This window comes from Glycine soja, chromosome 6, assembly GCF_004193775.1.
Source record: "Glycine soja cultivar W05 chromosome 6, ASM419377v2, whole genome shotgun sequence".
NCBI lineage: Eukaryota > Viridiplantae > Streptophyta > Magnoliopsida > Fabales > Fabaceae > Glycine > Glycine soja.
Window position 1 is genome coordinate 18,174,424 of NC_041007.1, and position 71,678 is coordinate 18,246,101.

The 71,678-nt window shown below is 33.3% G+C and overlaps 6 protein-coding genes across 25 annotated transcripts in view; 3 read left to right on the top strand and 3 right to left on the bottom strand.

Annotated features, from left to right (window-relative positions):
• The first annotated feature begins 1,031 nt into the window (after positions 1–1,031).
• LOC114416588 (DNA annealing helicase and endonuclease ZRANB3) lies at positions 1,032–18,231 on the top strand. 2 transcript variants are annotated; one of them, XM_028381510.1, is made up of 24 exons: positions 1,032–1,498; positions 1,602–1,970; positions 2,090–2,222; positions 4,467–4,639; positions 5,481–5,554; positions 5,780–5,815; positions 5,911–6,001; positions 6,541–6,603; positions 7,616–7,796; positions 8,408–8,553; positions 9,164–9,265; positions 9,826–9,936; positions 10,701–10,766; positions 10,866–10,964; positions 12,091–12,288; positions 12,420–12,548; positions 12,637–12,747; positions 13,170–13,502; positions 13,623–13,810; positions 13,881–13,983; positions 14,131–14,276; positions 14,629–14,708; positions 16,239–16,411; positions 17,572–18,231. In XM_028381510.1, exons 1-24 carry the CDS (start codon positions 1,160–1,162, stop codon positions 17,662–17,664), a joined length of 3,537 nt encoding a protein of 1,178 aa, XP_028237311.1. In that variant the 5' UTR covers positions 1,032–1,159; the 3' UTR covers positions 17,665–18,231. The 2 variants fall into 2 exon arrangements, with proteins under 2 accessions (XP_028237311.1, XP_028237312.1); XM_028381511.1 differs by having other exon boundaries at positions 6,541–6,600.
• Positions 18,232–28,787: 10,556 nt separating this feature from the next.
• LOC114414364 (egg cell-secreted protein 1.1-like) lies at positions 28,788–29,376 on the top strand. The gene has a single exon (XM_028378621.1). The coding sequence runs from the start codon at positions 28,806–28,808 to the stop codon at positions 29,217–29,219; it is 414 nt and encodes a 137-aa protein (XP_028234422.1). The 5' UTR covers positions 28,788–28,805; the 3' UTR covers positions 29,220–29,376.
• A 19,306-nt stretch (positions 29,377–48,682) lies between these two features.
• Positions 48,683–54,298, top strand: LOC114416590 (heparanase-like protein 1). 2 transcript variants are annotated; one of them, XM_028381512.1, is made up of 10 exons: positions 48,683–48,906; positions 49,799–50,066; positions 50,190–50,226; positions 50,391–50,574; positions 51,273–51,421; positions 51,499–51,732; positions 52,453–52,642; positions 52,785–52,910; positions 53,052–53,154; positions 53,567–54,298. In XM_028381512.1, exons 2-10 carry the CDS (start codon positions 49,857–49,859, stop codon positions 53,975–53,977), a joined length of 1,644 nt encoding a protein of 547 aa, XP_028237313.1. In that variant the 5' UTR covers positions 48,683–48,906; positions 49,799–49,856; the 3' UTR covers positions 53,978–54,298. The 2 variants fall into 2 exon arrangements, with proteins under 2 accessions (XP_028237313.1, XP_028237314.1); XM_028381513.1 differs by having other exon boundaries at positions 48,905–49,037.
• A 1,852-nt stretch (positions 54,299–56,150) lies between these two features.
• LOC114416591 (SNAP25 homologous protein SNAP33-like) lies at positions 56,151–58,658 on the bottom strand. Of its 2 annotated transcripts, none has more exons than XM_028381515.1 (6): positions 58,493–58,658; positions 57,745–58,252; positions 57,524–57,617; positions 57,089–57,219; positions 56,618–56,715; positions 56,151–56,435 (listed from the first exon to the last, which is right to left on the bottom strand). In XM_028381515.1, the coding sequence occupies exons 2-6, from the start codon at positions 58,198–58,200 to the stop codon at positions 56,336–56,338; spliced, it is 879 nt and encodes a 292-aa protein (XP_028237316.1). In that variant the 5' UTR covers positions 58,201–58,252; positions 58,493–58,658; the 3' UTR covers positions 56,151–56,335. The 2 variants fall into 2 exon arrangements, with proteins under 2 accessions (XP_028237316.1, XP_028237315.1); XM_028381514.1 differs by having other exon boundaries at positions 57,745–58,258.
• Positions 58,659–61,195: 2,537 nt separating this feature from the next.
• On the bottom strand, positions 61,196–67,683 carry LOC114416592. 17 transcript variants are annotated; one of them, XR_003667495.1, is made up of 14 exons: positions 67,218–67,683; positions 67,075–67,122; positions 66,520–66,592; positions 66,118–66,422; positions 65,891–66,043; positions 65,597–65,669; positions 65,446–65,516; positions 65,173–65,222; positions 64,940–64,996; positions 63,028–63,190; positions 62,173–62,342; positions 61,942–62,059; positions 61,696–61,847; positions 61,196–61,450 (listed from the first exon to the last, which is right to left on the bottom strand). XR_003667495.1 is itself a non-coding variant. In XM_028381516.1 (8 exons), exons 2-6 carry the CDS (start codon positions 65,311–65,313, stop codon positions 62,050–62,052), a joined length of 441 nt encoding a protein of 146 aa, XP_028237317.1. In that variant the 5' UTR covers positions 65,314–66,043; positions 66,118–66,495; the 3' UTR covers positions 61,196–61,450; positions 61,696–61,847; positions 61,942–62,049. The 17 variants fall into 17 exon arrangements, 2 of the variants coding, with proteins under 2 accessions (XP_028237317.1, XP_028237318.1); XR_003667490.1 differs by having other exon boundaries at positions 65,446–66,043; positions 67,218–67,241; positions 67,316–67,683; XR_003667494.1 differs by having other exon boundaries at positions 65,446–66,043; positions 67,194–67,241; positions 67,316–67,683.
• Positions 67,684–69,937: 2,254 nt separating this feature from the next.
• LOC114416594 (exocyst complex component EXO70B1-like) overlaps positions 69,938–71,678 on the bottom strand; it is a 2,442-nt gene continuing 701 nt past the window's right edge. Inside the window, exon 1 of the mRNA XM_028381518.1 lies at positions 69,938–71,678. This exon is cut by the window's right edge and continues 701 nt beyond it. Coding sequence (XP_028237319.1) covers positions 70,193–71,678 — 1,486 coding nt within the window. The 3' untranslated portion in view covers positions 69,938–70,192.

The following is a 71,678-nucleotide window of genomic DNA, read 5'->3' on the forward strand; positions in this document are numbered from 1 at the left end:
TGCAACCACAATTGCCCTTCTCAAAATCATGCACACCATGACAATGTAGATTTGGAAATGTTTTAAAATTTTTAAATTTTTATTCTTGGTTTGATTTCGCTGTCTCCTTAGCACACCATTGGTTAGGGTTCTGATTGTGATGATTTAGGGTGGCTAGGCTTCCTATTGTAACAATTTAGGGTGGTTAGGGTTCCAACTATGATGATTTGAGGGTGGTTAAATTAGAGGAAGCTTTTTATTTTTTTAATTATAATAAACAAATTGGCGACTATAAACCACCACTTTTTAAAAACTAGTAATTTTATTATATTTTAATTTAAAAATAAATAATAAATGTAGTAGCGGTTTAAAACCACTACTATTTGTAAATTTAAATGCAGTAATTTATAACTTAATGACATTAGTTGTAATTGGATGGAAAGGACATGATTGTTACATTTTAAACAATTAAGGGGCCTAATTGAATATTTTAATAAATTGAGGGACCAAATTGAACTTTAAATTATAATTAAGAGACCAAAAGTATAATTAAGTCTAAAAAATTAAAAATTAACAAGTGAAATCCATTATGAGACCTACAATCAGGGGCTTAAAATCTCAAAATGTCATATATATATATATATATATATATATATCACTAGAGCTAAAAATAAGAAAAATCTTGAATTTTATGTGCAAGACCTACTAAAAAGTTGTTGGAGATCTCAAAATGAGGGATAAAACTCATTTCTAACACTTGATTTTTTCGGTGGTAGAAAAGAGAAAAACACAATAAATGTCTACACCTAGGTCTACACACTTATTGGGTCTTTCTTTCTTTTATCAAAAAAATCTAGATACAAATGACAATTCAAATTTCAAAATGAGATATATAAATAAAGATATAAGATGCTTTGAGTTGAAATTTTTTTAAATGATTCAAACTCATTTAAATTTGATTGGATTGAATTTGGTGATGAAATAACCAAACTTGAACAACCTACTTAGAATTGAACCAAAGAGCGCCTATATAATACTTTCTCCCCATTCCCCCAACAAAGAGCGTGAACAAACGCGCTAGAGTTGGCATAGTTCAATTTCAAAACTCAGAAAAACTAGCACGCTGCACTTCAAATCAAATCAAACTCCACTCTGCTCCTCCATGCCGCATCACTGACAAATGGAACTCACCGAAGAACAACGACGCCAGGTAGAAGCAAACCGCGCCGCAGCGATCGCAAAACGCAAAGCATTCCTTGAATCTAGAGAAGAAGAAGAACAACAACAAAAGAATCCCGAAGGAGAAAACAACAGCAACACCAACCCGAACCCATGGAACCTTTTCAAGTGCCAAAAGTTCCCCCTTTCCCCCAAACCCCAACCCCCAAAATTCCTCGCCAGACTCGAAATATGCTCCCCCGATTCCTTCTCCATAACGCCCCTTCCTCTCTCTTCCTTCCCTTTCCCTGGTCACCAACATTGCCTCAACACTCTAAGCTCCACTCTCTCACAACAACATGTATTTTACATTACTCACTCTCACTCTTAGTAACCAAACCACTGTTTATTTCTTTTTATTCTCTTTACCCTAATTTCAATTTTTTTTATTGTCGGTTTCTTAGGTGGTGCCTTCGCATTACACGCAGACTAGTGAGGGCGAGAAGGTGTGCGTGTTCAAGCTGGCGGAGTACCGCGCCGTGCTGAAGCAGCTAAAGGCCGCGGCGGCGGCGGAGGTGCTGCTGGTGGAGGAGATCCCCTGGGCGACGTTCAACGTCGTGGAGTGCCTCTCGCGTTCCTTCGCGGCTGGGCGGTGGGCGCCCGTGCGGCCGGAGCACCTGCCCGACGACGAGGTGGACCGCCTGATCGGGAGGCTTCCGAGGACGCTCTTGGAAAGGTTGCTGCCTTTCCAGCATGATGGGCTGAGATTCGCGTTGAGAAGAGGTGCAAGGTGCCTCATTGCCGATGATATGGGCCTCGGGAAGACGCTACAGGTGTTGATTCTTTGGTCTTGTTTGCATTGTGGTGATTACTGCTTGGTTGAATTGGGTGAATGTGGTTTTAAATGTGATTGTTTGATTGGTGGGTGTTTTTTTGTTTTGTGGATTTTTAGGCTATTGCTATTGCAGGGTGTTTTGTGGAGGAAGGGTCTATACTTGTGGTTTGTCCGGCTGTGTTGCGGTATTCTTGGGCGGAGGAATTGGAGCGCTGGCTTCCTTCCTGCTTGCCGGCTGATGTCCATCTCGGTAACGTATTGTGTTTTAAGCTTGTGGTTTGTGTGATGTTGTGTTTTGTTGTACTTGTTAATGATCAATGGTGGGGTTATTGGTCAGAATTGAGAAGTGAAACTGGGAAAGTGTTGTTCTTGATGAGAATGTGACAGTACAGTTCATGTGTTTGAAGATTATGTTAATGGAAGTGTTGTGTTGAATCTTTTCATAGGATGCACAATGAAAAGATATGCGTCTTCGGAAGATGCACATGCTAAAGTTGGTTTGGGATTGGGAGATTTGAATTATAAGAGAAAATATGGTTTTGCGTTTGGTTCTTGTAAGAAATAGAAAAATTGGTTATTGGTTAAGTGAATCATCCATGTTTTAAACATGGTTTGACTGTTTGAGCACTGCACTATGCATGTGGATGGGAGTTTTGTTCATTGAATGGTTAGTTAAAAGTGGTTTGCTGTTATGCACAATAAGATGATGATGATGATAAGTTGATGAACAAGTTGGGGCCTATTGGGTGCTGGCAACTTTAACTGCTTTGAAGATTCTTAGTTCAGGTGATTTCTTCTGCAGAGTGCAGATTCAGGAATGATGAATTGGGGTTTTAGAAGAATGTTTGGAGTTACGTGATCATGGAAATGAATCCTACTGTTCAGTGCTTTGCAACTTGGTGTGATTGTGGTGTGCAATCAAGACCATGATTCTGCTGAAACTTAAAAAAAGAAGCATGGGTTTTTGTTAGTAAATCACTGATTTAACAAATACATTGTAGAAAGAAAGGGTAGAGGCCTAGAGGGAATGGGGATTAGTGCCTTATTTGATCAGTGCATGCATAGTGATCAATGAAAGCAATCAGAAAAAGCATAACTAGCTGTACACATGGCAGAAGGCATGGCAATGGGATGCACATGGGAGGATTCGGTTGGTTGGAATAGGGAAGAAAAGGGGAGGAGGGGAAGGAAAGAGAGAGTAGAGGCAGAATGATCTGAGGAGAGGGAATTGCAGGAATAGACCAAAGTTCTCAATGGCTTTGGTTTACCTGTATTTCTTTTACGTTTTCTGTTTCTGTTTTGTCTTCAGTTATGTGTTACTGATGCTGACATCGCATTGAGATCAGTAGCAGAAGTGAGCTATACACTATATCTACCATTTTTTCTCTTGGGATCTGGCCCAATTTTTTCTCATTTTGCCAAGCTAGTTCTCTTAGGAGTGCAACCTTCTACTACTACTAGGCCAATAAATAAGATCTGTTATTTTTGTTGAGCTTTGGCTGTGATAGAGGACTTGTTGTCCCCCTCTGTACTCTTCTCCTTAAGAATTTCTCTTATGGCCAACCCCAAGTCCCAATAAAGGAGGAGGGTTGTATTAAGCCCTTGACAACCAATGTAAAACTTATTGAAACCCCAAACAATTTTTCTTATAAGCAAGACAAGAAAAAGAGAGAGTGAAATCTACATGAATGCTCACCAACAGCTTTATTGTAGTATTGAGAACAAATTACTCAATTACCCTTGAACTGAATATACAGCTGACTAAACCGAATTACCAAACAGTTTCCTCATGCCGATAACTTACCAGTGTGGCATGGCTATCTTGTGAGCTAACAATGGAAAGGCCATAGTGAGGCCCTGCAAGAACATTTTCTTTTTTGGATCATATTATCATTTTATTTTTCATAAGCTATTTAATTTAAGCTTATCTTTCTTCTAATGTTTCACATCATGTTGGCTTTGAAATCTATGCCATATTGGATCACTGTTATACAGTATACACAATGCAAGAAACCAACTAAGCATGTACATAAATGCAAAATTGTATTACTGTTATACTGTATACATAATGCAAGAAACCAACAAGTCGTGTACATAAATGCAAAATTGGATTACTTTTACAGTATACACAATGCAAGAAACCAACTGTGTGTACAAAAATGCAAAATTGTATTGCTGTTATACAGTATACACAATGCAAGAAACCAACTAAGTGTGTACATAAATGCAAAACTGTATTGCTGTTATACAGTATACACAATGCAAGAAACCAACTAAGCGTGTACATAAATGCAAAATTGAATATGTTCAAGTTTTTTTCTATTTATATTCTTCATCTAAAGTAATTTTGTAGACTGAGTTCAATCCTAATAATTTGAAAATTTTGATGTTATTTTCCATTTTTGTTGTATAGCTTTTTTATTCATGTCTTTTGTTGCAAAAACTTACTTTCTTTTGCTAGCTAATTGAGATTTTCATGTTTCTTCAAATCCAGTTTTTGGCCATCAAGACAACCCTATATATTTAAAAAGAAGTCCCAGAGTTGTGGTTATTTCTTATACCATGCTTCATCGTCTAAGGAAGAGCATGCTTGAACGTGAATGGGCTCTCCTGATTATTGATGAATCTCATCATGTGCGATGTACAAAGAAAACAGAACCAGGAGAGGTATGCTATGTTTCCATTTGATTCTAAAATTTAAAACACCAAAAAGAAGTTTGCATAATGTATAGATATGGATGAATTTCCTTTTTATTCACTAAGATTGATACATATACATGTGACATTTATATATAGAGAAAAATGATCATAGAGTGAAAACCATTATTTTTTGTATGTGTGAGTAGCATTGTATGTATTCATAAAGAAGAATCAACGAGTCAATGGGCACAAGGGTGGGCCTGTTCCCCCTCCCTGAAAACTTCTTTGTGCACACACACACAAACACATATATCTCTTTAATTTTTTATGTAAGAATTATGTAATGATATGGTTTATTAATTTATTAATATAATTATGTATGTTAAAATTTGATTATTTTTAGTTGCCCCTCCCTTGCATGTTTTCTGGCTGCATCCATCCCCATGTTTTTATTTCCGTAAAACACTGATTTTCCATGCAGAGCTAATTTATAATTGCTTGCTGGGAATAAAAGCCATTCAGGATTAAATAACTCTTTGGATATTAGCATAAGCTGTTAAGCTTATTAATAGTTTTGGGGACTGATGAATTTGGATAGAGAAAGGAGATAAAATTAGTGGGATCAGAAGATCTGGTTGGGGGTCTGGGAATCAAATAACTATATTTTATGCTTAGAGAGTCAGAAATCTAATATGCTTAGTTCAAGTTCATTTTCTTTTTGAAGAGCTGCTTTCAGGAGGCAGATTCATGTTCTTAATTTTTGCCTTCTAATTGTAATTTAGTGAATTATCCTTTCTCTCTGTATCTTTTACTTAGCTAAATCCTGTAAGTTATTTGTAATTTGTCATCATATATTTTGTTTTAACAGATACAGGCTGTTCTCGATGTGGCTTCGAAAGTCAAGCGTATAATTCTGCTATCAGGGACACCTTCTCTGTCAAGGTTGTAGCATAGATCACAGCAAACCAGCTGCATATGCTTTAAAATTAATAGTTATCCTTGGAATTAAGATGAAAAATTTATTTTTAATATTTTGGTTTTTGCTCCATATTTCTTAACTTACTTTTTTTTTTTTGTTGTAATTTGGGTTCTCTGTTCATTTTTTATTAGTTTAACACTTAAAGTTTTCTTATATCTTATGGTGCATTTCTTCCTAGGTGCTCATAGACCATACGACATATATCACCAGATAAATATGTTATGGCAAGTATATTCACATTGAGCATTTTTCCATATTTAAATTTTCTTTCTACGAAGCCTGTTAATGCAGTTTTCTGCAAAATGCTTCCATTTTACAGGCCTGGTTTGCTGGGGAAGACTAAATATGAGTTTGCAAAAACTTATTGCGATTTAAAATATATCAAAGGCATCCAAGGAAAATTTTTTGCGGTAATCCTGATAGAAAAGCACTTCATATCCTCTCTATGAATGTGGGCAACAGTGCATGTGGAATGTATGCATTTGTCTATTTGTTAACATTATGAGATCTGCTAGCTGCTAAGTAGTTATTTCTTATAACAGAAGAGCATTACCTTTTGTATGATGTATTTCAGGATGGTCACTTGTGTTATTCCCATACCTTGGTTGGTATAAACATGATAAATAAGTTATGATTATGGTTGGCTAACGAAAATGTTATAAAATTGTTATGTTCTCTATATTAGAAATATAAAAAGGAAAAAAAAGAGAGACTGATTCAAAGGTCTTAGGCTTTTTAGATTCTGTGATTGGAGCATTAAATTATTGTTTTGACCTCGTGTAAGTGTTGTTTAATACCCATCACTGACATGAAGATTATCATCTTTTCAATCCTTAGTTACTTGTGATGAGGGGATAGTGTTGAAATTTTTATTTTTAGGATTGATAATTCTTTTTTACTAGGAATTTGTCGTCAAGAAATTGACATAAATGATGGGATTGTGCTGCAGGATTATTCAAAGGGCGTGCGCTTGGAAGAGTTGAATGTGTTACTAAAGCAAACTGTTATGGTGGTATCTCATACCCATATTAATCATCTGATGAGTACTTCAACTTTTCATATTTTTTTCCTGGATATCATCAATTACTTTTCTAGAAGCATTCTTCAGTTTTGACATCAGCTCTTTAAATGGCTAGCCTGGCATTTTGAAGCAATGAGAGCAGTTTTGCTCTGAAATTTGTGCAGCCAAATTGGACTCTTTGATGAATGTATTCTGATTGTGTTTTCTTTTTATTTAGCTAATCCCACCTAGTGGGATAAGGCTTGATTGTTGTTTTAATATTGATGATGTGATTATTCATTATTACTCATAGGTTTATGTCCTTTTTTAGTATATAAAATGAGACCACGGAAACATTATTATTTTTAAATAGTTGTATTTTGGGTTTACATTTGTACTTTTCCTCAAGTTGTATTTAGTACTACCACTGGCCAATATATAAGCAACAAATGATTTTTTTCTTTGATCCTAATTATAAGCAACAATGATCAGTTTTCAAACTTATTCAGAGTTAAATGTCTTTTATATCCTTAATTTTTTGCTAACTCTATTTACTAGACACCGACTCATTGGACTATGAATATTAACATTAAATGAGACCATTATTTACAACGTTTAAACTTAAGGGTACTTTTGGAATAAAATTCTAATTTATGGTAGTATTAAATGTGACCACCACTTTCCTTGGTCTTGATGATTTGTACTATGTTGCTTGTATATAAGACCAGAAGTAGTATATACAAATGTAAACCCAAAATACATGTATTAAAAAATAATAGTTGTATTTAGTATATAACAATACCAACTACTACTTATTTTGAAAAAATGCTTAGGTATTTTGTCAGGGATGATTTAGATCCAGTGATTTTCATTTTAAATATCCATTTGGTTTACTGACTGCCACATATTACATTTAAATACTTAATACTGGTTCTTACATTGTTATGTCTCTTTGAATATAAGTGTTTTACGATATTTCTCTTTGATCGTAAAGAATATGGTCTTATTGTGTATTCCATTGTAGATAAGGCGTCTGAAGGAACATGTGATGCTACAGTTACCTCCAAAACGCCGGCAAATTATAAGACTGTTGATAAAAAGATCAGATATAGTTGCTGCAAAAACTGTAGTTGGGGTATTCAATATTGATGCCTCTGAAAGGGAAAGTGAAGACGTGCCTTTAGAAACTTTGGATGAACCTGATGGTATTGTTAAGGAATTTTTTGCCTGTACTGCAGTGAGATGTTGGATTTGTATGTCAATTAATTAATGTGTCTCATGGTAGCTTTCGATTCATCATTGTTTTAGTAGATTGGATGAAATTGCATAAAAAAAAATCCAGAGAAGACAGGCTCAAAAGCTTTTGATATTATTCATAACAATGAATTTGATTGCTTATCGCATGAATAACTAAAAATTTAGTCCCAAGTCTAGAATTTACTTATGATACCAAAAAGACTAATAATACCAACGATTTGAAGAATATCCAATAGGACCGAACAAAAGTAATAAAACAAGTCCAATTGCAACCTTCGTGATCTACATTACCAACCTACTTTTGAACTGTAAAAAATTGGAAAATAAACTAAAATTTCATATGCTTGTCAATGTTTGCTTGTACTTTAAAAAAAATGTTGCTTGATGGTTTTTTTTTTGTTCAAAGAAAATGACCATGCTAATTTCCCTTGTATCGAGATAATATTTCTAAGTTTGCATGTGTTTATAGTTTATACAGAAAAAACAGATATGCTATGGCTGTAATACTGGAAGATTATTATAGAGGTTTCTTCATTCATCTATTCTACTTTTTTATCAGGAAAGCTTTCTTATCAGGAACTTGGAATTGCGAAGCTTTCTGGTTTTCGTGAATGGCTTGCTCTCCATCCAATCATTGCAGGATCAGAGAATGCTTCAAAAATGATAATTTTTGCTCATCACCACAAAGTTCTTGACGGAGTACAGGTTGGGAAGCTATTGCTTACTGAAGATCCCTTTGGCAGCATGTAAAATAGTGGAGTGATGTCAGTGACTCTGTTGTCTTTTTGACTTTTCTCCTTGGGGGGGAAGGGGGGGGGGGGGGGTAATTGGGCCAAAACAAATTTTAAAGTTCTTAAACGATTAGGCAGCTTATTTTTATAAAAAGAAAAGGAAAAGCAGTTTTTTTTTAAAAAAATTGGGCGAAGGGTTTTATTAAAGAAAGGCTAACTTCTCTTTTTTCTCTCTCCCGACTATCTGCTCTCTCCTCCACTCTCTCTCTCTCCCTTTCTCTCTCCATGCTCGCTCTAAGGGTGTGTTTGGTTTAGAGGATAGAAATATAAATAAAAGGTGTGTTTTTTAGAGTGTAGGTGTGAGACCGGGCCCACACAATTTCTCTCCTCTTCCCCTCAACCAAACACACCGTAAAAGAAATGAAAACTGTCAAACAGTTTCTATTTGGCCATGGTAATTTGTGACCATTTAGTGACTGGAGCATGTTGTTCTCCTTTTGATGTCTTCTCTCCATTTATTCGATTGTCCCACAAATATTTATATCTAATTTATGATATAAGGTTTGTCTTTCTGAACCATTCAGGTGTTTTTATGTGAGAAAGGGATAAGTTTTGTGCGAATTGATGGAAATACTCTTGCCAGAGATAGACAATCAGCAGTAGTCTCATTTCGGTCATCACCAGAGGTATCACAACCTTTGCATTTTTCTCCCCAAGTGATTGTGTAAATTTTCTGCTCTCTTTCTTTTGTTTCCCTATTTATGATATTTTTCTATTTATATGTTTATTGTAATTTGGATTAATAACTTGTAATTTTTTTATGCTCTATTTCTCCTGTTGCACAAATGAAAATTTTGAAGTTGCATTATTATCATTGTTCTATTTGCCAAATTGATGTGATTGTTTTTTTATCTAGTTGTGGGCATGCATGAATACTTTACAGATTTATTAATAAACAAATTAATGTCACATTTAAGATCAAGTCTGGTGCTCCACTTATTAAAAGCACAATTTGTTGTGTATGTTCAAAAAAATAAGAACCGTGTAATTCCTAAAATCAACCATCTTGAGCAATTCTGTTACCATCAAACTGACTACCCTTGATTGCCCTACACCCTACTTTCGTATGCACTTACATGTGACATGTTCTAACTTCCGTATCGTCTATATCATTTAATCAAGGTTGAACTGTTTTGCCTCTTCATTTAGCTTTACCTTGACTTATTATGAGTTACATTTATGTCAGGTTAAAATTGCAATAATAGGTATTCTAGCAGCAGGTTTTGGACTTGATTTCTCAACGGCACAAGATGTTGTGTTCTTGGAGCTACCAAAGTGCCCAACTATAATGCTCCAGGTTCTGTTTGATGGAATGTCACTTCATTAATAAGTTTGTATTTATAACTATTGTTGAGTTGTAGAATTGGTATCATATGCCTGTGACTTGTGTTTTCTCTTGTGACACATTAGATAAACATTCATTGATTTGAAACTGTGCAAATGAAGTATCAATATAAGTGTGAAAGATTCTGCAGAAGATTGCATATCCCTAAGTGCAGAGAACTGATTAGTGATTAGTGTAGCAAAAGGAATAAAGTAGTCCTGTTGCTGTGTGATATACAATGATGAAGCTGTCTTTATTATGTCAATACCATGCATGGAATGCTTCTCAATCTCTTGCTGGATGTTTGAATGGCAGTATTGTTGAGATTATGGACACATCTAAAGATGACTTTCTTTAAAGGAACAAAAGGAATGAAACTTAGGTGCATCTGTACAAGACAGTTGATAATATTTTATGACAAAATTGGAACTGGGTCACACTAAGCTAATAGATCTAATGGAACTAATATTCATCTTTCTTCCAACAATAATCATGCCAAATGTTACACTTGATGCAGTCTTTTTTATTGTGAAACTGATGCAGTGTTGATAATTATCACCTATCAGAGCACATGCATTTTTTCTTTAAAAAATTATGGCAATCACATACATTTTTGTTTGATCTATTCTTGTTTGTTGTATATGATGGCTCCATTATATGATGAACTGTAACATGTGGTTTCCTGATATTGTATCTTATGTAAATGTAAATAATGTTAATGTTAATACATTTTGAAGGCTGAGGATAGAGCTCATCGTCGGGGACAAACAAATGCAGTTAATGTATACATATTCTGTGCAAAGGTGATTAGGTTCTCCTTTCTGAAGGTTTGGGATTAGGGCTTGTTGTGATATGCCTAATGCCTCTCACAAGCTGCATTTTTTGGTATAACCCATCTGCAGGATACCTTGGATGAATCACATTGGAAAAATTTGAACAAAAGTTTGCAACGTGTTTCATGTACAACTGATGGCAAATATGATGCGATGAAAGAGATAGAGGTATCATGTTTATGCTTTTCACTGTTAGCTTCATATTGAAAAGCACTACGTTACTACCTCATGCATTAATTATTTTTAGACTAAAAATACCCCTAATTAAATAAGAGAGAGGTTATATTAACATGCATTTAGAAGAGAGAGAAGCATTAATGACAATGGTATTTTTGGAAAAGTATATAAATTTAGGACAAATTTATTGCTATCAACTTAGTTAACTACTTTTCTTAATCTTGATGGATTAGGTAATTGGGTCTTATAAATAGGAATGGAGGTAGTATTATATATGGGCCTACCATTTATTTCAAATTTCAAACAGCTTACCATTAAAAGATTTGATTTGACTACATATTTGGAAAACAAATTTTTAAGCATTTAGTTTGTCCAGAGTTGTAACACTCCTCGATCCTCATACTCAGTAGTTACAATTTGTGTACTTTTTATGCTCAATTGAATGCAAATGAATACCCTGTACAACTTCTGCAATAAATAAATGGATTGGAGGCCTATGGGATGCAGATGAATTCCCTTTCCAACTTGTGAGATGAATAAAACATTGTCTTTCCAATTAAGAACATTTCATGAGTTTACTATTTAGTTCAATTCAATGATTTATGTCTTGATAGAATTTGAGAGAAAATGTAAAATAGATTTTATCATTGATATGAAAGACTAAGCCAAGTTACAATGAACTGTGTCACTGTCAACTCTATATATAGAGGACTAACAAAAAACTGACTCAGATGGTTACTGACTAACTATGTTAGTAACTCCTAACTACCTGACAGCTCACTGACAGTTAACTAACAGTTAACTGATAGCTTGCTGTTAACAACTGTGACTACGTAAAAATCGTTACACTTTACTTAGTGGGAGTAAGAATACTCTAATATATCTCATCTGTTGTCAATAGAGTTTTTTTACGTGTTGGGATATTATTTTGGTTTCAATACTGTGTAAGCTTTTCCTGTGAAAGCTTGTCTTAAGAGTTTTAGCTTCTGATAACCTAGTAAGGTACACTTTCTGTTGCCATTATTATGAAACAAAAATGCTTGATATTTTGTGATGTGTTAGAATTTTTTCCTCCCTTGTGTAACATCTGCTTCCTTTTGGGGATATTTGGTGGCAGGTTGAAGGTATTTCTTATTTAGACTCATCTTTGAACAGTGATAATTGTGAAGAGCAATCTGCACGCAGAGATGCAGTAGGTGAAACACAATTGGATAAGCAACCTTCTGCAGAAAATTCAAATGAATCCGAAGCAAATCGAGATGATAAATCTGATGAGACTTTTCTTAATAACTCAATTCAGAGTTCTAATATTATGGTAATGCACTGGTACTTGTAGTTTAGACTTAAAATTGTTTTGCTTCACTATAGCATGGTATCTCATTGTCTTTGTTTATTCACTGTATTATTTGCTTTTTTTTTAATTATTCTAATTTGTTGCTAGAATAGGCTGAAAATATTTCCTGCCAAGATTTAGGCAAGGCTTCAGTACTGGATGGAACTTGTGATGTTGATGTTTTTGATGGCATGGAGAGATGTCCTGAAAAGAGTTTTGAAGATGGAGATCAAGAAATACGGGTACCCTTTCATTTGCTGCTTTCTCATGTAGAGGACTGCAGTTTGTTCATGTCTGTGTCTGTGAGTGCTTAATGGTCTTATTTTTCAGTTGCAGGATTTGAAAAAAATTTCAACAACAGAAGCAGATGACAACCAGTCTGTTAATCTGGTTGAAGTCAATGGACATTGTTCTAATCAAGTTGATTTTCTTCGATTTGAGGTGAAATTTATTTTTAAAAGTTGTTGGTTGATGTTAGAATGAGTCAGTCCATTGTACAAGAAAATTGATTTACATTAGGCATTTGACTCATTGGTTATCACTGTACATAATTGAAGCAAAGTTCAGGAAACAAATTTATGTTTATTTGATTTTTGAAATTGCTATGAAGTGGCAACCATTTAATGTGACTTTTGACTTTTCTGATGTTTTTGAAGCTTGTATTAGAAAGAATATGGGAGTTTAAACTGTGTGATTGTAGTGTGAGAGATTTATGCTTTTCTTTGGTATAATTTTGGTTAGAGTAGAATGCACACTTTTTCAACTGTGGGTACAATTAGTTACCCTTGGTGCTATGCATAGAGGTTGGATTGTGCAGTCAGTCATTCTTACAAATACGGGAATAACATTTGCTTTCTCTTCAGGTGAGCCCATACACTGGAAGGATCCACTTGTATACTTGCATTTTGGGTACTGATAAAAGACCACAGCCACTTCATGAAAATTTTCGACCAGAGGAACTTGAGTTGTTAAGTTCTGTTGCTGATGATGAGAAACAGGCTCATGATGAGAAACAGAAAACAGAGTTTGTAACTGTGAAGGACAACCCCGCATATAGGCATGCTCTTATGGCTTTTGCAGAAGAGTGGAAGAACTTGAGGTCAATTGAACGCAGGAAGTTACTTGGAAAACCATTACAACTTCCTTTGGCTGTTGAATTATGCTACTTGAGTGAAAGCAATAACCACAACAACAAGGTGAGTGTTGTCAAATTGAATTGTTTTTAATGGATAAGATTATTTTTCATAAAGTTAATCCATGCTTGCTACTATATTTTTGCTAATTTATATAAAGTAACAGAAGTTAATGGTTGACAGGGATTATTAAATGGTGGAAGTAAAAGACGCAGGACGCCCTTAATGGAGATTAGCTATCCTTTACCATCAGATGCTGTTTGGAGAAAGGTATCTCTGCGAAGTGGCCTTGGTAAAAAGGAAAAAGAATACACTCAAGGCTGGAGTGTGACAGATGAGCCACTCTGTAAGCTTTGTCAAAAGCAGTGCCTGTAAGTCCTATACCAATATATATTGCTTATTTTTTTACCAGTGTTTAATAATTAATAACTCTACTTTCAGGGCTAACAATGCCAAGACACCTGAATTTTTTGAAGATCTTTTTTGTAACCTTGTCTGCTATGAGGAGTATCGAATGAGAACTAGCAACAGATTCCTCCGTGAGGTCAGAACATTGATCATATTCATTCAAAATAAGATGTGGTTTACTAATTTTGCTTTGTTTGGATGTTCAATCTTAGAAACAGTATTGTGTAGCTTTGTCCTGTCTTTGAGCTAGCATTAAATGTACTTTTTGAGTTGAAATCTTCAGGAACTTTTCAAAATTGAACATGGAGTGTGCACAAATTGCCAATTCGACTGTCATAAGCTCGTTGAGGATATAAGACCTTTGTCATTGGAAAGGCGGCGTGAGTACATAGAGAAAGTAGCACCGAAAGTTGCTAAACGGAAGAAAATGTAAGTCTATGAATATGAAAGTTAAATACCTAAGGTCAATTCTCTTGTGTTAATAAATAATATTATAGGCTTGTTAAAAGACTTGCTTTACTATTAGAGTATACATTAGTCGCTGATGTATTTTTGCTTTATTCTTAGTTAGTGATAGTTATCACTAGTCTGTTAGGACTAACTCTAAAGTAGACTTTGTTAATCTCAGTGCACTAACTACAGTTAAGTGCTTATGTGTAAAGATATAATTACTGTTCCTCATCTGAGAACAGTTACTCTAATATATACTGAATAGTGTTTTTAAACTTGCTTGTTAACCTTACACCAACAGTTTTCTGAAACACTACTTGATCATCTGCAGGTTTGAGAAGCTTGTCAATGAACCAACTGAAGGCAATGCATGGCATGCTGACCATATTGTTCCAGTATATGACGGAGGAGGTAGAATTCATTTTAAAGTTTAATCCTACTTGCTTTTTAGGAAGAGATATAATATCAATTTCTAATTATAGTGACCTGATTTTCCTAGAAATGACCAATAGATTGTGTTTCAGACTTAAACTTCATTTGATAATATGATTTTGGAAGCAATCATAGTCTTAAATAAATACTCTGGTACACTTTTGATAAAGGATTTAGTTGGCTCAATGGAAGTGTCAATATAGAATATTGATGCATGTGAAAAATCCATGTAATCTGCTTATACCTATGATTTAGGGATTAGGATTTAAGCCTCTAAATAGTAAGAGAGCGGTATGTATCCATAGTAGTCAATAGCATGCTGTAGCAGAGCAGCCTTGGGCTACTAGAGTTGAAATAACTGAGTGGTTTTCAATAATGGCCACTGCAGCCACAATACTGGCCTATATAGCGGCTTTTCGCATGCTATAGCAGTGCTACAAATTTCATGCTTGAGATGTTCGGTCTTTGGTGTGAGGGGAATGTGTTAGAGATCTTGCATTGATTAGTGATATGGTCAAATTAAAGTATATAAGTGGAGGGCAATCCTCACCTTACAAGCCGGCTCTGTTGGGGTGGTTAGGCCCAAACCCAAATTGTAAGAGAAACATAATATGATTTGAAACTCTTTTTCCTTGACCATTCACACAAAAAGTTACCTTCCTTGTTTTGACCTCTAATCCTTCACCCTTTATAGGACTTCCCCCCCCCCCCCCCCCCCCCCGGGTGTCTTGTTCTTTCTTCTCTGGACTTCCCAATTCGTATCATTTATCTAATGTTCATTTTCTAATGATTTCACCACCATCTTTCATTTTTTGACTTTGTTACTATATTCAGTTCTTGATTATTGACTGACTGTTTAATGTATCATGAATGAATAGAACTGATTGAGGTGTCATCATGATGTTTTATTTCTTATTGATACTAAAAGAATCCTTAAATGGTGGTTGAATTGATCCAGATGTCATTACATATGCTGCAGAAGGCTGACTCATTTAAGTTTTTTATAATTTTGTTCCCACTGTACGTTTGGCTAATTTATTGTTGTGTTTCTAGTGTTTTCATATGTCCTTTCCTATTCCCTCTCGAATACAGAGGAGTACAAATTGTGACCCGGGCCTCGCTGATATTTCAATTCCAGCTAATGATGATGCTATAGCCTTAATTCGATTAATTCTTTATTTGTTGTTTTTTTAAGCTCTCCTACCCCTTTTATTATTACCCCATATGGATTCAATCAATTGAAATAAATTCGTTAGATTGAATTATTGTTTCATAGAAACATTGGAATTTGGGTGATCTAAATGTTATTTTTTGAATTCTCTTTTGGTCAATCGTTGAATTGAATGTGACTGAAACGGGAATCTTATTTTAGCTCTGAGTGTTAGAATATTACATCTTATTTAATTTTTTATGGACATACTTTTTTTTGTCGTTATAATTCCCACTATTTTGCAGAAAAAAAAGGATATTAGCTTCAAGTTTAATTTCATACCTTAATTATTTCTATAGGTGAGTGCAAGCTGGAGAATCTGAGGACTCTCTGTGTAGCCTGCCATTATGATATCACTGCTGCACAATGTGCTGAACGACGCATAGCCAAAGCAAATGCCAGGAAACAACTAAAAGCGTTAATGAATAGCATGAAAAATGGTATTAAGGGTGCTACTGGCACTAATACTAAGGTATGTTGCAAGCCTATTTCCCTTTTTGGTTGACACAGACATGTATTCTCCCGGTGGTATGTTAGTCAGTCTGAGATGTATTAATACAGTATTTGTATGGCACACCTTATGTCAGGCTTTCAATCCATTTAGGGAAAAGGATAAGATTTAGTTTTTTTGGCTGTTAAAATAGGCTTGTAAAGTGCTGCTTAACAGTTGAACATACCGTTATTATCTACATTTTGGTGAAAACCTGTACTAACTATAAAAGGTGTTTAATATAAATAAATTCAAGATGGAGGCAATCTGTTTGCTCACATCGTAAAAGTGAGAATGATAAACAATTATGTCTGTCTGACAAGAAATGCTAAAAAATTGCTACCACTCCTGACACTATTAACCCAACCTAATGGATTGTATGATAGTAGCCATTCAAATCTTTAGGGTGTATTTGGTTTGTAAAATGTTTTAATTTTCTGTTTTTATTTATTATAAAAATATGACAAATTGTCTTCATTTTGTTTCCTGTTTAAATATTTGTATAGAAAATGAAAAAATCATTTTTGTAATTATTAGTGAAAAAAGAATAAAAAAAAAATTCCATAAACCAAAAGCACCCTTAGTTGATAAGTATTGGTTCAGCTAGAAATTGCCCTGCTGGGATAAGTGGCTTGTTGCTTTTCATTTAGGTACATTTTGTCGGTTGGAATTTTCATATAGTTAAGACTCATGCATGCATTAAAATAATAGTATTAAATTATTTTATATTTGTTGGCCTGGTATTCTTCAATTCTTAATGTTGTCAAGATAATAATCTAGATTAGTTTTTATGATGTGTTCTAATATTGGTTACTCACTCGTAGACAATCTCTATTGAGTTTTCCTGGATTGTGCTGTATTGGCGCCATGCTTATTTTATGTGCCTTTTCCATGTTGGGTGCATTAGAAAGTAACTTCTAAAATATTGCTCTCCATCCTTTATAGTCAAGGAATTATTGTACTATATCACCTGCTTCCTGATAGTAATTTCATATGTTGCTTTAATTACTTTTGCATGCTTAGGAAGTAATTTGAGCTAGTTATTAGGTATGGTTTGTTCTCCATCTTGCTGGCCAAACTTGTGTTATTTACACACACAAGTAAAACTATTGACAAGACAACTCTTGATGCATTAAATTCAGGACCATAAGCTTCTCGAGGAAGAAGGGAGTATGGTAGAAGATGAGCTTTTAGTTGAGGTTCCTGGCAGTGCCTATTCTTTAGCAGACAGCTAAGTGGAGATGCCGTGTGGAAGGGATTGCAAACAGCTACAGAAAATTTCCATCGTCATTTCAACCGAGTTTTTTTTGTAGAAAGTAAAAGCAAAATTTGGCATCCACCTGATGGCAACTTGTACGTCAGTGCAGTTGGTTTTCCAACTGGACTTTCCTGGAAGAGGTCGACTGTGGTAACGAAGGAGTACTTACTTACATCATAGTGTCCATTTTTTTATTGCACAGGCTACCAATTAGGTGGTTCTTTGTAGAAATTCTTTTGAACAGATATTTGTGTTGTTGTCTACTTCAAAAGCATGCAGCATTCTCAACATATATACTTAGAGAATGCCCTTAAACCTAAGATAGATAATTTTTGCAATGTAGTGACAGTTTGGATCATCCATTTGTAACCTATCGTTGATTATGGATTGGATGCTGGAAGCAACAGCCTCCTACCAATTATTTGCGGGCAATTGTTTTGTATAAATGTAATGATTGATGATTTGGCAAAACAAGAACCTTTTTTTTTTGTCATGGTTCTTGTTTGGATGAAATATTAGCTTGAATTTGGATGGTTTGAGATAATGATATTTGTTTATAAGTATAATTAATCTTGATTATTTTTCACTTTATTTTATTAAAAAGGAAATGATAAAAATAAAAGTCATCAAATGTTATTTTATTTTTACTTCGTTCAAAGATCTGGATCACATCATTTCCTGCATAACAAAGTTGAAATAAGATATTTGTGATCTACTAGTAAATGTAGAAAAACCTTCACTATTCTTTAAATCTTTGAAAATAAGAAATAAAGTGTTATTATTTAAATATTTGTGAAAAAATTCTTAAACTAAATGGTATTTTAGTTTTCAAAATTTATACTGAATTTAATATGGAAATAGAATGGTAAGAGTTTAAAAAATGGATAATGTTATATGTTAGACAAGTGGCCTCAGATATCTTAAGAAGGGGGGGTTGAATTAAGATATTCCAAACTGTTTCCCCTAATTAAAATCTATTTCACTTTTTACTCAAGTTATGAATTCCCTTAATGACAATCTTCTTAAATATTAATTCAAATGAAGCAACTTGAATATGAATATAAAGCAATAATAAATAAAGGAGATTAAGGGAAGAGAAAATGCAAACTCAGTTTTATACTGGTTCGGCCACACCCTTGTGCCTACGTCCAGTCCCCAAGCAACCCGCTTGAGAGTTCCACTATCTTGTAAATTCCTTTTACAAGTTCTAAACACACAAGGACAATCCTTCCTTTGTGTTTAGAGATCCTTTACAACAAGAGACTCACAGTCTCTTAATCCCTTAGAGAATGAGAAGAAGAAGAGGAACAAATCTCTCTAGAAAGAGATGGATTTTACAGATTGAGCACTCAATTAATTCCTTAATGAATTGCAATTGAATTGGCCAAGGAATTCTTAAGAGGATAAAATGAAATTGCTCTTTGAGAGGATAAACACTTTGTTGTTCTGAAAAAATCTCTTTACAATTTCGTGTTTAAGTCACATATATATAGACCATTGGTGGTCATGAGTAAAGCCTTTGAAAAGTTGTGACTCTTGAAATTATTTTTCTGAAATTCCTGTCTGGTAATCGATTACAGTAATTGTGTAATCGATTACAGCTTTTAAAATTTGAATTAAAACGTTTACTAACTGCTGGTAATCGATTACCAAAATTGTGTAATCGATTACACAGTCTAAAATTTCGAATTCAAATTTTTATAGCTGTTATGAAACGTATTTGGCCACTGGTAATCGATTACATCCTCTGGTAATCGATTACCAGAGAGTAAAATCTTTGAGAAACACTTTTTATTTTAAATCACTTGGCCAAACCTTTGCTAATTCAATTAGGAATTCCCTTCCTAATATTCTAGTGATCATCTTGATGTTGTGACTTGTAATCTTGAAGTATTGTCTTGAATTTTAATCTTGAAAAGCCCATTTGCATCAATTGCAACACATCATCATCAAAACATCAAAGCCAATTGCATCTACAATCTCCCCATTTTTGATGATGACAATACAATACCTGAAATCAAGATTCAAGCAAGCAACAAACAATTGTATATAGATAAAATATGCATCCGTTTACTCCCCCTATATTTCGGAATACATGATCACTTGATTTCTAAGTTTGTTAAGCTTTTTCTTAAGCTTTTGCTACAACCTTTTCTCCCCCTTTGGCAACATCAAAAAGCCAAAGAACTCGGAAATCAACACAGTTATAATAATGGAGTAGCAAGATATAAGTATCAGAGTATTAAATACAATAAGCCAAACTCATAAACCAGAAATAATCAAACCAGAATTCAAATAACTTAAAATGTCAACAACCACAAAACATCCAAGACTGAAATTTAAAAACACAAGATAAATAAGCAAAGTATTTAGCATAATAATGTAGATTCTAAGAAACTAAAAGCCAAAATACATGGCTTATAAAAGATAAATAATCAGAACCTAAAATCTAAGAAGACGGAGGTGGTGGTGGAAGATCGAAACTCTGACGAATGTATCCGACATCCTCTTCAAGCTGTGTAAGACGAATGTCCATACCGGCAAAGCGTGAATCTAACGAGTCGAAGCGGTCACCAACATACGAACGAAGACCCCGTAATTCGGAGAGGACTTCATTCATGAGTGCGGAATCCTCACGTTGAGGAGGAGGTGAAGGAGTACGTTCATCTTGAGGAGGGAGTGCATCCTTCTTCAGCCATTGTCCATTCCGATCTTTACGATACCCAAAGGAGGTCACTGCATCAGCACCAATTGCAAAGGAACGCTTGACTTGAACAAAGGGTTCATCATCAAGCGGAATTTGAAAATGACGCAAAAACAGAGTAATGAAATGTGGATAAGGAAGAGGTGCATTGGCCCGTAATGCCTTATGCATTCGGTACCGAACCAAATGGGCCCAGTCGATCTGACGACCGGTTAGAAAAGCCCACATAAGAATCAAATCCTCCTCAGAGGCTTGTGCTAAATTTGAAGACCGAGGAAGCAAAATTCTAACAATGATATAATGCATGATGCGATTATCAAAAGTTAATGACCCGACCAACAATCTACCGGTCATTTCAGCTTGATCATTGCAGACCATGCGACGAGCATCATGACTCGAATAATCGAATTTCCAGTCATCAACAATGGTGCCCTCAAAAGGTGCACCTTGACTGGGTAAATGAGTCAAAGAAAAGAAAAGTGACTGATCAATGACCATAGAAGTACCATGCATCTCAGACATAATAATACCATCCTGAATTTTTAAATTGCAGTAGAAGACCTTTACAAGTTCAGGATAATATGGCAATTTAAATGACATGAAATCAACAAGACCAGAATTTTGAAACACTTGATAGCAATCAAACGTTTCATCATTAAAGAACTCTACGTCTAGGTATTTAGGGTCTAAGATTATTCTAGAAGAAAACTGAGAAAGGTACCGTAGACGTTGATCATCGGATGAAAACAATGTTGATGATCTTGGAGATGACAAAGAAGGAGGAATAGGTGCTGTGGGTGCTCCGGATGGGCCGTGACGGCGATGGGCAGCAGCGGTAGCGGTGGAGGATGATCCCTTTCTCTTCTTTGATGGCTCTGCCATTTGATGAAGTTTTTCTGGATTTTGATCGGTGGAAGTGAAAGAGGAGTGAAAAAGAGGAAGATTGGGCTTTACGGGACGTGATTTGGTGAAGAATTGAGTGAGAATCGAAGGTTTGAAGTTCTAGGTATGGAGGAAAACGTGGAGGAAGCTTTGGCTGCGCAGCAGCTCTGATTTCGTGAGTATTTATAGAAGATGACGCATTGTAATCGATTACAGGTATTGGTAATCGATTACAGGCCCAATAAGCCTTCTGGTAATCGATTACAGGATGTTGTAATCGATTACAGGCTGCCTGTTCATGTGTAATCGATTACACTGGATGGTAATCGATTACCAGAGCCTATCCTAGGCTAGTTTCTAAGAGAATATCTATATTTATGCTCAAATACATTCTATATGACTAATTTTCACTACTAATACACTAAATTCAATCATTCAATTACTATATACACAAGAAATCATAAATTCTATCATAAAAACAAGAATTCAAACAAGATCAAACAAAATAATCTACAATCAAAAGGTAAAAAGTAAATCAACCAATCAATCAACCAATCAATTCCTATTTTTCTAAATCTCTTACATCTAAGAGACCTAATTCTCTTCTAATAGAGAAAAACACTTCCTTGGGGAGAGGTTTAGTGAAAATATCAGCAAGTTGATTCTTAGTATCAACAAATTCTAATACACAATCTCCCTTTAAGACATGATCTCTAAGAAAGTGGTGTCTAATCTCTATATGTTTAGTTCTTGAATGTTGAACTGGGTTTTTGGATAGATTTATGGCACTAGTATTATCACACTTAATAGGTATGCGATCAAGAATGATGCCATAGTCAGATAATTGTTGCTTCATCCATAAAATTTGTGCACAACAACTACCGACAGAGATATACTCCGCTTCAGCAGTAGATAAAGCAACACTGTTTTGTTTCTTACTATGCCATGAGACAAGAGCCGATCCAATAAATTGACAAGTTCCACTTGTACTTTTTCTATCAGTTTTAGATCCGGCAAAATCAGAATCAGAATATCCTATTAAGTTACATGTTGAATTCTTAGGATACCATAATCCTAAATTGATTGTTCCTAATAGATATCTCATGATTCTCTTTACTGCACTTAGATGTGATTGTTTGGGGTTGGATTGAAACCTAGCACACATGCATACACTAAACATAATATCAGGTCTACTAGCAGATAAATAAAGAAGAGATCCGATCATACCTCGATATTGTTTTATGTCTATAGACTGACCAGATTCATCTTTATCTAAGTAACAATTAGTGCTCATCGGTGTAGACATGTGTTTTGCACTATCCATCCCAAATCTTTTGATCAATTCCTTGCAGTATTTGGATTGATTGATGAATATACCTTCTTGAGTTTGCTTGATTTGTAATCCCAGAAAGTACTTTAGTTCTCCCATCATTGACATTTCAAATTCACTTTGCATATCAAGGGAAAACTCCTTGCACAATGAATCATTAGTGGATCCAAAAATTATATCATCAACATATATTTGAACCAACAAAATATCATTATGCTTTCTCTTTATGAATAATGTGGTATCCACTTTACCTCTGAAGAATTCTTTTTCAAGAAGAAAATTACTTAATCGTTCATACCATGCCCTAGGGGCTTGTTTCAAACCATAAAGAGCCTTTTGTAATTTATAAACATGGTTTGGTTTATCAGAAATTTCAAAACCAGGGGGTTGTTCAACATATACCTCTTCTTGAATTAAGCCATTTAGAAAGGCACTCTTAACATCCATTTGATAAAGTTTAAAGTTCATTATGGATGCATATGCCAAAAGCATTCTAATGGCTTCTAATCTTGCAACAGGAGCATATGTTTCTTCATAGTCTATTCCCTCTTCTTGATTATACCCTTTTGCTACTAACCTGGCTTTATTTCTAATGATTATACCATGTTCATCTAATTTATTTCTAAAAACCCATTTTGTTCCTATGATAGGATAATTTTCAGGTTTTTCTACTAATTTCCACACATTGTTTCTTTCAAATTGGTTTAGTTCTTCTTGCATGGAAATGATCCAATTATCATCTACTATGGCTTCTTTTATATTTTTAGGTTCAATCATAGATACAAAAGCCATATTATTGCATAAATCTTTAAGAGAGTGTCTAGTTGTTACCCCTTTTGAGATATCACCAATAATGTTGTCGAGGGGATGATCTCTTGAAGTTTTCCATTCTCTTGGGAGTGCATCATTGGATTTGCCTTCTTCTGGAGGATCTTCATTGTTTCCTTTGTCATTTCCTTTGGAATCTTGTTCATGAATGTTCATATGTTCTAAAGAATCTGCAATGTCATCTAGCATATTCTTTGTTGACAATATAGCATTAGATTCATCAAAGGTAACATGAATGGATTCCTCTATATTCATAGTTCTCTTATTAAATATTCTATATGCTTTGCTTTGTAAAGAATATCCAAGAAAAATGCCTTCATCAGATTTTGCATCGAATTTTCCTAGATTATCTTTACCATTATTAAGTACAAAACACTTACAACCAAAAACATGTAGATGAGAAATATTAGGTTTTCTACCGTTAAATAACTCATATGGGGTTTTCTTTAAAATAGATCTTATCAAGGCTCTATTCATGATGTAACATGTAGTATTGACAGCTTCAGCCCAAAAATACTTTAGAAGAGAAGTATCATTTAATAAAGTTCTTGCAATTTCTTCCAATGACCTATTTTTCCTCTCAACAACTCCATTTTGTTGAGGGGTTCTTGGTGCAGAAAAATTATGTTCAATACCATGTTCATCACAAAATAATTCAAAATCTTTATTTTCAAATTCACCCCCATGATCACTTCTAATGAATGCAATCTTGAGATTTTTCTTGTTTTGTATGATTTTAGCAAGTTTCCTAAATACTTGGAATGAATCACTTTTATGTGTAATAAATAATGTCCAAGTATATCTAGAAAAATCATCAACTATAACTAAAGCATAGTAATTTCCTCCAAAACTCATGGTTCTAGATGGACCAAATAGATCCATATGCAATAACTGTAATGGTCGAGTGGTTGAAACAACATTTTTAAATTTGAATGAGACTCTTGTTTGTTTGCCCTTTTGACATGCATCGCATAGTTTATCTTTTTCAAATTTCAATTTAGGCAAACCAACTACTAAATCTTTTGAAATTAATTTATTTAAGTGATCCATGTTTATGTGAGCAATTCTTTTATGCCATAATCATGGATCATCATCTTTACTAAGAAAGCAATGATTGTTTTCTTGTTTTATGCTTAAGTCTATCATGTAAACATTATTGACTCTATGTCCTACATGCTTTATATTAATGTCATGCGTATGTTCTATAAGACATTTCTGAGAATCAAATGATACTAGATAGCCTTTGTCACATAGTTGACTAACGCTAAGCAGGCTGTGCTTAAGGCCTTCAACAAGTAGAACATTTTCAATGGAGTTTGAAGAATTTGTACCTATTTTACCCACTCCAAGAATTCTACCTTTGTTGTTGTCACCATATGTTACATGTCCGCTTTTCTTTGGAGATATGTGTGTAAAATTTGATGCATCTCCAGTCATATGTTTTGAGCATCCGCTATCTATGTACCACTTCTTTCTCAAAGATACCTGCATAATCAAGTTTTTGACTTAGGTACCCAAATTTTATTGGGTCCTTGCATGTTAGTATAAACTGAGGATCCTTTTGGGACCCATATCATTTTAATATTACTGTAATTTTTCTTGAAGTAGCAAGTTGATATGCCATGTCCTCTTCTTCCACAGTAAAAACAAGTGATAGAATTAGAATTACATTTTTGTGTGGAAGTGGAAAAGTTTTTATGAACCTTTTGTAGTTTTTCAGATTTATACCCTAGTCCATTTTTATTTGACACATATCTTTGTTTACTTAATATAACATCTAAATTATTTCTACTATATGAAAATTTTGCAAGTGAATTTTTTAACTCTTTAATTTCTTTTACATATTTATCACAACAACTACAAGAATCTGTTATTTTCTTGTCATTAATAGTGGAGATATTAACTTTTTCATTTGTTTTAGAGATTGAAACTTCATTTCTAAGAAGATCTAATTCTTTGTTTAATTTTGAAATTTCATTTTCTAAATTTGAAATTGTTTTCTTTGATGATGAAACTAATTTTGCAAGTTTAATTGATTCTTTATGCAAATCAGCAAATGCATCTTGCAATTCATCAAAAGAAATAGATAAGTTGTTTGAAGATGTTACCTCTTCATCACTTTCGTAACTTTTTGCCATAAGGCAAAGATTTATCTCTTCATTTTCAGAATCATCAGAGGATTCCAAATCATTCTCATCCCATGTGATGTATGCTTTCTTTAGTTTCTTCTCACTATGATTTTTCTTTTCAGATTTTTCCATCTTTTTCTTGAAGATGGGACAATCAACCCTCAGATGTCCAGGTTGATTGCATTCAAAGCATTTTAGAGTAGAGGATGAATTTTCTGTCCTTCTCTTTGATTTAAAATTTGGTCGCCTCTGATTTCCTCTTACTTTAAGAAATTTGTTGAATCTTTTTACAAAGAAACTTAGATCATCATCATCATCTGCATCATTATCCTGATCACTTTCTTCTTGAATTAAGGATGATGCTTTAAGAGCAATTCCTTTCTTTTTCTTGTCATTTTCTTCATTTTGGTGCAATCTCAATAGTTCCATCTCGTGTTCCTGCAACTTACCAAATAAAGTGGCAAGAGACATGTTAGACAAATCTCTTGATTCAGAAATAGCCGTTACTTTGGGTTGCCATTCTCTACTTAAACATCTTAGCACCTTGTTTATAAGATCTTCATTTTGAAATTCTTTGCCTAAGGCTGCTAGATGATTTACTATATGTGTAAATCTCTTTTGCATACTCTGAATATTTTCATTTGTATTCATTCTAAATAATTCATACTCATGAGTTAGTGCATTTATCCTAGATCTTTTAACATCTGTAGTTCCTTCATGTGTTAATCGAAGAGTGTCCCACATTTCCTTAGCACTCTTACAATTTGAAACTCTGAAATATTCATCCATTCCTAGGGCAGACGTTATTATGTTTTTGGCTTTTAGGTTGTATTGTACTCGTTTTCTATCCTCTTCAGACCATCTATCTCTAGGTTTTTCTATGGTTATGCTTTCACTTGATGAACTACCATCTATTGAAACTCTTTCTACTGTGGTGGGTATATAAGGCCCTATTTCAATGGCTTCCCAGATATTTAGATCTATTGCCTCGATAAAAATTTGCATTCGGGTTTTCCAGTAGTGGTAACCCTCTCCATTAAAGATTGGAGGTCTATTGATAGAATTCCCTTCTGGAAATAAGGAATTTGCTGAGGCCATCTTTTTCTTGAAGCTTCTAAACTTTGTACAAGAATGAAGCTCTGATACCACTTGTTAGACAAGTGGCCTCAGATATCTTAAGAAGGGGGGGTTGAATTAAGATATTCCAAACTGTTTCCCCTAATTAAAATCTATTTCACTTTTTACTCAAGTTATGAATTCCCTTAATGACAATCTTCTTAAATATTAATTCAAATGAAGCAACTTGAATATGAATATAAAGCAATAATAAATAAAGGAGATTAAGGGAAGAGAAAATGCAAACTCAGTTTTATACTGGTTCGGCCACACCCTTGTGCCTACGTCCAGTCCCCAAGCAACCCGCTTGAGAGTTCCACTATCTTGTAAATTCCTTTTACAAGTTCTAAACACACAAGGACAATCCTTCCTTTGTGTTTAGAGATCCTTTACAACAAGAGACTCACAGTCTCTTAATCCCTTAGAGAATGAGAAGAAGAAGAGGAACAAATCTCTCTAGAAAGAGATGGATTTTACAGATTGAGCACTCAATTAATTCCTTAATGAATTGCAATTGAATTGGCCAAGGAATTCTTAAGAGGATAAAATGAAATTGCTCTTTGAGAGGATAAACACTTTGTTGTTCTGAAAAAATCTCTTTACAATTTCGTGTTTAAGTCACATATATATAGACCATTGGTGGTCATGAGTAAAGCCTTTGAAAAGTTGTGACTCTTGAAATTATTTTTCTGAAATTCCTGTCTGGTAATCGATTACAGTAATTGTGTAATCGATTACAGCTTTTAAAATTTGAATTAAAACGTTTACTAACTGCTGGTAATCGATTACCAAAATTGTGTAATCGATTACACAGTCTAAAATTTCGAATTCAAATTTTTATAGCTGTTATGAAACGTATTTGGCCACTGGTAATCGATTACATCCTCTGGTAATCGATTACCAGAGAGTAAAATCTTTGAGAAACACTTTTTATTTTAAATCACTTGGCCAAACCTTTGCTAATTCAATTAGGAATTCCCTTCCTAATATTCTAGTGATCATCTTGATGTTGTGACTTGTAATCTTGAAGTATTGTCTTGAATTTTAATCTTGAAAAGCCCATTTGCATGAATTGTAACACATCATCATGATCATCATCAAAACATCAAAGCCAATTGCATCTACATTATACACGTTTAAAAGGTGTGACTGACCGTGTAAGAGTTTTTATACTACTAATTGATTAATTAATTAATTAGAAATTATATTTAGTATAGTAATAATGGAGTAATTATAAAAGTAAAATTAATAATTTATTTAGAATGTGTAAAAAAAAATATATTTAGAATGTCCTGATTAGTTCAAAGATTTTTCTAAGATTTCACAATAGACTAAAACGGTTAATAGAGAAAAATATAGGGATCGAAAATGTTAAAAATTTTGTTTAGGGACTAAAGTAATTTTTAAAAAGAGTTTATTGACCAAAAGCATAATTAGTTAAATGAAATTTTTTTAGAAACCACATATAACATTTGTAGTCGAATTTTTTAATAAAATGTATAAATACATAAATATAGATTATATAAAAATGTTGAAGGTCGTAACGTATAATATATTATAGTATATAATTTTTATGGCATATAATATAACTTTTATACTATGTACGGTTCGCTGGCTTGTGTTCTCTAATATGCAAACTCTGTTTTATTAATGTATAATATTGACTAATGTCCATCAAATTAATGGAGTTGTTTAAGTGGGTATTTAAGTAAGGAATCATTTTGTTTCCTAGTTGAAGTTGATCTAGCTGGTAGGGTGAATTACTTAAATTTAAAAACGGTTCTTTATATAGGAACGACTTCTTATGAATGAAATTTAATTTTTACTCTAAAATTAATATTCTGATAGTAAAACAAAAAGAAAATAAAGGGACACTTGCTAAATCAATTAGCACTTAAATTTCATAAAATCTTGATCTCAGTCACTACAAAGAAGATGAACTTCCTGTCTTATGCCCTTCGCTTATGTAACCCCTAGAAATTAAATTAATGATTTTCACACTCTTCATCTCCCCTTACACCAATGGTTACTAACCACCCCCACTGTATTCTATATAAATACCAATCATGCGTGCTTTCATCATAACCATCAACACATACACCCATATTTTCTTCTATGACCAAAAAAGAATGGCTTTCACTCTCAATCTTTTTATTCTTTCTTCTTTGATAGCTATAACTTCATTGATGTCATCAGCATCTATGGTTGAATCAAGGTCACTCTCTAGCCCCTCTTCTTCAAGCCTCGCGGTTCGGTTGAAGGCAGAGGGCGAATCCTCCTACTGCTGGGATTCACTATGGCAACTCCAAGCATGCACTGGAGAAATTGTTACATTTTTTCTCAATGGTAAGACTTACCTTGGACATGGTTGCTGCCAAGCAATTAGGGTGATTGGACATGATTGCTGGCCCAACATTGTTGCCTCTCTAGGATTCACCAATGAAGAGACTGATGTGTTGGAGGGTTATTGTGATGAGGATGTTGTTCATTCACCTCCACCACCACCACAATCTATTATTGACCCAAAATATATTGTTCCATAAAGGAACTAACTTTGGCCTTGGTGCATGGTTTTCAATGAAGAACTAATAAGAGTTTTGTTTTGTTTCTTTTTTCAATGTTTATGTTGCCACTCTTGCTCACACTAAGTGGGAAACATAAGTTGACATGTATGTACTGAAACTCTTAATCAATGATATGATATGCATGCATGATTGTGTGTTTTCTATGCTTAAAAGGTTGTTGCATCGGCATTTCCCTCCTTAAGTTATACTATATGGTTCAAGTTTTATGTTGAATGTACATATAATTTGGATACATAGCAAAATTAATATTGGATTCACCATATATACAATGTGTAGCAAGGAACTGAAAAGAGAATTGAACTATTAAAAGTGTAAGATGATGAAAACTAAGATATTGCTGCTCTTGATCTTCAATATCCTTCAAGAAAACCTTAGGCCAGCACTCAAATTTCATCATGGCTTCTTTTAAAGAACGTAATAAAAAAAAAAAATGAAAGATATGTTATACGCATGGCATCATGATTAAGAAATGGGTTATGAGGATTTTTTTTTTGGAAAAGGTGGGTTTTGAGGAGATTAATTAACAAAATAAGGGAGTTTCATGATAAAATGAAAATATGTAAGTGAGGATGATGGTCTTTACGAGATAAAGAGCAAGGCTGTAAGGGAGTATGTTGTGAGAAAAAGGATCAAATTTAATTGAAATTGGGAGGTTTGAGAGTTGAGCATTTGGTTTTGTTAGTTGTAATTCAGAATATTAGTTGTAAAGTTTGGTAGTTTGTTTAGTTAGTTGAGTGTGATAAGACAGTGATTGAGGCTGAACTTGAGCCTTATAAATAGTCTCTGTGTAATTCAATTCATAATGTAATTCATCTCATTTTAGTATATGTTTTTTCTTGGCTTTCTCTCTTTCTCCCCAACAGATTTGGTATCAAGAGCACTAAGTCTTGGGACTAGGTGGGATAAGAGAGTTGTGAACTGAGAAAGAGTGGTGAGAGATTCAAACAGTGTGGATCCTTCGAGTGTGAAACAGCTGAGAGTTGTGAGATTGTGAGTGAAACAATCTGTGAGGCATTGAGAATCAAGATTTGGCAGATTCTGGATCTTGCAAAAGAATCTTGGTGATTGCTGGAAAAGCTTGAGTGTGGATAGATCAAGATAGCATCATGAATGGCCATGTACCTGGAAATTTACCAGTTCTTGATGGGAAAAACTGGTCCAAATGGAGTGTGCAGATGAAAGCCCTCTTTGGTTTTCAGGATGTCTATGAGGTGGTTCAGAATGGGATTGAAGAGCAGCACACCAGATGCTCAGACAAGTTTGGAAGGATTTGAAGAAGAAAGACTGTAAGGCACTATTTTTCTTGCATCAATGTGTGGACTCTGCACATTTTGAAAAAATTGTAGCTGCCACAACGTCGAAGGAGGCATGGGATATCCTAGCAAAAGCATGTTCTGGTGATGACAGGTTGAAGAAAGTGAAGCTAAACGCTTTGAAAAGACAATATGAGCTGCTCCAGATGGAAGACAATGAGAGGATCTGTGATTACTTTACAAGATTGCTCAGAATTGTGAATCAAATGCAAGAATGTGGTGAGAGATTCAAGGATCAAGATTTGGTAGAAAAGGTGATGAGAACTCTAACCCCTCGATTTGATGGGAGAGTTGCTGCTATCGAAGAGGCAAGGGACCTGTCTGAGATGAAAATCGAGCAGTTGCAAGCCTCTCTAGAAGCACATAAGCTGAAGATGAATGAGAGGAGCCCTGCAAGATTAGGCCTTGTATGCTTCAAAACAGAAGCAAGGTTGGAAGAACAAGAAGTGGAGAGGAAATGCTAAGAGATATAACAACAAGCATGAAGGAAAGAATCCTTCATTTCAAGGCAAGAATGATCAAACTGACTTTGCTCTGGATCACTCAGTGCCATATGGAAGAAAAGGAGAATCTGGTTCAAGTAATAAGGCTGGAAAAGGAAGGTTTGACAAAAGCAAGATCATATGCTACAATTGTCAAGGCTAGGGTCACTTTGCAAATGAATGTGGAAGTGCATATGTAAGAGAAAAGAAGAAGAAATATAGCAAAAATGAGGCTTATATGGCACAAGCAAAGCAACAGAATGAAAGTGAAAGTGGTTCAGATGTGGAAGCAGTTGTGTTGATGACAACCATATGCAATTTCAGCAGCAATGTGGATGCAGAAACATGGTATTTGGACACTGGATGTTCAAATCACATGACCTGCAATCTGAATTGGCTTGTGAATCTTGATAATAGCAGGAGGTGCACCATAAAATTTGCAGATAGCAGTACTGTGAAGAGCATGGGAGTTGGAAATGTTGCTTTCAGAAGGAGTGATGGAAGTCTAGCAATAATAGACGAAGTGATGTATGTGCCAGACATGAGGTGTAATCTGATGAGTTTGGGTCAGCTTCTTGAAAAAGGTTTCTCAGCATCCTTGAAGAACAAGTTTCTGGATTTACTAGACCCAGGTGATGTAAGAGTGTTCAAAGTTCCATTGTCTAAAAACAGAACCTTTCAAGTGAATATGAATAATGCTGATGTGCAGTGTCTAGCATCAACTGCCAATGAAGATGAGAGTTGGCTTTGGCATTCTAGACTTGGGCATTTGAATTTCAAGGGCCTGCATCAACTCCAGTCACAGAAGCTAGTTGATGGCCTACCCAGAATCAGAATTCCTCACAGAATCTGTGAAAAATGCTTGACAAGTAAGCAACCTAGGAACTCCTTCAAATCTGAATCACCTACTAGAGCAATTGAAGTGCTAGGAGTTGTATACTCTGATGTATGTGGCCCATTGGAAGTGTGTTCAATGGGAGGTAACAAATATTTTGTGACCTTCATTGATGAGTTTAGTAGGATGATGTGGTTGTACCTGATAAAAGCCAAGAGTGAAGTGCTTTCTATATTCAAGGAGTTTAAAGTGTTGAGTGAAAAACAAAGTGGAAAAGCAATCAAGGTTATTAGAACAGATGGTGGAGGGGAGTATACATCAAAGGATTTCGAATTTTTCTGTATCCAACATGGCATAATGCATGAAGTTACTGCTCCATATACTCCTCAGTATAATAGGCTGGCTGAAAGGAGGAATAGGACTGTAATGAAAATGGGTAGATGTATGCTGAAGGAGAAACACCTGCCATCAGAATTTTTGGGAGAAGTTGTGTCCACTGCAGTCTATATACTGAATAAGAGTCCAACTAAGAAGCTAAAGAATAAAGTGCCTGAAGAAGTGTGGACACAAAGGAAGCCAACAGTGAAGCATGTGAGGGTGTTTGGGTCTTTATGCTTCAAACATGTACCTGATGAGAAGAGAAAGAAGCTTCAAGACAAGAGTGTACCTATGATACTGGTTGGATATCACCCAACTGGTGCCTACAGGCTGCTTGAACCATTGTCTAAGAAAATCTTCATAAGTAGAGATGTGGTAATTGATGAAGATGGCTCATGGGATTGGAAGAAGAAATCCACAATCAGTACCCTAGTTGAAGAGGAGAATACTGAGGCAAAAATCATTGAAGAAATTGGAATTGAAGTTGAAAATGATAGGTCTGCAGCTGTGCATCTCAAACCACAAAAGGGATAGGCACTTGCCTTTGAAGTTTAAAGACTATCATGTGGAGTTGCCTAACATTCTTGGCCAAGCAGTAGTAACTGAAGATGAAGAAAAAGTAGAAGCAAAGAGGAATGCAAGTGAGTTTGTACATTTTGCTTTCCTGGCAGATGTTGAACCAATTAATTTCAGAGATGCACTGCAACAAGATCAGTGGAAGGCTGCAATGGAAGAGGAATTGAGGGCAATTGAAAGAAATCAAATCTGGGATCTTGTTGACCTACCTTCAAATCAGACTCCCATTGATGTGAAGTGGGTATTCAAGCTGAAACTAAAGCCAGATGGATCTGTAGCCAAGCATAAAGCAAGGTTAGTTGCAAAAGGTTTCCTTCAAAGAGCTGGTTTGGATTATTCTGAAGTAATTGCTCCAGTAGCTAGGCTGGAAACCATAAGGTTGGTAATAGCACTAGCCCACAATAGAGATTGGTCCTTATACCAGCTTGATGTAAAGTCAGCTTTCCTGAATGGTACCTTGGAAGAGGAGGTGTTTGTTAAACAACCTCCTGGTTTTGAGATCAAAGGCAAGGAAGATAAAGTGTTCAGATTGCATAAGGCATATTATGGCCTAAAGCATGCTCCAAGGGCCTGGAACAAGAGAATAGACTCTTTTCTGATAAAAGAAAGCTTCCATAAGTGTGAAAAGGAACATGGAATATATGTAAGGAAGAATGACAAAGAAGACATGATAATTCTGTGCCTGTATGTTGATGATCTGCTAATCACAAGAAGCAATCCACTGGCTAAAGAGAAATTTAAGGAGAGATTGAAGCTTGAATTCAAAATGACAGATCTGGGATTGTTGTCATATTTTCTAGGAATGGAATTCAAGAAAGCAAAGGAGTTGATGATCATGCACCATCAAAAGTATACAACTGATCTGCTCAAAAGATTCCAAATGATGAGCTGCAATCCAGCATCCACTCTAGTTGAACCAGGCTTGAAGTTAGTGAAGGATGAGTCAGAAAAATCAGTGGATAGCACCCTATTCAAGCAAGTTGTAGGGTCATTGAGATATCTCTGTAATACAAGACCAGATATCTCATTTGCAGTGGGTCTAATTAGCATATTTTCAGACGATCCTAAGGCCTCTCATTGGGCTGCTGCCAAGAGGATTCTAAGATAGCTCAGAGGCACACTCAGCTATGGTATTTTGTTTACTAAGGAAGCTGATCAAGATGGTTTCATAGACCAGGTGGAAATTTCAGAATTAATAGGCTTCTCAGATTCTGATTGGTGCGGAGACAAGGTGGAAAGGAAAAGCACTACAGACTATCTTTTCAAGTTTCTGGGTACATCAATAAGCTGGTGTTCCAAGAAACAACAAGTGGTGGCTTTATCCTCATGTGAGGCAGAGTACATAGCATCTTGCTATGCTACATGTCAAGCCTTGTGGGTTGGACTTCTTGCTCGAATAATTGAAGGTGGAAATTCAGAGGCCAGTTAGATTGTATGTAGACAACAAATCTACTATCAGTTTGGCCATGAATCCAGTAGCACATGGAAGATCAAAACATATTGAGACTAGATTTCATTTTCTGAGGGAAAAGGTGAGCAAGAAGCAGCTGGATTTGAGGTATTGCAGCACTGAAATGCAGCTGGAAGATATCTTTACAAAAGGATTAAAGGTGAATAGCTTTGTAGTGTTGAGAGACAAGCTTGGTGTTTCACCTATGGAGATTTTGAATTAAGGGGGTGTGTTAGTTGTAATTCAGAATATTAGTTGTAAAGTTTGGTAGTTTGTTTAGTTAGTTGAGTGTGATAAGGCAGTGATTGAGGCTGAACTTGAGCTGTATAAATAGCTTCTGTGTAATTCAATTCATAATGCAATTCATCTCATTTTAGTATATGCTTTTTCCTGGCTTTCTCTCTTTCTCCCCAATAGGTTTTGGGTCCGTGGGCCGCCTGCAAGACTCGTAACTTGCATAATATATGGACTTGATTTTTTTAGACCGTTTAAAATATGGGCTTTTTAACCCGCGAGTTAAGAGTGCTGCTAGGTGCACCCAACATATTGCTAGTGCACCCAACACTAACCACGAAAAGAAAAAAATACTCCTTATGGATCAAGTTGATCCATAAGTTAATTTTTAAGACTTACGGATCAACTTCATCCGTAAGTCTTTTACGGATCAAGTTACAGATCAACTTGATCCGTAAGTCTTTTACGGATCAAGTTGATCCGTAAGTTTTTTACGGATCAAGTTGATCCATAAGTATTAAAAATCAACTTACGGATCAACTTGATCCGTAAGGGGAGAAATTAGCAGGGACAATTTTTCCATTTTAAAAGAATGTTGGGTGCACCAGCAATAATGCTGGGTGCACCTAGCAACACTCGGGAGTTAATTGGTATACCCATGGCTTCCACAAACTTTGTATTTCTTCAAAAAATCTATATCTCTATAATAAATGAACAACCAAAACGCACACTCTGTTCCCAATTTTGCGCAATTTCCCAATTTTGTTTCCTCTATTTTTCTTCCGCTAATTTCACAGTTTTTTTCAAAATTCCAAATTTCAAAATTCACAAATTATGGTTTCTTCCTCTAGCCGAGGTACCTACATCTGCACCTCCGAGCTAGCATAGATGTGGAAGTACACTACCCAAACCTATGAGGTCACGCCGCCGAGCTAGGAAGTTTGTTCATGTCAACATACAATCCCAACCTCAACAAATTTTTGTGTTTCCATCTTGTGCACTGGAAGCTTTTGCACCTCTGCATGTTTAACCACCTCATCTCATTGAGCAACGTTACCCCATCAAAGGGATTTGTGTGGGTTAGTAATCGTCATCCACTTCAGTCTTACTTTGGAAAGCATTTTTGTATCTATCGTCTCATGCTTTGTTTTAAAGTTAATTAATGGTATTTTAATGAATGTCAACAACCTTAAAATTATTGTGTTTTTTTTAAGTATTTAAAATTTTCTAAACTTTGCAGTTCTTTTAAGTATATGTTGGTCACCCTAGTAGAGGATAATTGTATTGATAATAAATCTTTAAATGGTATGTCATCCAATTGACATGAGACAGGGGCTAATTGTGCTTAGCTGGTGTAACAGATCTCAGTAAATGTGGATCAGACTCAACAAAGGCTGAGAAGCATTACTACCTCAAAATATGATTTGTATTCAATTAGTCATACAACACTACTAATAGGTTAAATAACAATCAAACAAATGAGTAACACCAAATAACTTACACTATCAATAACATCATTATTCTCGTGCACCAATGATATAGATGGCTCATCTTCATCCTTAGTAATATAATAACCAAGCTAGTTAATAACTAATGCACTCAATATTAAATAGACAACTACTTATTAAACGTTACCCGAAGGTCCAAGCTTGGAAACTTAGCAAGAACAAAGCTGATTAATGCCTCATCTTAAGATAACTGAGAAACAGAATGACGTGTATTGCCAGGGACTACCTTGAATCTAAAGGCCAATCTTTTTCCCAATACACGATTAAGTGCTTCAGGTATATCTATTGGATCAAAAACTCCTTCCTATGTAATTAAATATATGAAACCATTAATATGGCACTACAATATTATCTGTGCAAAAGGAATATTGACACATGATGGTAGATATAATATGTTTTACCTCATAAATAATTATCTGCTTAATGTCAGTTGCAGTCTCATTTATCAGAGCATAACATTCACGATCCCAGAGTGTAAAAATGGCATATTCAAGAGATTGAGCTACTCTAACCTCTACACGAAACCTATGGCACAACTTGATGAATTAAGAGCTATACACAAAAATAATAAAATTGATTCCATGAAAATTGTTATTTACAAATCAGACAAGCTCAACTTACTTTGGTATTGTACTTGCACTTTCATTACCACAACCAACACAAATAAAAGACAAAGCCTCTTCATAAACCTTTTTGTTACATTTGAGACAGGCTTCATAAATCCAACCATTGGCTACCAACAAATTCGTTATAGTAGCCACAATCACACACATACACTCCTACAACAAAGTTAGGACATTAAATCACAAATAAAAAAACTGAAAGCCAAAGAATGTATCAATATTAATTCAAACCTTTTTCACTTGGCTAACTTTATCAAAACATTTGACATGTGCATTATGCAAAAAGCGATCTCCAAAAAAATACAATGAAGATCCAAAAGTCTGACTTCCTCTTTGGATACAAGGAATCATCGTTATTTGACTTGGATCCATTCTGAAATAAGGAAAGAAATGTAATGATAACTAAACATTAACTACTAATAACTACATGATAACAAAGATTTCATCAATACGAAGTAGCCAATCGATCCTTGAATTCCACAATTTCCTTCATGTTGTTATTCACAAATATTTGGGAACCATACATTGTATTGCTATAGGATAACATATATCAAACGAAACAATCTTTACGTTAATCATTGGCTACATAGAAACATGCCTATAAATTGGAATCTATAAACATTAATTCTAGCTTAAAAATGAATAACCTCTAGCTTCTTTCATTTTAGCCATACTTAACAATAACACCACCGACCTAGTAACATGCCTATCCAAATAGTCCTTAAGCTCCATAGCTAGTGCCTCCCACAAAGTACAATTGTTGATACTTCCACTGTGACATATTAGGAATGAATTATAAATGTAGGTAACATTAAATAACAACTCTGGTTCTTATAATAAACTAATGAATATCATTCATCTTTCATTGTAAAAACTACTTTCTTTGGCTTCCCATGCAAATTCCACTAACCAATTTCAACAACCTCACCAATAACATCTTCAAGGAAAAACCAAAATTAAACAACATAACGACATTAACATGTTAAAAATATCATTTTTCAAATATTCAAAAATTGTACTCGTTAAATAGTTAGGGGTGGCAGAGCCATTTACAATGGCATCAAACATTGTGAAATTGTACATTGTCTCAGATATTTCAGATATTTCGTGTATTTTGTGCGGCGTAATTTAGTTGCTTTCACAAAGTTAATTTTAAAAGCATGGTGTGTAGCCTTATATTGACCACTATTGCTCTCTACTACAAAGTTCTGAATAACATAAGTTTGGCCAACTTGAAAATTTACATTCTCCATTTGAACATCAATATTCTTCATTTGAGCTAGAATTTTATCACCCTATACAATCAACATTTGAAGTCACAGTTTACAAAAGTATTGTTGTAAACAACTAACAACAACCAATAGATACACATAACCGAAAAAAAAAAATTAACCTGACTTTCTTGTCAACTAAAATTAGCTCAATCGTAAACTTAGGTGATCTTGGTATAGTCCACATGTTTATAAGTCGAACAACAACCTTCAAAGTTTCCTTGTCGTCATTTATTTCGGCTATGGAATTCAATCTACAAAATAGTGCTAAACAAATACACGAATGATAGTTATATGCAAATTTCATAATGATTTCTATTATTATCAACAAAATGGATCCATAACACTAGTATTAGATCAATAAGAACCACTACATTGAAAAAAAAAAGTAACACATTTAAATCCTTACCAACCGCTATTAACCTTAGCTCTACAATTGCAAAGTTTAGAAAATTTTAAATACTTAAAAAAACACAATAATACAGAAAGAAGGTTGTTAACACTCATTAAAATGCCATTAATCTAACTTTAAAACAGAGCATGGGATGATAGATAGAAAAATGCTTTCCAAGGTGAGACTGAGGTGGACGACGATTACTGACCCACACAAATCCCTCTGACGAGGTAACATTGCTCAATAAGGTGAGGTTGTTTAACATGCACAGGTGTAGAAGCTTACTAGAACGAAAGATGGAAATGGAGAAATGAGCTGACATTGCTCAACATGCATAGGTGCAAGAGCTTCCTGTACACAAGATGGAAACACAAAAATGAGCTGAGGTTGGGATTGTATGTTGACATGCACAAACTTCCTAGCTTGGTGACGTGACCTCATAGGTTTGGGTAGTATACTTCTACATCTATGCTCGCTCAAAGGTGTAGAGGTAGGTATCTCGATCAAGGAAAGAATCCGTAATTTGTGGATTTTGAAATTTGAAATTTTGAAAAAAAAAACAGGAAATATGAAGAAGAAGAATAGAGAAAACAAAATTAGAAATAAAGGATTGTGCGAAATTGGAAATAGAGAAAACAAATTTATTTTAATAGATGAAAATTTGTGAGTGTAACACATGTGGGTTTTGGTTGTTCTTTTATTAAAGAGATATAGATTTTTAAAAAGATCTTTTCTTTTAGAAAAGCATATTTATTTATTACAGCCTTACATTTGAGAGGCGGGGAACTCCTTTACAACTACAAAATTATATACTTAAATACTAAAGACAAAATATTCTACTTTTATTACCGATCATTACGTGCATACATTAATTAATAATCTCGTTGAAAATTATCGCAGTCAACTCAATTATTTTATGTAAGAAAGTAAAATGGAAAGCATTAATCAGTCAAGAGATTTTTTGTCCGAAATTTTTAGAATAACTTTCCATTATTATTTTATTTTGACTTTATTAATATTTTAAGAAGTTAGAAAAAAGAAAAACCTTTAAACTCGAGTAGAATAAGACAAAATTTTGCACTTAACATATTGCAGGTTTTAAGCCTTTCACTCGGTTTTTTATAGTGAGATAATAACAAAACATTATAAGTATTTTTAAAATTTGAAGACTTTTCCTTATTTTGGAATGGAGTATAATTTCTTTCTCCTAAAATTTTATTAATAACAATATATAGAAGTTTAAAAAGAATCGAAAAAAAAAATCTTGGCTGAAAATTTTTGCATCATTACTCTTGCATGAGAAAGATGTTGCCATGGACATCGTTTGTATAAATTAATCTAATCAATGATAAACATGATCATTTAATTTTGAACTATTTGACAACCACATTTAAATCCTGATAATTTTTAACTAAATTTCTGCGTGAATATGTGACATTAATTTGAGTCAATTGCAGATTATGGAATTAAACCACATCGAACAACATTCTTGCTGGCATCAAAAGCAAAGAAGAAAACATCCCCTATGGTCTATTCTAGGGAATATGGTTCTCCACAAAAGCAACTTAAGCGTTTCCCTCAAGGCAGCGAGATAAATTATTTATTAGGTTGGACGTTAAATAATAGTATTTCAACACTATTAAATTATAAATAATATGGGATGGACTAACGAGCTTCCTTGACGTTCTATTTCTGATTTCAAATAAAAATTATCTAATTTTACATATTGAATATTTTTAAAATTTTTAAGAAATAAAAATAATTTAATTAGAAAAAGTAAGAAACATTTTTACTCAGTATTTTTATTTTTAAGATATCCTTAACAAGACTCTCATAAATGCCAAAGAATTTTTATTACATTTAATTGATGATAATATTAATAGGTTTTCTTATTAAATTAATTTATTCAGCAACCTAAATTTTTAAAAAATTAACTTAATTTTGTCAATTTTTAGCTATATGTTTAACTATTTTTTTTTTCATTTAAAAAAACTATTTTGGTTCCGTTATTATTTTAACATTTTTTTATATGAGATCTCAATCCTTTAATTATGAAACGGTGCATTAGGTCCTTTTTATGAATGGACACTTCTACACAGAAACGTATTTTCCTTCACCATCAATTTGCACATCTATTGTTTCCATATTAATTGTCATTTTATTTAATACACCAATTACTATTGTTAGTAAAATTAGATGCGTAATAAATGGTAGGGGTAAAGCATATTAATGATAAATTAAGGCAGAGAAATACTTAAAAAGTGGCAAATAAAATGAGATAAGAGAGCAACATTTTTTATATAAAAACAATAAAAAAAAATTGATGTGCTGTTAAACCCATCCATTTTTCTTGATCAAAATAATTTTTTTTGTCGGACTTTACTTAGATTCTAATCAAATATTGAATTAATCAAGATTTCTTTAAATCATAAACGGGAGGGTTAAGACAAATTAAAACCCATTCAATCCAATCTTTAATTATTATTATTATTATTCTCATGTTTTTAATCCAAAGTATTTATTGACTTTTCTATAACTAATTTTTATTAAAAAATTTATTGGTTGATCAATTTTAATGAAATATTTCTTTATAATTACATTTTTATATTCATCAAATTCAAAATTTTACATAAAAAAATCAAGTCTAATAATACTCTATCCAATGTCTTGTTGATAACCCATACAATCTAATATAAATTGTAAAACTGAAAATTAATTGAATAAACAAAATAAAAAACGTTTTATTCAATTAAATTCAACTCAACTTATAATACATACCAAGTTCTATTTATAAAATTAGTAAATTACCATATAACTCATATTTATAAAATTACCATATAGATTAAATAAAATATACTATCTTTTTAGTTCTTAAACTTTTTAAATTTTTTTAATTATGAATTTTCATTTTTATCTTTTTTAATTATTTAATTTTCTTTCATTCTTACTTTTAGTCCCTTCACTTTTTTGTTAAGGACTAAAAATTAAAAAACAATAAAAAAACTTATAAAAATAAAAATCCTACAAAATTTAGGGAATAAAAAAATAATTAATTTAATTAAATATTTACATAGATATTTAACAAATAAGTATACTAATTTATTTATTCATTCTTACCATCTAAAGTTATCTTATTATTCTAATATATTTTATAAACGATTAATTATGAATTAATGTAAATTCATTTTTATCTCTTATCCTATTTTGTTATACAATTGTGCTTTATATAATAAATTTTAGTATAAAAAACATAAATAGAAAAAATACCTAGAGGGGAAAAATAGATAACTTATTTTAACTAAGTTACTTACCAACAACATTTAATATAAGTGGTAATGACTTGTATCTCTCAACTAAGTAGTTCATAATTCGAATCTTGGTTACCCTTTGGATATAGAATAAATCATGTTGGGAGGGGAAAACCCACCTTATGCACACTCAAGGTCCCTTATGAAGATTTGTCACTACTTTCAGCTGGAATAACTTGAAGGCTTTTCCTACCTTAGAGTGAGTGTCATCCCGTGGATATTTTCTTTCCAACATGATTTATTTCATACCTTAGAACTAACTAAGATTAGCACCCTAGACTACTTGATTAAAGAACCTAATATCTACCACTTTGTGTCAACTGTTGTTGATTTTATAATTGTAATATAATGAATCAAATTTGACATGCTCTTTTTTTTTATTTCAATTATTCTTTTGTCAAGAGTCAATAACTAGATGTTGACATTTATTTAAGGGAATGTAATCTCTACAAATTTTGATGTGGTATTTAAACTAATTTATATTGAACTAAATTTATTTTATACCTAGATCAAATGGTTTTTTAACCTAAAATTTGATTCAGTGTGCCCAAGGTCCCTGACAAAAATTTTCCACTGCTTTTGACGAGAACAACTTGAAGGCTTTTCCTGCCTTGGACCGAGTGCATCTGATCCCTCTAAATTTTTCTATAAAAAAAAACAAATAGAATTGAACTCCTTAAATACATATCAATATTCTTAACTTTTGATCGAGGGCAAAAAAAATATTAACAAAAAAAGAATGAAGAACCCAATCCAATTCAAACTATTTTTATTTGTAATTTTTTTTCTGACCACGATATTGGTACAATTTTACCCCCGTTGGAAGACTAGTCTTTGTTGGGAATCTTGAGTGTGCACAATGTGAATATTATTCTCCTAACACGATTTATTCCATACCCTAGGGTCAACCAGGATTAGAGCCCTAGATCACTTGGTTAAGGAACTCAATATCTACCACTTGTATCAACCGTTGTTGGTTTTTATAATTGTAATATAATTAATCAAATTTGGTGTGTTCTTTTTTTTTGAATTCAATTATTCTTTTGTCAAGAGTCAAGAACTAGATATTGAGATTTATTTAAGGGAATATCATCTCTCTACAAATTTGATGTGGTATTTAAACTAGTCTAAATTGAACTATATTTATTTTTATACCAATATCAAATTATTATTTTTTAACCTAAAATTTGATGCAAACCAATTTTTGAACACATTTAACTTGGATTCACAACAATGTTAGGCAAGTTTTCAGCTACATTTTATTGTGTTTAAAAATTAGAAGTGTATTACAATGTGGGTTTGCCCCTAACTTAACCCTACAAAATCAACTTGTAAGGTAAGAATTATTTCTCACATATATACTCTATCTCGATACCATCTCTAGCTAATGTGGGACTTCAACTCACCCTTTTGCACATGACTATCCACCACAATGTGGAACTTCACACGCCTTTTTGCCCACGACTACCCGCTACAACTAAGCTGGTTAAGGGTGACCACAATTAAGATAACTTTTCAACACCCCCCCCCCCCCCCCCCCGATGCTCAAGGCTACTTTCCTAGAACATGATAAACCTAGGTGGCCAACTAGTGGATCAAGGAAGTGCTTTAATACCATGTAAAAATAGGAGAAAATGTGGCCTCAATAACTTAAGAAGGGGGGTAAATTAAGTTTCAAAATTTCCCACTAATAAACTTTTAACCCCCTTTTAAATGATAGGCTCAGAATGTAGAAGAAGAAGCCGCAATCAATTTAATAATGTTTTTTTTAAACATGGAAGACAAAACTGATTGCAATAACATAAATGAGATAAGGGAAGAGAGAAATGCAAACTTGATTTATACTGGTTCAGCCACTTCCCGTGTCTACGTCCAGTTCTTAAGCAATCCACTTAAGATTTTCCACTATCTCTGTAAATCCTTTACAAACTTTGAACACACATTGGGATCCCTCACCCTTGTATTTAAAGATTCTCTAAGAGACAACCTATCTCTTGATTACAACTAACTTTCTAAGATGAACAGAAAGATTTCTCTCCTTTAGAGTGGATGATACAATTTGAAGATCCTAGAGGAATTTCTCTCTTTTAGAGATGATAATACAAATTGAAGTTCCTAGATGATCTCTCAATAGATTTGCAAGTGTTTGTCCAAGAGCTGTTGAGAGAGTATTTGACAATTAAGTTCTCTTAGAATATCTCTCTCTTACTTTTCGAAGTCAGACACACATATAAATAGGCAACCCACTAGCTTTTTCAAAATGGTTTGAAGAGATGTGCCTTTTCAAAAAGCTTTTTCTAAAATTCTTCACTGGTAATCGATTACAGATTTCTGACAATTGATTACACAGTTATATTTTGAAGGGTCATGACTTTTTAAATTGAATTTCAAGAGTTCCATTGTTGGTAATCAATTAAACATCAATGGTAATCGATTACAACTTTTAAATTCAAATTTCAAAACCCTTCTAAAAGCTGATTTTTCAAAATTATCTTCTGGTAATCGATTACACTGCCTAATAATCAATTACCAGAGCCTTGGACGTCTTGGAAACACTTTGTTTTGAGGCAAAGCTTGATCTTGAATTAATTTGTCTTTTAGTAATCGATTACCAGAACCTTGATCTCTTGGAAACACTTTGTTTTGAGGCAAAAGCTTGATCTTGAATTAATTTGTCCTCTGGTAATTGATTACACTGCCTGGTAATCGATTACCAAAGCCTTAATCTCTTGGAAACACTTTGTTTTGAGGCAAAAGCTTGATCTTGAATTAATCTTGAAGCAATGCTTGTTTGTTGAAGCAACCTTGTATTAATATTGAAGCAATGCTTAACCTTTGAATGTTTGTTGAAGTAATCTTGAAAGCCACCTTATTTGATTATTCTTTGGCATCATCATAATCATGTATTCATACATTCATACTCTAGGTGTTCACATTCTCCCCCTTTTTGATGATGACAATCATTATCAAGTGAATTCTTTTCGACATCATCAAAACCTGCATGATTCACAAATGTGTGTTCGAATATACAATAGATGTGTGTTTATATAGGTTAATTACATTAATTATGCATAAATAGAAGATATTTTGTCCTCTAAACAAAAAATAATGTGTCTATAAACCGTTATTATTAATAGAATCAAAATATTATATTATGATTTTCAACACTCCTCTTCAAGCTGAAGCTTACTAAGCTTTTGGCTTCTTATAAGAAAATAATTTATTCCCAACAAATAAATAGAAAACATAATAGATTGAGCTCCAACAAACATAATAGCTTGAAAAATAACTCAAGGATGTTGGAGAAGACAAATATCCTTGCCAGATAGCTAGAATGACCATCATTAGTGAGAGAAAATTTATGGCAACCAAAGTAAGGTTCGTTCTTTTTTAAACCACATTGGGAAGTTTCAAATCATAAATGTTGGAGACCCAATTTATTTAAACTTCAAGCTAACACATGGCAATGGAAGCCATTATCGAACAAGAAAACAAAGGCAACAGTGAAATAAATGCAAACCAAAATAAGGCCCGACAAATGATAGAGTCTCGAAATGACCCAAAATTGATTGACTTTGTGCTCCTCAGTCCAACAAACCAATCACTAGAAACGATGACGAAAAAGGTGGTTGGACGTGCTACCACATGCCATAGAAGTGCCTAACGCGAAAACTATTTAGTGTACCTTGGAGACGCGCACGAGGGCGTGTTAGAGGTCAATTTGCGACTTCATAAATGATGGCTTCCAGATTGGCCAAAGGTATGTCAAATGGCGGGTTCGGTTGGCAAAAAACTCATCGACTTAGTGGCTGAAAAATCTGTTGAAAAAAGACAACATTAAAAAAAGACAACTATTACTAGAGTTAGAATATTATATTTTGATTTTCAACTTGTACCATCCAATTCTTCTGTAAAAAAAAAGTCATATTTTTATATATACTGTAGGGTTTTATTAGCTTTTTTCTTATATACCATAGATATCTTTCATTGAAAACAATCTTGTTTGAGCCTGGTAGGATCACTATGAGCAACAAAGTTCTCCTTCCTAGTGTTTAATGCAACTGCATGACTTGAACTCGAGACCTCATGCTAGTTTATTAACTAGTGTTATGTGTATTAGTTAAGAAATTAATGAATAATTTTTTTGATTAAAAAATGTGTTGAAGTTTATTGGAAATCAAGATAAGAGAAGCCAGCATTGTCGCATATTGCAGAGATAGATTGGCTATTGGAGGAATGCTAGCGATACTTTCTCTAACACTTTCTCTATATTGGTTGAAATTTATTAGAAATTATCAATTTGGTAGATCATACTTCTCATTGAATAACTCTCTCTCTCTCTCTCTCTTGATTTAGAAGTGAAATTCACCAAAATTTATGATTTCAAATAATTTTTAATCAATCATAAAGAGATGAAGCTTAATTGTAATTAAAAGTTTAATTGGATCCATCAATTATTAAAAAGTTCAATAAGACCCTTTAATTGTTTAAAAACACTAAATCGTACCCTTTATATCACCAAAATAAACATTTTTACATTAGTTTCCAATACAACTAATGCAAAACAATAAATTTTTACATCAATTGATGTAAAAAATAACGTCCTTGTTAACAATTGTGGTTGCTATAAAGTATAAATATACATTTTTATATCAACTTTCAATACAACCGATGTAAAAAGACAATTTTATATTGGTTGACAATATAACCGATTATAAAGTCTATTTATACAACTTCCGCCAATCAAACTATTTGTGGTGATGAAAAGGACACAATTGTAGTGTTTTTAAACAATTAGAGAATTTGATTAAACTTTTTAATAATTAAGGAATTCAATTAAACTTTTTAATAATTATGTAATTCAATTAAACTTTTAATTATAATAAATAAACCAATTATATAATTAAGCCTATCTTTAAAGACTTATCGATGTGGTGTATATGTTTCTAAGATTTAACAGTTTCATCGTAATAATTGTTGGGACAACAAATTTAGTAAAATAATTTTTTATGTGAACTAAAAACTCAAAGGTAAATGAAGAAAACTTCTAAATATATTTATATGAGACAATAATACATGCATGTGAAAAAATTCTTATATTATCAAATAATCACAAATTATACGTTAATACCTCTATTTCTATATATAACCCAAATTATAAGTGATGTTTGTTCTATTATTAATTTTTTATCATTAATATTTATAAGTGGATAAATCATGTGTTTTGGTCTTCAATTTTTTTGTCATTTATGGTTTTGGTCCTTAAACTTTGTGGAAGCTTATCAACGTCCCTAAAGTTTTTTCATCCAATGTTTTCATCCTTTCCGTCCATTTTGACTGTTAAGTGATGATGTGATGTTTGTTTTATTACTAATTTATTACCATTCATTTTTTGGTGGCTAAAGACCACCAAAAATTGAAGAACCCATATGAAAAAATCAACCAAAATGAAGAACACACGAACCAAACAAAATCAAACCTAGATTTAGAAGCTCCTTGACAGCTAAGGATGCGAAAGAGAAGATGGCGAAAACCCTTCTCGTGTCACCATGCGGAGGAGGTACAACACCAGATCTAGAACTCTCATCTTCCTCGTCCAAAAAACAGTGAATCAAGTCGCGTTCGATAACAAGAAGATCTGTTTTGTTCATGCAACTTAGGCAACGAAATCAAGCATATGAGTATGCGTTTTGCTTGTCTACTCATGGGAAACAAAACCCCTCAATTAATTTTGAAGATCGTTGAACAATGAAGGAGAAATGTGAGAAGGTCGAAGATGTGTTTACAAATAGCACCCATAATAGATTTTTTTTTCAAATAATCTTTCATTTTTTTTAACGAAAATCCAAGTTTAAATATGAGTTTTGCTCGATATTAATAGACATACTAAAACTCTCTATCAATTTTGAGAAATGATTGTCCATACAAGAACAATTCAATTCAAAAGTTTTTAGGATTTGAAGGTTTCACGAGAAACTAAATTTTCTCAATTCTCTTAAATTTGTTCATGAAATTGTATGAATCTTTGATATCTTATTTCAGTTATAACATTGAACAAAAAGACCTTTGAAACAAGTTAACTTAAACAATTTCTGGCATTTTTTAATCACAAAAATGTAATAAAATAAAATAATAATAAAATGAACTCTATGTCGTCACTTAATGGTCAAAATGGATGAAAGGACCACAACATTTAGAGGAGAGAGATGAGCATTAAAGATAATGATAGTTTTGGAAAAATATAAAAAAGTAGGATAAATTTATTAATTAAATTAATTATTTTTCTTAATTTTGATGAATTAGATAATTTAATATTATAAATTGGAACAAAGGTAATAATTTTATTGACTTTTATAATATAAAAAGTTATTTTCATTATGATTTATGATTAGTTAACACTCTAATAGTCTTTTATATTCTAAATGCATAGGTTAGATTTTAAACTGAACGGATAACAAAACTTAGTGTTAAATCATGCTTAAAAATAAGGTAAGATCAGGTCAAAGAGATCAAGTTAAAATAAAATATCTATTTTTACAAGTATTAAATATTTAAATTGATTAAAAAAGGTATTTCTAAATTAATTAATTAGAAATATTGTCCATTTTAAATATTTAACAATATATATACCATAAATAGGAGATACCATTTCAATAACTTATATTGATTAACATTGACTTATACTATATAATCTTCTCTTTATGTCTTTATGAAATAAGTGTCATACTTAGTAATTACTTAAATTTAGGTTGTTTTAGAATATAATTTTTTTTATTGATTTTTAATTTTATCTTCTTCAATCTAAATTAATACTTACTAATTATTTTTTTAATGATAACATATTAGTAACCTATATTTCGTTTATTTTTCCATAACCATCTAAAGTCTAAACAACACATATGTCATACATAATGTAGCAATCATTTCGCCCCCTATGTAATTAATAAGTTTAGCTTATTTTATCCACAACTTTCTACTTATTCTGCAATTTCAAACGCGAACGTAGAAAAGAAGTGAACGTAAGCGTCACATTATTTATTATCCTTTTTCCTTTCAACTTTCAAAACCAAGGACTCATGTTTTCTAACTAATCTGTTGGATTATGAATTTTTTTTATTACTATTGTGATTGTGACACAAATCTCAGCAGTATACCGACACTGAAAACCAGAGAAAAGAAAAGCACCTTTTTTCCGCCATTATTGGCCCTTCTTGAAACTTGGTCATCAATTGCGATGAAGGACTCAACATCTTGACACCACCCCATTTCCTAAGTTTGCTCCTTTCTCTGCTCCTTCTTATTGGTTTTCATTTTTGTCTTCTGGGGTTCCCTTTGTTCTTTTCATGTGTGATGTGTTCATGATTCATAGCTCCACATTTTGCATCTATCAATCAGTCATGTCAGGTCAAAACCCACTTCACTTTACTCTTTTCCAAGATTTTAAATTGCAGTCGTGATCTGTGAGAAATGGCAGACAAATACGATTGATGTAATTACAAATCTTGATGTTGCAGCTGAAATTGTGGTTTTTTAAAACCTTGTGCCTTCTTATTTAATATCTTCTACTATGATCTCATGATTTTTTAATGTATCATTCAGATCTCCCTCTCTTTATATATACTATAACTTATTATCCGTGTGGATACAGTCTCTGTCTCTGGTTGACCTAGGTAATGAATTTATTTTATTTAATTAACGTGTGATTGGGAACATAATAATAAGAATTCTGACTTTGAAAGTTGCTTCTGCAATGCTCAAAATCTTGAGAAGCAGTTCTCAGTTTTTGTTGTTGCCTTTTGGTACAATAAAGTTGTTTTGGACACTATTGATCATGATAGGGACACATCATGGTAGGACACAAATGTTGCTCTTCACTGTTACCATCATCTAACTAGTGTTAACTTATGTTTTGAAATTATCAATTTGGGGATCATAATACTCATTTCATTTCATATTTATTTTTGAAAATGATTACGACTATTATCATTTTCCATTTCGGAAAAATTAGACATTCATAATGTTCATTCCCCTTTTAGTCTTTTAATTTTAGTTTCTACTTAACAATTTAACCATGACCAACCATTAGGTAGTGCTAACAGCTCATGATTGCAATAATGTAGCTTCATAAGATCTGCTTGTAAATTTTCTTTTATTCTTTACTCCAGTTGATTTGGATTAGTCGTGTTGGACCTGGATGCTGCTGCTAATACAGTTGATCCACAAATGAGATTCCGCATTGCATTGTTTCTCTTTTTGGCTTCTCTTCAAGCCACTTTAAGTCAAGATATTGAACATGGTTCACTTCTAGTAGATGGAGCTCAGACTAAGGCTGAAACAGGTGATAACTTTATTTGTGCCACTATTGATTGGTGGCCTCATGATAAGTGTGACTATAACCATTGCCCTTGGGGATATTCTTCTGTTGTAAATTTGGTGAGTGTTTTGGAATGCATTTGTATAGAAATTGAAATGAACACTTTAGAATTTATGTTTCCCTTCCACTCTCAATCAAGTAATTTTATTTATTGTTCACTTCAATGTGGATTGATTTTTCAGGACTTGTCTCATCCTTTCCTAGCCAAGGCAATCCAAGGTGTGTATATCTGCATTACTTCTATATGATTTAGAAAATCACTTACTCTGATGACATTCTATTGTTTTGTGACTGCATAAGGTTACAATGTATTTTATGAAATATCTTTTTGGAGTAATTATGTTAAGCATGATATTATTCTTTTCATAATGGTTGGATGATAGCCCTCAAGCCATTGAGGATAAGACTTGGAGGTTCTTTGCAAGACCGGGTGCTGTATGATGTAGGAAGTTTGAAGTCTCCTTGCCATCCCCTTCAAAGTGTTAAAGGTGAATTGTTTGGATTTTCAAAAGGATGTTTACACATGAAAAGGTGGGATGAGCTGAATCAGTTTTTCAACGAGACAGGGTGAGAATTTTAACATTGAGACTTATTGTTATCTTCACCACCTTTCTCATCCCCTCTTCCTTCGAGCCAAAGCAAAAGTATGAAAAATAAAATGAGGTATTTAATTTGGGTACTTTAAAAAAGAAATAACTTTCATTTGCTTGATAGCTGCTGAAGGAAGTTCCCGTTTCTGTTTATGTTTTATCTCAAGAATACATGCTACTGGACATCCCCCTTCATTGGTGCATGAGGCTCACTACTTGCATTCTGAGTTATTTCCTCGACCTTAGTTTGGGACGACTCTTCCAACTTAGTTGCTTATTCTAATGATATGCAGTTCTTATACCTCCATTGGTGGTATAATAGGCTCTCTAGTTGCATCACTGAGTTATTTTGTCACTCTTGATCATGCTAAAGAAAGGATATAATTTCAAAGTAGTCGCTTTGCCCTGATGTTTTATTTATTCTTATTGTTGAAGATCATCAGTTATGGTCTTCTGTACATCAGAAATAGTTTTTGTTATGATGAATATCTGAGATATTAGGCTATGATCTATAAGCTTGATTCCATTCTTGTAACCTCACTTTGTGTGAATAAATTAAGACAGAATTTGAATGTCAGTGTGTGCATGATTTAATATACTACGTATTTATATGCATTATGTAAGAAAGGGATGAGGGAGGGGTGATGTAATTTAACTGGAGTCCTTCACTTGCAGGGCCATTGTGACATTTGGCTTGAATTTACTCCATGGGAAGCACCAGATTAGTCATAATGTTTGGGAAGGCGCCTGGGACCCTACAAATGCTTATAATTTTATAGAGTACACTATTTCAAAGGGATACAAGATTGATTCATGGGAACTTGGTAGGATAACAGGCATGTTTATTTGTTATGTTCATTTTTGGTTTGATTTAGCCTTATTCTTGCATCTGCTGCTATAGGTAATGAGTTGAGTGGTAAGGGCATTGGTGCAAGTGTTGGTGTTGCACAATATGGGAAAGACTTGATAAAGCTTAAACAAATTCTAAGCACATTATACGAGAACTCCAATTTCAAGCCTTCACTTGTGGCACCTGGGGGATTTTATGAAAAGCATTGGTATGACAGGCTTCTTCAGGTTTCGGGTTCAGGCATAATCAATGTTCTGACTCATCATATATATAATTTGGGCCCAGGTTTGTTTGTCACTAACTTAATTCTTTCAACTATATAGGCTTTCTTACCAAATATTTTATAATCTAAAATATCTAGACAATCCTTCCTTTGCTTTTATTGTCATTTCTTGTGAGTAGTAGTACGCTGGCATGAAATCAGTTGAGGCAATAAGTCATGTTTAATTGGTAGACTATTGCTTCTCTTTCATTAACAAGATGGATGATGTTTATTTTCGTATTTGTTTGTTCCTTTTCTATGTATTACATTCTTTAAAAAGAAAATACTGTAATTTCTTAAAAACCAAATAATTGCAAGAGATTTTACTAAAATAGACCATGAAAGGCCTCTTTTGACAAAACTCATTATCTAGAGAGCTAGTATATGAAGGTTGGAATTGCTAATTTATGTAGAGATCGTCTTAGCCTCCAATCTCCTTGATTATCTTCAAAGCTACCAAAAGATGCTTACACTAATATGAATGCCAACATGGAATTGGCCATGCAGAACTACCTCGTCATATACTCTAAATACACTCAGCATTTCTGTTTAATTTATTTTTCTCACGAGTGCTTACTTTTTCCTTGCATCGAAAGACATGCACTGGCATTTGGTATATTTATTTCAATATTTAACCTTATCAGCTTATCTTGTACCAAGGGTGATACACTCCGTTCACTTGCTTGAAAAATACTATTGTCTGTCATCCATGATCAGTGTTTCTAAGTTGATTTTGCTTTCAGGTAGTGACGAGCATCTTGAAAGGAAGATTCTAGATCCTGAACGCTTGAGCAGGGTGGAATCAATTTTCAGCAATCTTTCAGAAACCATTCAAAAATATGGTCCTTGGTGTTCTGCATGGGTTGGAGAAGCTGGAGGGGCATTCAACAGTGGTGGCAATGATGTTTCTAACAGATTTCTAAACAGCTTTTGGTGGGTAAAATTGGTTGTCCATTTCTTCCATCATTTTCTGTTCTTTTTAATTTCGAAAGGATGGATTATGATGTTTTTTTGTTATATTCAGCAAAAAAACTACTTGTGATTTATTGTAAGTTTTGAACTTTAAATGACTCAGGTACTTAGATCAACTTGGAATGGCATCCAGCTACAGCACTAAAGTCTATTGCAGGCAGACTTTAATTGGAGGAAACTATGGCCTTCTCAATACCACCACCTTTGCTCCCAATCCTGACTACTACAGGCAAGTACTAATTGAAAATTGCAAAAAATGAAAAGAGAATTCTCTCTTTATTTCCTTGAAGGTTACTTCAAGATTTTTGGTGATTATTATGTCATGTTTTGAACATATCTAATCCTTGGTTCTGGCTTTGTTTCTAAACAGTGCACTTTTGTGGCATCAGTTAATGGGGAAGAAGGTTCTTGCAGTTTCAAGTGATGTTTCTTCACCCTTTTTACGCACTTATGCCCATTGTGCAAAGGACAGAGTAAGTTTCCTAAGTTAGTTCGACTCGTATAGCAAGAGACAATATTAGAGTCTCATTAATGTGTGGTTCATTATATGATGTTTTATTACCATTCCAATTACTAAAACTTCAAACATCATATGAGGCTTAACATACTGACATATGATATGTAAATTTGATCGTTAGAATAAGGAATGTGACACGTTTGAGTTATATGCACAAAAGTTTACAACAGATTGAATTTTTCCCAACCTCCCAATAAAAAAACTTTGCCAGTCTTAATATGCTAGCAATTCTCCTTATTTAAGTGAAATTTGCAAGAATTTGAGTTTTATATCCTTTAAGATTCTACAAGGCATCTAAAGAATCTGTTCTGACTCTTTCAGTATTTACTTTCGCCATCTTTCCAGTTCTCATAAATTTCATTGTACAGGCAGGTGTAACGTTACTTCTGATCAACCTAAGCAATCAGACTGATTTCATACTCACTGTTCGAAACCCGGTGACTGCAAGTGTTGTAGAAAATGAAGTGGCCACAGGCACCCATAAGGAAAGTTCATTCTTTGATAAACTCAAGAAAACATTTTCTTGGGTTGGAACAAAAGGGTCAGAGGTCACATTCAGAGAAGAGTACCACTTGACTCCAAAAGATGGTTACCTCAGAAGCCAAACCATGGTGCTGAATGGCATTCCATTGGAGTTAACAGACGAAGGAGATCTTCCACGGTTGGATCCAGTGCGCAATAACTTGCGATCTCCAATATACATGACTCCTTTGTCCATTGCATTTGTTGTATACCCTAACTTTGATGCTCCAGCTTGTGCTACTCACAGAAAACTTTAGTCTAAGGTTTCTATAATAAACCAAGTAACTTAGGCACTAGGTGGAATGCAATTGCAAGCTCATGGTAATTGTAAGTAGTGAGCTATTGTTGTCTTCACAAGAAAGTTTCAACCTTTGCAATAATTTGATATTGAAGAAGCATGCAAGTTGTATCATCTAATTGTGAGTAAATTGTTTGATCCAATTCAGTTTTTGAGTTCCATGAAAGTGATTTTGTTTCACTCTTCAGTAGCCAATGCCATCGATTAATTTCATTTGTAATTGCACACATGTAAATTTTCACCAGTTTCAAATTATAATGAAGAGATTGAGTTAAATATATTCTGTCTTTAAAAATACCATGATACTAAATTTTCTCAGTCCTTGTAATTTATTTTATTATTTATAGTCTTTATATTTTACAAAATAAAGCGGATTTAGCTCCTCAGTCCTCAATAAGGACTAAAAACACGTTGGGACACTAAAATCACACCAAAAGTGAATAAAACTTTTATAGTGACTAATAGTATGTATGATTTAGAAAAGAAAAATGGGTAATGAAAGAAAAGAGAAGCAAAAAAAAAAAATGAATAGAAAGAGATGATTTTGCAGCTTATTTGATAGGAAATAAAGTTAAAAAAAATATTTTCTATTATTTGGTTATTATGCAGAAAGTGAAAAGAAAAAAAAAGTATATGAAATGATCTAAATATATCTAACAAAAATAGTAGTATTCAAAAGTAAGAGTAAATTAGTCATTTTATTTCACAAAATCTAATTTTCCTTTTTTACTCCATCCATTTTGGACGATTTAAAAAATTTATAGGTCTCATGTACTTTTGCATCCTCCCTTCTCTCCTGGAACCAAAACAAATGGCGGAAGGAATGAATTTGACTATTTTTTTAATATTTTTTTTCCATCGCCTCTTCTTCTGTCTTCGCACTTTCGGCTGTTTCAAACAGCCCATATTTTTTTTTTTAAAAATGTGATATTTTCAAGAGTAAAATATTTGAACTAAAGAGATTAATGGCCAAAATCTAACTCATTCTGACATTTGATGATGGGTGTATGACTGTATGTGTGTTGCATGGGCTATACTTAATAGTATTTTAAGTTCAGCCCTCTCTTTTTGCTTAGCACACCTCCAATTTTTGTCAAAAATTACTCCAATGCTCTTTGTAACATGTTTGATTTTATTCTTTAGGAAATTACATTCCAGAAGTAATAACCCACACACACAATGCACTATCCTTCTCTTTTCATCTTTTATTTTTCCTCCCACTGCCTCATCACAATTCAATATTGTTCTCCACTCCATTCCCTTTTCCCTCCATATTGTGGCCTAAGAGTCAAAAACATGAAAACAAGAAATGCTTCAGAATTTTCACTTTGCAAGAGCTAACATATGCCACCAACAGTTTCAATGAGAAGCTCATGATTGGAGAAGAGGATTTCGGGAATGTATATAAAGTATGCACACAAGCAAAAATTCACAAACTTTTGGAATTCAGTTTCAAGTATGCAACATTTTGACACTTTCACAATTCAATTTCCGGAACTATGGATCCAACCATGTATACAAAGAGACATTATTGGAATAAATTTTGAAAAGAAAACAGAAGAGAGATGTGCTTAGGAAAAAAGGAATGTATAAATAAAGGGCCTTAAAGTTAAGCAGAGCTGTTCTATATGGGCCTAAAGAACTGAGCCCAGTATAACGTTGATTATAAAAGCCCAAAACCCGGGACAAAATGGATCTCTAACAGTGAACGTAGAGATGTTAAATTTCAAAAAAATTATAAATTTTTTTTTTGGAAAATTCTCTCAACAAGCTGACAAAAAAAATCCTAATCAAACATTCAGACGAAACATCTAAATGTAATAATTGATTTGAATCAGTTCAAAAGACCAAAGCATTAAAGAGAAAAACCATGATGTTTGACAATGTCAAGTCTAATTAACATATATTCCTAGAAAACATTGGAGAACCGTACTTAAGGACAAACCCTCTCCCACTAAACCTAGGAAGAATAGCATGAAGAACGCTTGAAAGTTGAAACATTCTGTAATACAAAGTGTTACTTTTATGTGAAAGAATTATATTATATGCACTTATCCGTTTCCTAGTCAAAGAGAACAAGGTTATGAAATGAATCATGCCAGAAAATTAAGGTAGCGTAGGAATCACCAACATTGACGATAGAGATTAGAATCATAAATAATCTCAAATCAACCAATACAATATATATTTCAGAGACAAATATTTCACAAGCGGATTGTACATTACTATATTTGAAACCAGTATCCTGGAACATTGGAAGCTCCTTTAATTGAATAATGCAAGGTAAAAATTAGCATCAATCTCATGATATACGCCCCTATTTCCCAAGCAAACGATGACTACGTTGATTAGCACCATTCACACGGACGGTCAACTTCTCCATATCATTGTCAAAACCGTCCAAGGCTTGGTTTTGCCTGCAACATTACCAAAATCAGTAAATTATGCCATCTTGAAGAAAGTGAAATGGTTCTGAACAACTAAGCAACTATTAACTGTTAGTTAAACTATTCACTTTTGCAAAAGATTTCAATCAGTTCAGTGTTAAAGAATCTCAGTAAGGTAAAATTAGAGAAATCATAGAATCCAATCAATTTACCTCCCGATTTCAGATCCCATGTCAATGGCCATGCCTTTCAGTTCTCCCAAGAGATCACTTAAATCTGACAGTGCATCATCTTGCTTCCCTTTTTCAACCTGTTTCAGGACATTCTATTCAGTTTCTGAATTCAATGTTGAGAATTAATATAGCAGTATTGTACATGGCAAAGGTGAAAATCATAACATGAAAATTACAGGCTTCAGGATGGAATAAACTATAGAACATGGATGGCTTATGGGGATTGGGGAGAAACAAAAAAGAGGTTAGTTGCAAAATTGTCCTTGATTTTAAATAAAATGGTTGGCTCCAAATTAGTGACTTGGTCATTATGGACAGGGAGGACAATACTAAAAACACACATTCAGATATTAATCACATATCAAAGCAGTAAGGAACTGAAGCTTTATCATGTTCAGCGCTTCATATGACTTTAAACAACAGTTAAATCTTCATCAAGTAAATACGGACCTCAACTTTTTCGAGCGCATTTGATGGCTCAGAAAGTGTTGGCCGTGACTTCGACTGCCCTTTTGGGGCAGAAGTCAATCCTAACTTCTCCCTTTGCTCCAAGTGGTTGCCCTTTCTTCTCACCGGATCATCTGTATCATGAAGCACATAACATATACAATTGTCATACAACCCAAATTAGTTGAAATTAAAAGGAGTAAATTATATTGACACTCCCTAAATATCTACCTCTACACTAACTCCCTTGATTGTTCAAAAAACATTGCACTAACCACCTTAATTGTTTGAAAAACATTATACCGTGTCCCCCTTACAAGGGAGGTAGCTGTAATCCTTTAAAAAACATGGGGAGTTTGTGCAATCTCATGAAACTTCAGGGGTTGCCAGTGTAAATTACTCAATTAAAGAATATGAGCAGGGAGAGAAAATACTAACCTCCAAAAACAACAGGGCCAGTTATTGTGCCTGTCTTCTTTGGTTTCCAAGTTTTGGAGAACATGCCACCAAGACTTCCCAAAAGCTTTTCTCCCTGTAAACACAGCAACAAACACAGTCAAAAGATAGTCCAAAATACCAATTGAAAGCAACAACAATGTTTTTCACAACATGAAGAAGCTGTCCACACAGGAAACACTGAGGGATAACAAGATCCATACCCGACTCAAATCGTGATCAATATCAGCAGCAACATGGTGACTCCTTGTAATCTGCTCACCCTGATGGTGCAGCATCACCAAAGTCTTGGTAGCATCCTCTCTCATTTCCTCTGCTATCTTCAAACAGCTGTTCACTGAGTTTGTTGTCTCTTCAGCCTTGTAAACAGCATAGTTCTCCAATTCCTGCACAGATTGACTCTCCAATCCCCCAGAGTCACGGAAATCGCTCTTATACCTATTTCGATGGGAAGACGAAAGGCCATAAGAAGACGACGAAGAGTGGCCAGTGGCATCAACATCAACTTCATCATCAAAGGGGTTGGTGTTGGTCAAAGTCTTCTTAGAGGAATTATACTTTTTATCGTTCGTCTCTTCATCAGAATCAAAGGGGTTATGGGCATGGCCAACAGAACTAGGTTTAGCATCTCTCAGAGGAGTTTTCTTTGAACCAAACATCCTCTCTCAATCTCTCTCTAAAAAAACAGTGATCTTGTGTATCAATTTGGTCCTGGAACTTCAAAACAAGCAAAAATCCAAAGATCAAATTCAAGTTCTTTAGCATAAACCCTCCACTAAAAATTGAATTTTGAAATTAAGATGAATCCAAATTCATATCAATTAAAGTGGAATTATGTAAATTGAAGTTCAAAGAAATGTATAATCGCAGAACTGAAAGTGAAAACTAGATAAGAATGATAAAAAGAAAGGCCAGAACAGAACATAGTTGTAGAAAGAGAAAAAAAGGTACCTGCTGATGAAAAAAATGTAATTACACGAAGGAAGGAGGGAAGTATAGACAACGAATATGAGGCTAAGAGGGTTGGATGGTTTCAACGCGGAAGCTCTGCAAAATCCCGTTGAAAATTCACGCGATTGCTCACCGCTGATGTATGCGCTCGTTTGAATTATTATGACAGAGTTGCCAGCGATGACATTTTCTTTAAATCATCAATATTATATTATTACTAGTCACTAACCCGTGCCTACGCACAGGTTGTTCGATTAACCAAACCTAAAAGATTGATGTTCATGTGAATTTGAAACCTGTACATACATATGGGGTCACTTGACTTAGGGATTTCAAAGGTTGATGTTTATGCGAATTTAAAACTTGTGCATACGCATAGATCATTAAGAAAACTTGATGTTCATGCAAAACAATTGTTTCACATGATAAAATTAACAAAATAAATGTTTAAAACTAAAAGAGTTAAAAAGTAAAAAGAAAGTGTAATTAAATTGAGAATTGAAATTTCAAATAAGTCAAATAGTTTTTTTTATAAATATAAATTATAATATAAATTATTCCATATTTACATTTGTCAGGTCACATAACAATTGTTAATTTACACTTAAACACTGAATTTCAAACACCTCAACAATGACCACATTATTTCCTCTAATTACCTGCAATAAAAGAGAGAAAAATTATCAATTTTAAATCCATGTTCATGTTCTATTAACTGCACTGTCTTAACAACTTAAATTTAAAAGATACAAAAGAATAGGTCTCACCACCATTCCTATGGGATTTTTCTCATTGTCATTCACTTCACCACAAAAAAAACTTCAAGTGAAAGATGAGAGGAACACTAATGTCTTAAAATCCCGTGAAAAAACATGAAACAAACAATAATAACTAAATAATAATGATAACACATAATAATAATAATAATAATAATAATAATAATAATGAAATAAATTAATTAATTAAATACAAAAAGAGAAAGTAAGGAAAATTTCTACTTTTCATTACACTACCAACGTGATTTGTCTCTCGTGTGAATCTCAGTATTAAAGTTGGTAGAGTATTTTCAATTATAATAAATAAGAAATTCAGAGTATAATTTGTTTTCACTCATAAATATAAAGAGAAATAACTAAAATACACAGAAAATCAGAAATATATTATGTACATAAAAATGCAGGAAGCAATCAGCAATATAAAAATAGAAACATTATTAATTAACTGAAAAAGAAAAAGACAATTTAAAAAATAAAACATAAAAAAGGATATATAATAAGTTGAAAAGTTAATAAGATAAAAAATAAACACACTTGCTAAAGTTAAATCAAAAACACATAATAATAATAATAATAATAATAATAATAATAATAATAATAATAATAATAATAATAAAATAAATAAATAAATAAATAAATTAAATACAAAAAGAGAAAGTAAGGAAAACTTCTAATTTTCATTGCATTATCGACGTGATTTATCTCCCGTGTGAATCTCAGCATTAAAGTTGATAGAGTATTTTCAATTACAATAAATAAAAAATTCAGAGTATAATTTGTTTTCACCCATAAATATAAAGAGAAATAACTAAAATACACAGAAAATCAGAAAATATATTATGTAAATAAAAGTGCAGGAAGCAATCAGCAAGATAAAAATAGAAACATTATTAATTAAATGAAAAAGAAAAAGGTGACTAACCCTTTATTCTTTTTATATAAAAATTTTCAAACCCCTCCAGAAAAAGAAAAACTACTTGACATATCCTATTTTATACATCCAGTTTATCAAAACATGGGCTTTCAATTTAATTATAACTCATTAAGTATCGTAATCAAGTGACACAGACATCCTCTTGATGATTTCATTTTCATCCAGAAAAGGGAAAACTACATTGCAATATGAAACTCTCTTTCACTCTCACAGATCAAACTAACTTATATATGATCAATACAACATATATTGTAAAATAGAAATTATATATAATATTTTGTTTATTTCTTATTTCGCTGATCTTACTATTACACCCTTCATCCACAATTTCTGTAATTTGGCCAAAGGTGACGCACGGTAGACAACAAGTTATCAAACCTGCATTATTGATAATTACGAATTAATCATTGAATCATGTAAGAAATCAATTTTAATTTTTTATTGAATTGTATCGTACTAATTATGTAGCAAAAAAAATGTACAACTTAGGAGCGAGAGATGATGTTTCTATTTCGTCAATGTCTCGGAGCTACATATATTATATTATATTGATCATATAAATAGATATAGATATAGATTTTACATGTCTTGGGGTCTTCTCCACAGCCACAAAATTTTCCCTTGTCAATATATTTATACCTACCCAACAGATTGGATAATTATTCTTAAAGAAAGAAATGAAAGAAAAAAAGCACTATTAATGAATGAAATAAGACAAAATGAAAGGTTGTCAGAGAAAAGAATATATATAGACAACAATAGGATATTGTAAAGTGGCTGGAAAAACGGCCAATTCTTATTCTCTGACATTAAGCCAAATAGATATTAAATAATGCATTGTGAATGTGAAATGCAGGAAAAATAGCATGCCTGATAAAATTCTTACTTTCTTTCCCACCCATTATTTTTTATTGATCAAACTATAAACTGGTTGTGTGTTTCAAGCTGTTTATTTTTTATTATCTTGTTAGAAAATTAGACTAAGGTTTCAAATCAATCGAACTATGACTATTTTTTTTATTAATGCAATCTGTTTTCAAAATATTACATGAGACATTTATATTGAAGCTAGAGAAATTAAATGATTTCTATGATTCTATTCCTCCATTCTCTTGTTCTCCAAAAGAGGGACAACGGCGAGTATGATTCCGAGTTATCATAGACTTCACACTCTTCCTTTGCTTGCTCTTGGCTTTTCCCTAAATAACAGCATAAAAACCAATAACCGCTATGGCTGCTCCAAGCACACTGTACATAAACAAAACCATACTTACATAATTGTATTCCTTCTAAGATTAAAGTATTTTTAAGTTGCATTCACACACATGCAAACAAAAGGTCCCCCTTTCATAATTGTAGTCCTTAGACTAAAGTATTTTTTAAATTGCATTCATTCACACGAAAACAAAATGCTCTCATTAATAAAATCATAAGTCCATAAGTGGACACACCTCCAATATTTCTTATGATTGAGACATGAAAGAAACGTATACCTTCCAAGATTAATAGAGCCACAAAGAAAGCCAATTCCCATGATGATTGCAAAGATGATTCCAATTGGATTAAACATTGCAACATAGAGAGGGCCCTTCTTGCTCATGACCCATATATGAACAATAATTCGAAGGGATACACCAAAAATTTCCTACATTCAGACGCAGATCAAGTTAATCGAAATTCAGAGCAAGAAATAGAAGACTCATGTTGATATAGGAAATAGTATCACTATTTATTCTTACTTGCAATGCAATAGCTATCAAATTCACATCAAATCCTAATCTCAAAGCTTTTGGATCCGTTACTGAAATCAGTCAAGGTGGGATAGATAGAAAAAAGAAGTGGCAACCTTATTGTCTCCTGCATCAAAAACAAAAAAAAAAGGAAAAAAGAAGCAAGTGAAACAATGGAACAATTTTGAAACATAAAGAAATTACTTAATTGCTGGTAATTTTAATTAAAAAAAATATCACCTTTGAAATCTTACATATGTTGGTAGCATCTATTATATCTTACTGTATATGTTGTATATGTTCTCGTATAAGGCTCAGAGATACCCAAGACGCAAAGCAACAAAGATCTTTATGGATTCCATCAGCCATCCTCTAACGTGAAAGAAATCGTGCAGAACCAATATATCCAACTAAAACATGGAAGAATGTGCAGAACCTATATATCAAAATGAATAAAGAAGAAGAAGAAAAATATAGCAGCAATACAAATAAATCAATGATATAAACAGTGTTTGAGTAGATAACATAAACTATACAGGAATGAGAACCGAATGAGGACCAATCCATATACAGAATCTACACATACTAATCTAAAAGCTATAATTGTTTGAAGGGTGCATGAGAAAATTCCTTACTCTTTAACTAAGGCAAAAATTTCACAGCATCATTCGACCTTGTTTTCAAATTGAAAGACTAATTTAACCACTTACAAACACAAACCAAATTACACATCAATTTTTTGTCGGATAAGAGGTAAATTATATATCTAAGTTTAAATTTGTGTGTAAACTTATGGGTATTAATTACTATCTATCTATAAATTCAATTGTATAAATATTATCAGCAATGCTATGTAGCACGAAAGTTTTCTGCACAAACACTATAAGAAAACAAAAGCTGAAATGTGATTGGTTGAGTTTAGATGAACAATTTTGTAATCAAATCCTTTGACACAAATTAACGGTGGTGAGCAGTGGTAAAACATTTCGTGCTAGAACGAATTCGTACTGATAAACATTTTCCAAATATTATATAGTGAGATATAATGGAACTTTGGAAATTAATGATAGCAAGCTAAGATTTAGTGAAACTTACCATGGCAAGAGAGAGGTGAGAAATAAATAACAATGTTTAAGCCTGCTCCCATAACACCAACAACACCACCACGAGCTTCTCTTTGCAATGCTAATTGAGTAGTAACTACTGCTACTGTCGAAATTGCCACATCCAAAATCACAACCAAAATGACAGTTCTACCCTGAAATCAGATTCAAATTAATCTATCACCACTTAACAATAAACAGGATTTTGTAAGGTGAATTAATTAGAAATTGGCTTATATAGTTATAATATAATTAATTCATTAATATAGTACATATTGATTTTCTCTGCTAATAAAACTAAGAATATTAATAATTAACATTTGTTGTTAAAAAAAAGAAATATATACTACACACCCTTATCCCTTTTGGAGCATATATGAGAAATAGAATAACATAGATTGTCTCCACCACAATGCCAAAGCCATCGGCAGTAGCCACGAGGTACTCTCTAGCCTTTATGATTCCATAGTAAGTCCATAAGGAACAATTAAGCAATGTGCAAATGTAAGGAAGGCTTGAGAAATCTTCCGTAGATCTGTGCTTCTTTATTTTCTAAAACGTAGGTCTGCATCCTTTTGTTTAATTTATGTATCATCCAGTAGCAATAAATATGAGATATATTATAATCTAGAATGCAAATTAAGCAATGAAAAGTGAACTCTGCAATATTAGTTGATAGACTATTTACTAATAAACAAAAATTTGTATTTTGAATATTTGTTTATTATCACCTACATGATGTGCTGGTGCTTCCAAATGATAGAATAAGTGTGGAAGTTTCTGGTGGGGTCGAACCAGAGATAAAACATGTATTTGAAGACAGGGATAAATCATGTTCTTCCATGAATAATCAATGCTAAAGCAACCTAAAAGAAGAAGAAAAAACATACACACATACAAAAAAGTCTACAGTATCACTGTATTAGCTCATATGAAGAAGGAAAGAAACTAATAATTTGAATTAGTCTATTTTTCTTATAGTAAAAGCAAGGTAAATGAGTATACCAAAAAAAAAGATAAGAAACATGATAATAGCACAAAACAATTTTTTAATTTGGAAAAAAATAGAAAATATATTGGAATATGGACAAAATTTAAATACACTAAAAGTATTATTCTGTGATCAGAATTAGAGTTTTACTTCACTAATCTAATCGGTGTGTTGACATTTATTACGAACCTATATTACCCAAATTATCCAGGTAAAACTGTAATTTAGATTAAAAAATAATACTGATGGGTCATCAACTTTTATAAGTTTATGTTGACATTTGTTAATTTATGTTGAGCAGGAACAGGAGAAAGATGTTGCCCAAATAATACCTTAGAGCTTACACAGGAGAAAGAAACATGAGAATTGAGATGATGTTGCCTCCATCAAATTAACAAAGAACAAACAATATTTATATACGAAGCACCCCTTTTTGGGGCATTAATCAAGATTGGTCACCAACTTGGCAAAACCGTGAAAGAATGATTACCTATGACTCCAACAAAGAAACTTGCATCTGCCATGATATTTTGCAGACCAAGAAGCAATAAGGTTATTTTCCAAATGGGGTGGTTTCAAGACATTGTTGGGTTAATGAAAGGGTTTCATTTTTTATCTAGCAATCAAAATCTTAATCGAGGGTTGTGAGAGGATTTATCAGCATTGCATAACCACTGCATTGTCATATAAAAGTTTGCCTCGTCGTACAAATGTCCATGGAATTAATAATGAAAATGAGATGCTCCCTATCAAACTTGGTAGAGAAGAATACTTATTCACATATAATAATCCCCCTTATCATTTCATTCACCCAGTATGCGTTCTGCCCAAATTCAGTTATTTTATTTTTCACATTTAACATGGGGATCATTCTGATTTTAGTTTGATTTAGTCATTTATATTGAAAACAAACCTGAACAGCAGATATACTGATGGCCCCATCCATAACTCCAGGACGAATTCCTAGACACTGAAATCAAATGACAAAGTGACAGAAAAACAGTAAGCCAAGGTGCAGAGCATGGATGTCATTTTTATTTTGTCAATAATAAAGTGATCAAGATAGATTAGTTCAAACATAAAAACTCAAGTGTAAGTTTCCCTGCATATAGCAAAGCTTTTCACATAGAATTTTGCAAGCAATACCTTTCTCCATAACTCAATACCTGCCTTTCTATATTCTCTGATGCAATCATCTGCAAAAGCAATGAGTTTTGAAACACATGACGTACTATATGAAATCAAACCAACCCTATACCCCTTTCTAGATGTGACAAAGAAATCCATAATAGATCATAATATAGAAGGAAACAAAGATGCAAGAGAGACAAATTATTTTTAATTCAGGTGCGGAGGGAAGAGTAAATGAAAGAAATTCCATATCATTCAAACTACCAGTGAGAGTTAGAGAGAGCATACTCTGGACTCTAAATTCATTACAATTACAGACTCCGTGGATGTCTTGGCATGGTCAAGCTGTACCTGTGTAACTGTCATTGCAGGAAGCCTATATTTAATTTGGCACATACCAGGATTCACAGCAAGAGAAAAAAAGCAACCCAGATTAAACCTTGTCCCGGTGATGCAATTGCTATTAATTCTCTGGCTGCTAAATCCACAACTTTTGGCACAAAATCAGAGGCCTATATTGATGCATAAGAAAAAGCACTCAATTTTGATAAAAATAAATAAAGATTTGGTTAGAGGAATGAAATTGAAATTAAGGCAGATTAATAAAAATAAATAAAGATTTTAGGTATTAGATAATGTTTATCCATGTAGCACTATATATTAATGCTGCCTGAATTGTATATACTCAAGGAAATACATTTTATTTGGAAGTTGTAAACTACAAATGAACAACCTCTATTGCCATACACCCTCCTTGACCAAGATTTGGTTGCATTGGATGTGCTGCATCACCTCTGTATAATCATATGTTCTCATGTTTCTGATATGAGTGCAATCAGTTCATCACACCAATTACCAAAGAGATCCAAAAGCCTATTCTTCTTACCTGCTGTTACTCAGACAAATGAATTTGTTTCAATTACAATAACAATTGATACACACAACAAAAGGTAAACATACCTTTTGGGAAAGGGTCACTTGAAGGGGGTTCCCCATGGAAAGCATACCACCGCATCTTGCCATGGCCAACATCTGAAGCAACAAAGTACTGGTTCAAGCCCAAGAACACCGATACCTTCATGTAATCACCAAAACAGAAACTTTAAATAGTAGAACAGTTTATAACATTGTCCCAACATTTTATTTGGGAATGAAGTACCCTATCTAACGGTATCAATATATGGGGGCACATAGCTTGTTAATCCACTATAGCATGTGAAACCCGAGTAATTTGCTTCTTGCCGCCCAAAGAGTTTTGAACGCACCTAAGAAAAAAAAAAAGAATAGATTGAATGGTAAAAGCAAGAAAAAGAAGAAACTCATTTGTTAATAAAGCTAGAAGGGAAGGATGGTATATTTTACTTCTGACCATATTCCATCTGCTCTTATTAAAATATCACCATCATGTTGCTCTCCATTTTCAAGGATCACTAACCTGATGTGAATGAAAAGATTATTCAAAATTGGAAAACCACTAACATAAGTCTTAATCAATCAGAAATTAGTTGTGCAGAGAAACTTAAACCTTGTTAGGTTCCTGAATAAAATATTAAGCATCAAATTTTGATGCTGCAAAAGAAAAATGAACAGTAAAACAATTTCCAACACAAACAACAAAGCCACAGACACCCTGATCCAAATAAAAATCACAAAAAACACAAAAAGATACTGTGAGGTGCAGAGCTTGCATGCAAATCCAGATAATTAAGAATTGAGTAAAATGCATAAAAACTCATAAACTTTCCCATAAAAGTCTGAACAAAATAAAAAATATGAGTTTTAGAAAAAAACAACAACGAAGCATAAAAAAACACAAAAAATCAGACAAAAAACGGTGATGATCATGCTTTCTAGACATTATAAATGAAGTAGTCGGTAAAAGACATTGATTCGTGTCAGTGAAGTATGAATACTCACAATCTGCAACTTGACGGTTTTCCCTTCCAGCTCCACGATTCTGATTTTCTGAAAATAAAATAAAAATGAGTGTTGGACCATAAATAGAAATAACAAAAGAGAAGAAGAGTGATAATTACGAAATCAACTCCAATAGTACTTACGTAGCTGTCGACCTAGGAGTCATCCTGAAACGAAATGAAGAAACAAAGGAAGTGAACAAAAAGAGAGATTAGGAGAAGCAAATAAAGTGATGACTCACAGCGAATCTGAGAAGCAAGCAAGATTTTCAACGGAAAAGTCGCCGATTAGGAGAAGCTTGATTAGATAATCGTTGAAACCAAACCAAACCCCAAATTAAACTCGGAGGCTAAATTTATAGTCTAAAGCCAAGCACAGAAAGGGAAACTCGGTTGAGTGCAGGAACGACGGCGAGATAAAGCATGGCTACCCAACCCATCCTCAAAGCCAAACCAAAATCGTAAAAAAAAATAAAAATAGAATGAAGATGAGAAGAGAAACAAAAAACAAAAAATGCTTAGACTTTGTGTAAAGAAGAGAAGAGATGAAGAGAGAGAAAACATCTCAACGTGACAGAAAAAAGGCAACACAGGAGGCAGGTGGCACAAACCAAAGCAACAGGTGGCACAAAACCAAAGCAAAGCTGGAGGGCTATAAAATGACCAAAAAAACAAAAAATTGAACAACTGTCAAGCTCTCAGCCATGGGTATTTTGACCAAAAAACCAAAAAATTGGACAACTGTCAAGCTCTCAGCCATAGGTATTTTAGTATATTCCACATACTTCAATTTTAGTATATAGATATTGATATTGATTAGGCTTAATTTTAAAATTCGTTTATTATTTTACAAATTTCACTCAATTCGTTTATTATTTTTTAATTCACTATCTTACATAAAAAAATAAAACTTATATATATATATATATATTAATTTATTCAAAAATAAAATTTAATTTTATATATTTTATTTTAAAAGATAATATATAAGATAATAAAAATATAATAAATTAAAAAAAATTAAATTTTAAACTATTTTCACATCAATAAATATGACCAACTACCCAAATAGACAAATAGGTACAGTGATAAAAGAGTTTGTTTCTTATTTTAAAAATAAAGACCATGATTCTTACTTTAAAGGTTAAAATTAGCTCTAAACTAAGATAATGTATTTTAAGATATAAGATAACTCAAATAGTGAATTAAAAAATAGAAATATCGATTTAGTGTAATAAATAAATAAGGAACGAATTTTACAATTAAGCCTTTTATATAAAGTCAGTGCATAATTTTTTTTTTCACTTTTTATATTTACAATATCATTTTAATATAATTAATACATACATAATTTTCATATATTATATTTACAATATCATTATATTATTTTTAAGTGATATATAAAGTTTTCAGTTATTTTATTTTTATACCTGCGCATTACCCTGGATCACAATCTAGTTTATAATTTACAATAAACAAATGCATGAAGATCGCAAAACTTAAATTTTAGTATTCAAGTAGAAACTTACACAGTTAACCCGAAGAAAATCTGGGTGGATTACTAATTTTAAAGCTAATGACAAGATTATTTTACGGGTACCATATATTTGATAATGATAATACTAAGAATTTTAAAAATACAGCCTAATAAACAATATTAACATATCTATATGATTTAGGGGTTGCTCTTATTCATTACAGAGGTAGTGAATGAAAAAAAGAATTGAAGAAGAGTATAATCTTTTAACATACGGAATTTAGGAAAACCATCAATCTATATTGACCAAAGTAAAAGTCTCTGTATATCATAAAATGAACAAAGTTGAGGAAGAAAGAAATTTGAGGGATTAAGAATTATTGATAGAGTTCAAAAGCCCGCAGAGTTGAATTCAGAGACGCTAACATGTCAACTCCACTGCTTTAGTTTCAGATTTTATAAAATTAACGTATACAACAAGTATTTGAAGACCTCAATTTGATAAAAAGCTAGAAATTGATGAATTGAACATCACCAAATTTTAAATTTCAAACTCTTCCCAATAAAATATAAAACTTAACACCCTCCAGAGAAATCATTTTGGCACGGGAGCTATTCAAAGCTGAAGCAGAATGGTTAACATTGTAGGCATACCAAATTGTTCTAAAACTACTCTATTTTTGCAAATTGTTTTTTTTTATTATGACTTTCATAGAAAAAAGTCATATAATTGCAATATTTATGGCATCCTTATTGACTGGAAATTGATTTTTTTTTTGCTCCTCTAACTAGGAAATTTTTTCAGATTTGTCATTGCCAAAGTTTAAAATGATGCCACTTCAAGTCTGCTGGTGCTTAACAACAACAAAAAGCTTAAAATGATGGAAATACTGGGAGCAGAGATTAATATATTTCCTATCTAAATATCCAAAGTTTTTTCTTTTTTATTAAGCATACTTTATGAAGATTTGTGGACTTTATGTCATGTGTACTTGAAGTGCTTTGTTTTGCTCTAACATAAGGTTTTAAGATTCCACTAAGTGTGGTAGGTTCTATTATTTCAGTTATTATGTTGTATCTTTGATTTCTACTAGTGAGACCTCACATTTTTTTCCAACAATGATGTTGCATATTTGTTCTAATGTTCTCCTTTTTCACACAATGAAAGCATGCACGTAAAATCAGGAGTGTTAAGCTTGATTTTCAATGATGCATTTAGATTAATGACACAGATTAAATAGGCTACTCGAACGGTAATGGTACAACTGGTGATGTGCTACCTTTACTCGGAAAGACACCTATGTTAACCCTTACTACCAAATAACAGTCATATAGGTAATTGCTATACTGGATCTAACGTGTGCATGCACCATTTGTACAACATGTGGCAAAGGCAATACATGAACAATCACCATGATGATTATCGTTCTTGGATTTAACCAATCTTAAACATGGAAACAAATTAAAGAGGAATCCTTACACAGTTGGGATTTTGTGTTGAGACATACAGTGGAATAAATATACGACAATGGGACAAATCCTTTGCAACTATGTTTGCAACGAATGATGATAATAATATTTTTGTATTCTAAATCAATGCAAACTTGTGTCTCCTTTCCTTCTCTTCTGACATCAGATTCATCTACTCTCTTACAAGAAACAAATTGTTGAGTCTATCTTTAACGTCAAACAATCCATACTCAATGTGCTCATAAGCTTCCTTACCAAGAAAATCCTGCAACCTCCCAATGAAGTTTCCATATGCTGGCAACAAGATCTTTTCTATGGATTCTATCATTATTCTCCTTAGCCCCTCAGTTGAGACAAACCACGTAGACTGAACGTTGCATATATCATCGAAGTGTCCGTTGAAGGAACGAAGCTTGTTTTTCATTAACTGTGCCGCAACATTAGGCTCTGACTCATTGATGTCCAGCTTCAAAATATCCAAGATCTTATTCCATGAGTTTCTCAGATAGAGTTGAAGGTTTTCTTGGATACTAGTTGTGTTTTTTTCAATCCAGTCATTTCCAAGAATATATCTCAATTCACGCTGCATTGCCCTTTGCTGTATGTAGCTTCGATTGTTGATGATGAAAACGTAACCCAAAATAGGATCATGGTAATTTTGGGAGTTGGCTTCCAAACTGCTGTCTAACAGGTCTGTTATCATGGCTATGCTATTCAGTGGAAATCCTTCTTCATAAGTCATGGGGTTCAATGAATGCAAATAATGAATCCCAGCGTAGTCCAGCACATCAAGGGTAATCTGATGAACCCTGCCGCCGGGAACAATGGCTTTCTCCTTAACACCGTAAGTAAGACTTAACAATTCCCCGAACTGACGTATTCCGTGTAATGGTGAGACAATGTCCAAATCTATCAACAACTTGTCCCGCAATGCAGGGTAACTGTCCAAACTCTTCCGAAACCCGAACCTATGTATTCCGGGTAATGCAGGGTACTTATCCTCAAGGGGAATGGACCCTTCAAAGACGCATTCACAGAGTCTTCTTTCATTGGGTAATAGTATCCTATCAGCTAAGCACAAAGCTTTTATAAAAAACTCGGTCTTAATCGTGTTGCCAATTTTGAGCTCTATCCACCCTGATAGTATCTCACTCAGAAACTCCCTCCGCCAAGTAATGTACACGTCAATGCATTCCTCCCTTAACCCTGCTGTCACCATCAGCCTTACACATTCACGAAGGTCATTGATAATAACTGATGGCAGAGAATCCACCACCAAGTTGTCATCGCAATGCAATTGCAGATCTGGAGTCTGGACAAGACTAGCTTTGAGGTATTCCTCAGCATGCTTGAAAATTGTTAAAATAACATTTTCATTCTCCTTCTTTAGGGCCTCTATGCAACCCATGAACTGTGTCACAATACTATTGTTATCACTATCATTAATTCTTTGTTGTGATTCAGTGACTAACAATCCTAGATCCTCAATTTCTTGAGGGGAATCAGCCTCTTGTGCCACAGATGCAATAGCCTGGGGGGAATCCACTTGAGTAACACTAGGACTGGTTCTTGTTCCTTGCGATTGTGCATGTGAACCAAAGTCAATGACTACATGATCATGATCTCGGTCTTGGAGTCCATGATGATACCCACTTCCT

Bases quoted from the DNA above. Each gene is read 5' to 3' on its own strand.
- LOC114416591 (XM_028381515.1), bottom strand. From the start codon at position 58,200: ATGTTTGGTTCAAAGAAAACTCCTCTGAGAGATGCTAAACCTAGTTCT. The intron at 57,220-57,523 runs GTTAGTATTTTC...TTCATGATACAG, and splicing joins TGGCCCTGTTGTTTTTGGAG to ATGATCCGGTGAGAAGAAAG. The intron at 56,436-56,617 runs GTAAATTGATTG...GTAATGTTGCAG, and splicing joins ATGGGATCTGAAATCGGGAG to GCAAAACCAAGCCTTGGACG.
- LOC114416588 (XM_028381510.1), top strand. From the start codon at position 1,160: ATGGAACTCACCGAAGAACAACGACGCCAGGTAGAAGCAAACCGCGCC. The intron at 2,223-4,466 runs GTAACGTATTGT...CTTCAAATCCAG, and splicing joins GCCGGCTGATGTCCATCTCG to TTTTTGGCCATCAAGACAAC. The intron at 5,816-5,910 runs GCAAGTATATTC...TCCATTTTACAG, and splicing joins CACCAGATAAATATGTTATG to GCCTGGTTTGCTGGGGAAGA.
- LOC114416590 (XM_028381512.1), top strand. From the start codon at position 49,857: ATGAGATTCCGCATTGCATTGTTTCTCTTTTTGGCTTCTCTTCAAGCC. The intron at 50,575-51,272 runs GTGAGAATTTTA...CTTCACTTGCAG, and splicing joins CAGTTTTTCAACGAGACAGG to GGCCATTGTGACATTTGGCT. The intron at 52,643-52,784 runs GTGGGTAAAATT...TAAATGACTCAG, and splicing joins AGATTTCTAAACAGCTTTTG to GTACTTAGATCAACTTGGAA.
- LOC114414364 (XM_028378621.1), top strand. From the start codon at position 28,806: ATGGCTTTCACTCTCAATCTTTTTATTCTTTCTTCTTTGATAGCTATA.
- LOC114416592 (XM_028381516.1), bottom strand. From the start codon at position 65,313: ATGGATTTCTTTGTCACATCTAGAAAGGGGTATAGGGTTGGTTTGATT. The intron at 63,191-64,939 runs GTTTGTTTTCAA...ATCTGATTTCAG, and splicing joins TCAGTATATCTGCTGTTCAG to GGTAGAACTGTCATTTTGGT. The intron at 62,257-63,027 runs GTAAGTTTCACT...TTTGCGTCTTGG, and splicing joins CTCACCTCTCTCTTGCCATG to GTATCTCTGAGCCTTATACG.